Here is a 60,948-nt window from a genome sequence, read left to right as displayed (position 1 = left end):
TCTGTAACACATTAGTAAGAATTAAGTTATTCATGAAAATCTAATTAGGGAAATGCCTGAATTTATATATATATATATATATATTTTGTTCTTGTATGTTTTAAGCACACTCATTAAAAAGAAAAGAACAATGTTTTTTTTTTCTTCATTTCATTCAGTGTTTGTTTTTGCGTGTATGTATTTGCAAACTTAAATGATATATACATATTTTACATGTTGAATATACTGATGAAATTGTATATAGCCTAATGTAGTCTAAATTTCAGATTTATTTTGTGTGTGTGTTTATTACTTAATATAATACAGCTAATTTAAATAGTATATATATATATATATATATATATATATATATATGTATATATATATATATATATATATATATATATATATATATATATATATATATATATATATATATATATATATATATATATATTTATATTGTAATTTAAAATTGTGTGTGAGTGTGTGAAAATCTAGACCTTTCATTTTTTTCTTTCTCATGTGTATATTTATAGGAAATGTACTTAATTTAAAATTATAAATTATATATACAATATATTTAGGTCACACAAAACAATATTCGTCTCTCATTCGTTTTTGTTTTTCTTAGAAACGTGTTTGCATATATGTTTATTGTGTTCTATATAACGTAATCATTTGCTTAATTATTTGCTTAAACTATTGAATCCTTGATAACACTAATGCAAAGTATCCATGTAGCCTATTAACTTACTTTTTGGGGTCTCCCCGGGATTTCTCCCTCTGAAGGGTGGGGCTCTATTGAGAACTGCCTCCAGCAGTGGGACAAGCACATTTTTGTCTAGTAAACTGTAGCTAACGCTTTACCCCGCATATGTCTGCTCGGAAAACAGCTTCATCTACCAAAAATAAATAGTTCCGTTAATTTAAGAATATCCCCGATGATATGGGTTTAGCCTACTAAGCATCTGCGTGGCGCGTGAGAGTGGCTGGTGAGCTGCCTCTCCGAATTATCTGAAGTTCTTCAAACAAGTAAGAGATATAATGCTTCTTCAACGAGACGAGCTTCAATGAAACAATGTAAGTGACTTTTCGAACTTCTTGTACGTTTCTTTGTGAAATTACATACTCGGACTAAAACTCGAGTAAAAAAATCTTCAGGTTTTCCCGGTTTAACTGCGCGAACAATAAAGGGCTCTGATTAGGGGAAACAGAATGTGCCACAAAGTGTTACTACGTTTAATAAATATTCAGAATACCAATGTTCAATAGAACAATAAATAATAATAGCCTACTATTAGAGACTGGGCCGTGTGACAGCTACGTGTTTTATATTTATTTATCTATTTTAGACAACGTTGATATTGTAGCTGTTACTTTTATAAAAATGGAAAGTTAATGATTCTGTTTTATATATAATTGGTGTTGGCTATTGTGCGCATTTTGTTGAATTTTTAATAACTTAGAATAGAGAAATATCCATGGCTTAAAGAGTGGGTGTCACATTACAATGGTGGTGGGCAGAATAATTGCTAATTGGACTTTTGGATCACCGCAAATAAAACTGTAAACATCTAAATAGTATTTAAAATGTCTAAATTATAGCTTCCACTCATAGTCTGTCTCTCTCACTATAGTAAGCTGCCTGCCTACACAGCGTTTTGGACATCAGACATTTGTTGCCCGACTGGCTGCTTGATTTCAAGGCACAACCATGAAGTAGGTTAATGTGGAATTTCTTAGGTTATTAAATGAAATGAGCTCGTATCAGAGAAAAATGAGAGGATAATGAATATCCCATTTAGCCTACCTGTAGTGCTGACAGCTGTGTTGTTTCCGAAGTTAGTGAAGCAATTAACAGCTGTTGATGTACTGTTCAGTTACTTCTAAAGGTTTAACATTCGTAAATCATTAGTGGCTGATAATAATGCAAAATGTTTTTATTATTTTATTTAGCATTATGATTTTCTGGAGTTTTAGCGTTTTGAATACCGGAAGCCTCTGTTTCTGGTTTTCCAACACATTTTTGCCATGATGAATTAAGTTCTTTATTCTGCTTATACGGTCCTTGAGTCGCTGACCCCTTTCATGTGTATTTACATATGCTTAGGGGAGCATTCTGAACAATATTCATATGTTCTCTTATGTCATGTATTAGATTAATTTTATATGGTGGTCTAAATGGCCTCATTCTCACTCACAACAAATGCACCAACTTACAGAGATGATAAGAGGCTGTTTATTTAAGGCTGAAAATTATGCAGTAATTATGATTTCTAACAATGGTTTATTTCAGGGTGTTGAGTTGACTTTCATACCTCTTAGATAAGATTCCCTTCTGGTTTCATGTCCTGTTTAATTATTTTGTTCAATCATTGTTTCCTACTAATGAATGCCACTGATGGCATGTTGTGGTTGTTTAATAAAATATGAAGTTAGGGCCCTGTCTATTGTCGTGCTGGCTGATTCTGCCCGATTCTGCGTGCCGAAAATAGAGCTCTCTATTATCTTTTGACAGTGGTTGTTAAAATGGAACAAGATCTGGGGACCTCACACAGGATCTTGTAATGCCACATACTTCAAGTCTTGGCAACAAAAGCTTACAGACTAGGTGTTATTAACCACAGTATCAAATGAAGCATTGCAATAATCCCATTAAAACATACTCGGTCTGAGATGGAGGGAATTTTCCATCCATTTATAATAAGGAAGACATTTATCACCCTAATCCTAATAGGGATGAACAATGCCCAATTACTTACAAAAAACGTCTTCGTCAGAATAATTTAACAGGTCTCTAGTGGTGGTCATCTCCTGCTGAAGTCTTCATTTTCCATAGACCTCAGATAATGACTCCCCACAACTCGCCTTCTTGGAAGCAGATTTCAGACCAGGGATTGTTTGTTAATATCAAATTTAGCATCTTTATGAGGTTTGTAGTGAAAAGTCACAGAAATGTGCAGTTGGTTAATGAGATGGATTTGTGGATTGGTGCTACAAGCTTTGGAACTTTTCTCTTAAATCAAAGTCTCCAGTTAGAACCAGGAAAGAGTTATACAGAAGAACTTTTTTTTTTCTTTAGTTCGTTAGAAAACCATGTATGTTGGGATTTTTCAAAGAACTCAGAAAGGTATTACAAAACATCTGTTATTTTTAAGTGCATTGTTTGTCAGCTTCCCTTTTACGGAAAGCTCTAAAAGTTTGGTTGGTGTGCAGCTAGCCAACAGTCTTTGATAAAAAGTTCTCAGAAGTGCCATTTTAAAGTTGAAAACTGATGCTGGTTGTGTCATTAGTAGGTTTTTTTTTTTTTTTAAGGAATGAGAGCAGGGACACCTGGGCAATGCTAAACCATTATTTATTGTAGATCTGAAGAACCAAAATAGTGATCCAATCTGATCAGGTTTTAGACTGCAATCATTGATTTTAAAGGGATGTTGAGAAGGTTATTTTGTACTGTATATCTCAGTATCCTGACCTCTTTTTGAACAGGGATGGACATTGGAAAGTTTATGTATTGTAATGTTAACAATAGTTTAAAGGGATAGTTCGCCCAAAAGTGAAATTTCACGCTCATGTTGTTCCAAACCTGTGACTTTATATCCCTTTGTAAGAAAATAATAAAATCTTTTGAAAAATATGTTTTTTTGTCCATATACGGAAGTCAGTGGAGTCCAGTGAATTTCAAAATAACTTATTTTGTGTGTGTTTTATACTGTCATAAGACGTGAAGTTGAGAAGTTTTAATTATGTCAGAAGTATTTTTTTTTTGGATAAACTATCCCTTTAAACGGCATATGGAATGAGAGTAGTTTTAAGAATTGTGATTTTCTTTTTTAGACCCTGCTTTTCTATATAGTTAAAATGCTGTTTCGAGGTATGCTTCTGTTTATTTTCGCAGCTATGATATTTTTTACATGCATGAACTGCTTTAATAGATAACACACTATATATAAATGGTTTTCTTACGTTTTTTTAGCCTCTGGTTTCCTGTCATTTCAAGTTCTACTTTGTAAATCGTGGTGAACTCTTTTGTAAACCTCACCAACCGTGATCTTTTTCAGCAAACTTATTATGGCTGACATGGGAGAGTGATTGCTTATTATGTAACGGGGCAGTTTTTGCATGGCTGCGGTCACTGTTCTGACAAGGAAAAAATGGTTTCCATGCCACAAATACATCATTTAAACTTGCAAAGTTCTCCCAAATTATAGACGCATGAATAAAGATATTGTACTCCTCTGTGTGTGAGTGAGTGAGAAAAGCTAATGCGTGAAGTTTTATGCCAGTTTCTGTGTATGAAGTGTTTTAAAGCAATGACTAAGAAAACCAGAAACAACAATTTATGGTGCTATTTGCATTTTTTGTGCAAATAAAATCAAATGTATTTCCAAACATCCGTTGCGTCAAATGATGTTCCTGGCCTTAACTGCAATCCATTTAATGAAACCTCTAATGCAGTTGTGGTTTTCATTACACTGTACTAAAATTATGTGTAAGTAATAAATTGAATTGTGGTTTTGTTTTGAAATGTAATTTTCTAAATCTGATTGGCAGGATTTCGTTCATCAGTGGTAGGTGGTGGAGATGGAAGTTCCAGAATACTCTCGCAGTTTTCCTGCTGCTGATCTGCTTTTTGATCTCAGGTAAAGGAGCTCTAGAGTTATAAATGAAAAATGTTCTAATGCAAATAGTGTGTTATCTGGAAATGTAATCCATAGTTAAGTTCAGATCTGAGTTTCTATGTATATTGATTGCTCATCATGCTAATCAACATTGCTTCCATTTCATTAATTCATCTTTTCCTTTTTTAATGTCTTTTTTCATATTTTCAATTTACATATTTCACTGTTTATATATGTACAAGTTTTAAACTTTTTCTCCACTTCCTTGCATGTTTAAATGACTTTTTTTTTTTTTTTCTTGCTCTTTTTTTATCACCTTTAACTTGCTTTTGTTGTCCTTGTCCTTGCATTCTGTTTGCCAAGAAAGTCACAACCAGTCATACATGAAAAATATCTCAACATCATAAAAATCCCACAATCACTTTAGTTATGAAGAAAGATTCTACGTGTCCTCCATATATTAAAAAAACAGGACCCAAGGGTGAGATCTGGCTTTGTCAGTGGTCTCACAGCATGCATTGGTGGGCTAAAATATTTACTGTGACTGCTTCTGTTTGTAGGCCAGTCATTACGCACAACATTTGCTGTTTTTGTGAAGCTGAGATAATCTTTGCTTCTCCCGAGGCTGAGTTATTATTCAGACGTGTTATTAAGGATTTCAATACTTAAAAAAAAAAAAGTGCCTTTAACTGGCAGCTTGAATCTTTAATCGGTCTCTTGTTGCTGAATTTAAGTTCCCTGTGCACTGCATATGAAAAGCATGTGTCTTTTTAATATTAGTCGCATACCATGGCTCGCCTGATTTGTTCGTACTGTTATATTGGTCCAAGTAGGAACACTTATGGTCTTTGGATGCCTGTCAGAAATGGTTTAGAGCAATGCTGGGAATCAGCATCAGGGAAATTTCTAAAGCGCTTTAATAGTTTAAACAACGGACAACTGAGTGCTAAAACACGTTCAAAACAATGAAATTCAATTAATGTAAGCCACAGAAAAAACAAATAATGGAATAATGTTGTGCGAAGAAGGCCAAGAGCAATTTTGAACATCATTTTAGGATGGTACGCCTCTCTTAGGCATTTCAGCCCTCATTTAAATCACGCCCAAATCAAATATTGCTCAAACTTGGAAAATTCTTGTTGAAATAACTTGTTGATTAGATCTGATTTGTCACGTTCAGTAAACGGCGCGCACAGACTCTCGTTTCCAGACATGGAATCTTCACTATCCCCGTGCAAGAGCTTGTCATTAAAACCAGATGTGATTATTGCCCATAGAGAGACCAACCCCTTTGTGCATAAGTTCACAATATGCTTTTGTTTCTTGTTTTATACTTGAACCACAAATGTACACACAACATGTCACATGTTTGTTCTTGGATGCCCTTGTTTTTCTGCCATGCTTCATAAGCTAAGGAGCCATGGGTATGTTTATAGAGTTAAATCTCACTGGATCCTTATAATAGCTGCTCCATGCTGATCAAGAGCAACGGAAAAAGAAAAAAAAGTGATGGACTTAATTATGGAATAGTTGCCCCAAAAATGAAAATAAATTAAACCTCATGTCATCCCAAGCCTATATAATTTTTTCTTTATTCCATAAAACACTAAATGAAATGAACTAAGCTCTTTATTCCCCATACAGTGAAAAAACAGATTTGAAAGCTTTAAGCTTATAATTCTATGATTCTGAATTATAAAAAGCCTCATAAAACTGTCACAAAGGTAGTCACATTTATATTTTAGTGTTAGAATTATTATAAGGCATATCTCATGGACTACTTTATTGACCTTCACTTTATCAGCAGGCACTTAACAACAGTGCTCACATCCAATATAGCAAGTTTTTTTAATTTTATTTATTTTTCTTTTATTTTTTTGCCCTGGCATAGTAAGAATACAACTGGTACATATACATCTCTGAGGATGACTTTTATGGTATTTTATGTTTTTTTTTTTGTTGTTGTTGTTGTTCATATGAACACTGTGCCTTGGATCTCCTTTTGTTTTTCATGAAAGAAAGAGAATTATACAGGCATCCGTAATGACAGAGAGCTTACTAAATGATTTGCATTTTTGGGTGAATTGTTAATTTACCTTTGGCAGATGAATGCAGCACACCTTGAGGTACAAAGACGAGACTGCCAAGAGAATGAACGAAATGAGACACTTCAGGATTAAAGCTTTCGCAAAATGTGACACTGCTGAAAAGGCTATTTTAAATCTCCCTGGACTTTTTAGCCTGAGATCCCTGTATCTGGCATTCCATCTTCTGGCCTTCTTCTAAAAGGACACTTTGAGATCAAAGCTCTTCTTTTCTCTTGTGAAATCACTGAACAAATTGACCTTTACTTCATCAACCATCACTTCACAACACTGCACAAATCCTATCATATCACCAATATTAAATTTTTATTTTTTTGGAGGACCAGGATCTGAGCAGCACCGTAATATTGTGCACAGTTGGTTGTGCTTCTTTTTACTGTGGCCCATTCCGACAGCTTTGCGCACATCTATAAAACAGCAGGATATTCCAGTAGCGTGATTCCATCCAATAGTGATTTCAGCCTCTTTCTGCAAAACACTTACAGGCCACTTGTCAAAAGCTGATCCCATTCCTTGCTTGTTTAAACCCCAGGCATGATGGCGGAAAGAATTATCTTTTTTTTCCCTGACCTCTTTCCTTGTTTTTGCTGGACAACTGTTTGGACAAATTTTCCACCCTTTTCTGTCCCAGGTGTGTTGATGGGGTCTTGTTTGGTGAATTTTTATTGACCCAGTTCAGACTGGTCTGACATTCTGATTTGTGCAATGTATTTGATCCTTCAGAGGGGACCAGGAGAATGCAAATGTGTAGAAACTTTAGCTTACGCTCCAATAAAATGGGTCTGCTGTACATTTATGAAGTGTTGTTTGCATGTAGAATGTCTGCTGGCTTTTCATCGTGAAATGAAATTAAAAAATGAGGTAGTTACATGTATAAAATTTATTTACTTTAATTGTTTTACAGTTTACAACTTGCAGTAGTACAGCCAAAGATCGTTTTGCCTTGGAACCGTAACAAATAATGTGCTATACTTTTATTAAATTCAGAGTCACTCTCCAAAAGTACTTTTTTTGTAACATATTTTGACTTTTCTTAATTTAAGTTTAATTTAAATTTGGCTTGAATGCTGGCACAGGGCTATGGGAAACAAGCACTAGCGAAGATTTTTTATAATCTTTTTCCATTATGAAATTATCTGTTAATTTTGGCACACGGTATCACTTTTGCAAGAAAAAGTGTGTGTGTATAGCAATTATGTATAGTATAGTTAGTAATTTGTGTCCTAATGAAATTTTTTATGTTCAGTCATGTTTACCATGTACTATATTCAGTTTGGACCTGATTTAAAGTTATAAAAGAACACTTAAGATGGCTTAAAATTATTTAAATTCAGACAAAACCTGCAGTTTAAGTTTAAATGTAAGTTTAACTATTTAAAGTATGATTAGACCTAGAAAAGTCATGTAAATTAATAACATGTTCTAACTCCATGTGCATTTTAATATATTTATTAATATTATTTTTTTATTTGTTATGAATAAATTATATATAAAAACTGACTAATATATATAAGCTCTAAAATGTTTTATCATGTAGAAATAATAAGAGTAAATAAAAAAATGCCAAATAAAAATCCTTAACCAGTAAATCACGAACAACTGGAAAAGCTATGACACATACATACAAAAACTTTCTACCAAATTTGTTGGAGTGAACAAATATAATTTGCAAAAGTAGTGGTGATGGACATTTATGGTTTTTCTTTTGATTCTATAAACGCTTTTAGACGTCACCACTTCTAAACAGAATCAGAAAGGAGAGAAGTGTGTGGTTTTGGCTTCTTGACTCTTTGGATTGAAATGTAAGTGGTCTGAAATTTAGCCTTTGTATCTACTGTCCACTCTAGTGAGCACAAGGCACGTAATGATAATCTTGGCTTTAGTTTGTGTCCCTTTAAACGGAAGATAATTTTCCCTTTTTTAGGATGGATGCCCTTTATCCTTCTATTAGTGAGCAGTTCTCAGGATTAGAGTGCTCCAATTTTATTGTTCCTCACATGGAATCTGTGAAAAGCCATCAAATCCCATATTTCCTGTTTCTGCTGAGGTATGATGACTATACTGTACCTGTGAGTTAATTACTATCAATAACCCTTTTAATGGCCACTAGTGAAGAACTTGGATGTTTCATGCAAAGAGTTTTAAAATTTCATGCATGAAAATTCAATTTGTTCTTCTCAAAAGTATCATTACTGTAAAGGAAAAATTGTTACTGCAGAAAAAATAAATAACTGATGGAATATTATTTACTTGGAGAGCACATTATAAATCACTGAAATTAGTTTGTCATTTGACTGTTGGAATGGGTTATGAAATTTAACCTTCAGTAATGTTTGTTTACTTACATCAAACTTGTCCCGAGGAAGCCACTGCATCTTGAGAAAGTTTAATTGCCCAGAGCTGCTCAATTTGCCAAGAAGTTCTGTGGTTTTTGCTTATGTGCTTTTCGGGATTGAGTTGAAAAGAGGCCATTGTCTCTGAGTCAAGACTTTTTTTTTTTCCATTGAAGTCTTCATATCCGATGGTTGCCTTAAGGGATCTTAAAGGATATGGTCAGTGATTATAAGTCTATCAAATGGCTTAAGATTCTAGGTCATCTTTATGGGGAAATGACTCTGGGATTCCTTTAGTAGTAACTTAACATATATCGACCAAACTTGATATCTGTTTCTCTCCCCTTCTGTTCTTGTCGTTGCACTAACCCAGCAGCCGTCTAAACGCATCTTCCTGTCACCTGATTCCTCTCCTGTCCTTGGCCCCTGCTAATACCTGTCCTTTGCAAGCTAAAGTGACATGTGACCTGTTTGCTTGCAGTAGCACAGAGCTGCCAGAGTAGCGTCAACTGCACTGTGGTGCTCACCGACTCCCAGGGGTCTTTTACCTCCCCCTGCTACCCCAATGACTACCCATCCAGTCAGGCCTGCAAGTGGACCATACAGGCCCCAACTGGCTTTATAGTGCAGATCACCTTCCTAGATTTTGAGCTTGAGGAAGCACACGGCTGCATCTATGACCACATCATCATCAGCACTGGCACGAGTGATGCCAAATTTTGTGGCTTAACACCCAATGGACTAACTCTCAACTCCAGTGACAATGTGATGGAGGTTTCCTTTAACTCAGACTTTAGTATCCAAAAGAAAGGCTTCAATATCAGTTACAAGCAAGGTATGTTTAATAAATGACGAGCTCTTCACAGCATGTTTATTTATCTTAGATGTTTTAATTGATACTTTTTGATAATTAATTAATCAATTTTAAGACATAATTTAATGTATTAATATTTTATGCATTATTATTTAATAATTTATAATAAAAAATTGTACCCGGTTATGGTTTACTGGATGACAGTAATTATGTTTCGCTGTAGTTTTGTGGTTTAAAAAAGTAATTTCACAGTGTGACTGTGAAAGCAGCGTTTTAATTTAATGAATAAACATCAGACCTTATAGACAGCAGTAATATCAAGATTGCATTTCTAAACTCTGCCGCTCTGTTTCATATCACAGCTGCTATCATGTTGCTTTGCCATTCACGCTATCAATATCATCTCATTGTGTTCTTATGACCACTGTCACAAACATTTAACTATACTCAGTTATTAAGCACTTCTCTTATTCTGTCAATCAGTTTTCAGTCTACAAACTTTTTTTTTGTTGTATTAATTTAATTGATAAGATTAGGGTTGTTTTCAGATAATATTAAATTGTTTTTATTTCACGTTTATTGGCATTATTTCTTCTTCATAAACATACAGATCCCTGTTTCCACAACAGAGTAAAAAGTAAAACGTACGCTTCATGTTCAACATTTTGGGTTCAGTTTTTAAATATTTTTGAAAGAAGAAGAATTCTCTTATGCTCACCCAGGCTGTATTTATTTGACTAAAATACAGTAGAAACGCTAATGTTTTGTGAAATTTTACAAGTAACTGTTCTATATTTTAATATGTTTAATCCAAGAATGCAATTTATTCCTGTGACAGGAAAGCTGAATTTTCAGTGTCACATGATCCTTCAGATATTATTCTAATAGGCTGAGTAATAATTACGAGAAACAAGTTACAAGAAAATAATGATTTTCTGAAGAATTTGTGCAGCAAGGAAAGAGTTTGGTAAGTCATTGTATTTATTAAGAATAATACATCTTTTTGAGAGCAAAACTAAAACATTCACTTTTGTCTAGGTGCAGTTCACTATCAGGCAACAAGTTTACCTGTATAAATTAACAGAGGCAATTATGTTCAATGAAAAAGCACACACTCTTGCAAAACAAAACAACCTGCAAAAAATAACCTTTGTTATGAAGTCAGACAGATGTGACGGTACCAATTAGTACCCAGCAACTTACAGATTTAGACACCGTATTTTCTATTACCTTCCCAGTGAAACGGGTTTGAAGTGAAACCTTTTTGAAATCAAGTTCAGTAATGTTTAGCTTTCAGCAAAGCAGTTACTCATTCTGTGATCCTTCAATAGCGTCAGATGTCTGGTTATGTCAAAAAGCATCACAAATATAGAGTGCAGGGATCTAATAGTCCAAATGGAGGTGTATTTTTCCATTCTAAATTGCTTGTGGTTTTTATATCAAGACGGCCAACAGAAACAAACTTCCGCCAATTTAAATGAAATGTGTCAGCAAATATGACATAAAAGAGGTGTTTTAACATAGGCAAACTAATATGACGGTCCGTTTTGGAAGAAGTTTATTAAGCTTTTCTTAGAATGATTACTTAATATAATGTTCCTGACAAACTTGGATGATTTCAGACAGTAATGTTTCTCTTCTTTTCTCATTTGTTGAAACATAGAGTATTATGAAATAGTTACTCTATATTAGCTGATTCACATTTGAATTGAGTCTTTGTTGTCCTGTATAGCCAATTTGGAGACTATAAAGAGGTTTATATACAGTAAGTACAGTAAGTGCATCTGTGTCATATTTTAAGATCTAATGGTTTTTCACTCTTGCAGTGGCAGTGCAACTGAGGAACCAGAAGGTCACAATACCAAAAAGCAGCAAGAATGCAGTGAGAGTGTCCAATTCAGTCTCCATTCCTGTTCTCACTGCATTCACTGTGTGCTTTGAGATCGCCCGCACAGCCCAGAAGAGCACAGAGACCATCTTTACCTTGTCTGATGCCTCTGTGACATCCATTTTGGCATTTGAGAAGACCGTGAGAGGTATGGAACTGTTCATCGACGGTTCCAATTGCTCTGTAAATGACCTGCTCACCAGCTCAGACATCACATCCAGCATGACACCCATGTGCCTCACCTGGACCAAGTCTACTGGCCTTGTGGCAGTGTACTTTGGAGGCCGATATCGAGCCAAAACCTGCGCAACCTCTCAGGTTTACACCTTGCGGAGTGGGGGAGTCCTCCAGCTTGCAGGAAAAGGGTCAAGCTCGGTCAGTGTGGATGATCAGAATTTGGATGGCTTCATATACAATTTCCGATTATGGGATTATGCCATGCCCTACTCCGAGCTGTCTGCCCTCCCCTGTGATGTTCAGGGAAACATCATCGACTGGGAACAGCGCTACTGGACTATCCCAGGCAGTTACACACAGACCGACAGCACACTCAGCTGCAGTGAGTAGATGGTTTCAGCTATACTCTGTGGAAACTGGTTTAAGATTCATAACCAGTAGAGATTAAACAGAGAAACCAGCTCAATTCCTTATAGGCCTAGTTTTGCCCACTAATACAGTTTTCTAATAAATATGAGATTTGATTTATTGAATTAATACATTTATTTATTGTATTATAAAGTAATTATTCAGATTTTGATTGCAAATTTCGTTCACTCACGAAAATTGTTTGGTACAAGTAGAACAATTTGTTTGTCTGATGAATTTTTTTTCTGATGAGTAATTTCTTCCTACGACTGATGTGTTAATAATATAATTCTAAAATAAAATATTATAATAAATAAATTAAATTTGAGAAGTGAACTGGCATAAGACAGTAAATCAGATGTACAAAGTATTTGAAAATACAAAGATATGGCAAGTTCATTTCTGTAAATGCACCCAAGATACAATAAAACCACATTCAGAGGTGGTCGTAGACTGAATCTAATCACATTCAACGAAATTGTGCATGCTAATGTTTTTTTTTTTTTTTTTTTTTAATGGCTTTATAACAATCAAATAATATGTAAGTGCTGTTGTCCATTTTACATAAATATGTGTCATTGTATCTCACTGGAAACGAGGTGAAATGTGTAAAAAGGTGTAAATGCAATCTAGTTAAAGCTTATCCAGATACTTTCCAGATGTAAATGGATGTTAATGCCAGGTTTGAAGGGGGCCCTTAGTTTGTCCATTCCTCTTGCAAGTTTTGATAAAAAAATAAATAAAAAAATAAAATTGCAGACATAATCTTCAGAACCATTTCTCCTCCTGCTACCTAAGACAGTGCTTTTAAAGTCCTTCAAATGCCCTCCAACTTTCAGTGTATAAAGGAATCAGTTTTGGGTGAAATAGAGCAAAGGCAGGCATGACTCAACATGCATAACAAGGCTCACCAGGGACTGCATTCTTCCAATTAGCTGGGTTCCTGAAACTCTAGATGCCCAGCACAGCTTGGGTGAGCAGCCCATGGAAAAAAAGGTGTTGCTTTAAACTATGGCGCCACAGATCAAAAGAATAAACTTACTCAGTAACTTTCTGTGCTCTAAGACAGATAAAGCCATACGTCCTGTGTCAACATTTGGTCTGTGTTAGTGATGGAAGTAGTATTGGAATTATTTTCTCCAGATAACCTGTTAAATCGCCTATATAGATCCCTCTTAAATGAATTTCCTTGTCAAGAGGATAGAACAGACAGGGCACTGATTCTTCATCAGATTTCCTTTAGATATAACTAATAATATAATATACAGTGGACTTCAAAGCTCTGAAAATGCTGTTTCTTCATTGTTAATTTTATTATTAGCATGAAAATAATATGAGTGAAAAGTTTAAGTGAAAAATATACACATATTGTTTGATTTGCCCCACTTTTGCTTTGTGTAAAATCCTGACGACCATATTATACAGAATAATTTGAAAATGATAGCCTTGATTGATCAGAATCTTGTGCATCACAAATTACACAAAAATAATATCTCATAAATACCCACTGCAGAAGCTTTTTTTTATTTGTCTTACATTTGAGTTTTGTTTAGTTTTTAATCAAAAACTTTTAAACTATTTGACACAACATTTAATTGGATTTTGAATCCAAGATTTTCAATGTGGACTCCCACTGTTTACTTGTATATAGTGTGATTCATGTTTTAAAAAGCTTTTTAATAACCTGTCCATTTCAAAGCATGAAATTCCTTTGATAGATACTGTATGCAGTTTATTTGCATATCACAGCCATTGGCTAACCTGAACTGAATTAAGTGCTTGTGCTAAAAACAATTTCTCAACTAATTTCTCATTTTCTTTTGCAGTCTGTTACCCAAATTGCATTCACTTAACAGCTTCAACTAGTGGTGAGTGTACTGCTAACATGGCTAATATGTGCATAATTGCTTGCTTTGAGCTGTGAAGGTTATGCGTAATGTCTACACAATGTAATTCAATGTGGCTGTACCTGAAGATGCTTTTTGCACCTAATAGTGTATTTTCTGTGAAATGTGCTGAACTTCACAGTGCTCATGCTCTTACTGATAGACGTTTACTTCTGACAGGAGAGCTGATGTTTATTTGGCATGTACTTATATTTACTCACTCACTTGTCATTTCAAACCAGTATGACTTTCTTTACTTTCTGCTTTTTAAGGACACAAAATATTCATTTCTAATATAACACTGGTTACTCTCTTCTATTGATGTGAACTGAATGGAGACTGAAGCTTCAAGTGTCATAAAGAATGCAAAAGCACCTAAGAAATATCAGTACATCTGGAGTCCGTATATCGGCTTTGTGAATTTTAAGTTATTTTTCACTGTAAATCTTCATTTTCGGTGAGCTGTTACGATTTTGAACATGGGAACCAGATCTGTCCATTTCTAAAATAAATAATTTAGCCTGATTTTGTGAATTGGATCACATGATTCATTTAGAACATCTGAATCGAAAAAATTATTCCTTCATGAATTGTCTTAAAATGATATTTTATTGGTGCTTTTTTCATTTTATAGCTTGACAATCCTTTCATTATTTGTGACCTTGGACCACAAAACCAGTCTTAAGTCTCAATTTGTAGAAACTGAGATGTATAGATTATCTGAAAGCAGAATAAATAAGCTTTCCATTAATGTATGGTTTGTTGATACAATATTTGGCAGAGATACAACTTTTTATATATTTACGGTTGGAAATTTACAAAAAATCTTCATGGAACATGATCTTGACTCAATATCCTAATGATTTTTGGCATAAAAGAAAAATGTATAATTTTGATTTATAAAATGTTTTTTTTTTTGGCTATTGCTAAAAATATACCCCAGCGACTTAAGACTTTTTGTGGTCCAGGGTCACATTTTGAAAAGTTTTGGAAATTTACCTTTTTGGTTCTCTTCTAAAGAAAGTCATAAAGGTTTGGGATGAAATGTTGGTGAATAAATAATCACACTGAATGAACTACCCATTTTTAAAACAATCTTTTTTTCCATTCATTCATTTAGAATTTTTGCCATTTCAGTGCTAGACCTGTTCCAGGGCATTTTTGCTAGCATTTTTTGACCTTGTCAGGAGAAGTGTAAGACCCCTTCAGCCTACTGCAGACAGTTAGACGCTGGAACCTATGACACATAACTATTTCCTTTGCTCAGTTACAGCCAGCTGTGCTTGTGATGTTGGCATAAAGTCAAGAGGCCTGTGAAGTTGAGCCCGGAGCAAAACTAATGCTGTCACTAATTAGCATGCTTTTAAAATGCTACCCTCCCCTGTCTTTCCATTGGCTACTCGTGGTTCCCTCTCATCCTTTGACAAGACCAGTGGGAGACAGGGATCCAACCTTGCATGGAAACACAGCAGAGGAGACCGTCTTTAAAACAGCTCAGGATTTTTTCTCCTCCCTCAACCTGCCTTTTACACAGGATGATCAGAGAGTCTGCAATATAACGCCGCACAGTTGATGTCTTAACCTGTAGATTAGCATTTCACGTTGAGGTTTTGAATTTGTCTTTTTAATTATTTCGAAGATTTGGTGTCTTCATGCATTTAAGCTTGTTGTTTAAACACAGCTTGAGCTTTATGTCAGAAACTAGCGGATGAATTGCAAAACAAGATGCAATTTGGTATTTCACACATCCCTAATGGATTTGTGTTGAGAAAAGGTGGCATTCCTTGTGTCTTGATCAAACCAGCCCGCAGAACATTTCTGTCATTCAGCTGTGGCAAATCATTAAATTCCACCTGAGTTGCTGATGTTCAAGTTTCAGTGTGGACATTTTGAGGTCACATTCCATTGTCAAAGCCCAGAGGAGTGCTGGGAAATGTATGATACTTTTACAATCCGAATCTTGTCCTAAGGTACACTTTATGAGAGTTTATGGGTATTATTTAGATCTAATAGATATTTTTATGAATGTTGAATATAACATGTTTTCACAATATAAACATGTGGCATTCTCATACTGGCTATTTATTTAGTTTCACTTTAGTTTCAAATGAATTTGATCATAAAATGTTAAATGTTATTTTTCAAATCTTACTTAGGCACTGCCTTAGCAACTCTTTCCCCGGGAACCATGGGTTGTGCTTCCCCTGGACTTGGCTGCCCAGGTAGGAAGAAATATCCTTATAACTTTTCATGCTAAGAACATTCCTCAAAGCATGTTTTGCTACATAATTAGTTGACCCATTATAAACCCTTATTGTCTAATCAAAATCTTGACCTTTTTGACTCATTTATATGACTTGTGTCCATTGAATCTTAATTTCATTGCCAATTTTAACACTAAAGAGTTTAAAATACAATCATTTTCATTGAATATTATATATAATACTAATTGGCAAGTCTTAGTCCTTTAGTTGTGCGTAAGCATGCCAAACAAACAGCTTGCCTTCCGCTCATTAACTGAATTGGTGGCCAGTAAACGTCTATCTTCAGCTGGGAGCCATGAGAATTCTCAGGCCTCCTGTCCTTAGTAATGGCCATTGAAGGTCATTATCCCATGCTTCTTCCCCACTGGTCTACTGAAATTTCATTGTGTAATATTCATTCCCATGAAGTACAAAAATGGCATATTCATGCCTGGAGATTTCACAGTTTTTCAATAAATTTAGTCTTCTGGGGAAAGGAATAGCCTTTAATTATTATTTCATTAACTTCGTCATTCTTATCGTCACTGAACTATTATTGTAATCATCGTTTTTATTTATTTTTTAATATTTATTTTTTATCACATCTTTGCAGGAGCAACCTATCATGGAGTTAAAATCTATACAGAGAAATTAATATCAGTGTACTGTATATAGAGTATGATGTTTCACTAAATTTGGATTGGGTTTTGGCTTTAGGAATCACAGGTAACTTATATATTACTACCTCCTTGAAATTACACAATGATTAATTACATATAACTGGAAAAAGGAAACAAAATCATAAGTGGAAAAAGACAAACTGAATGTGTGTATTTCTGAGGACAAACAAGACAGAATTTGACTTACTGGGTGTTTGTAGAAAATGACTAGTAACAGACAGTAAATTGTGAGGAAAACATGAGAACTAGCAGGCAAACATCTCCCTTTTCAGCACATTGTGTGCAGTCATCTATTGCCAAACTTTTCTTGCCATTAAATAGTTTTAAAACATTTTTGGTTATTCTCTTTTTTGCCATTTTCATGTCACTCTATGCTTGTAATGCACACAACATTAATGCACAAAACATTTGTAGTTCATTTGCTCCACCAGATGTTCTTGCATTTTTGGTTTCACTCTTACCTCCATTTAATGCCAGTCTGCCCTTCTTCCATCCCTGCAACCAGCAACATTAACTGTTACCACCGCTTCCATTGCCACCACTAACATGATTCCTATTATATTGACTGACTTGACATATATATATATATAGTTATATATACTTGACATATAGTTATATATAGTTATATATATAGTACAGACCAAAAGTTTGGACACACCTTCTCATTCAAAGAGTTTTCTTTATTTTCATGACTATGAAAATTGTAGAGTCACACTTAAGGCATCAAAACTATGAATTAACACATGTTGAATTAAATATGGAATTATATACATATCAAAAAATTGTGAAACAACTGAAAATATGTCATATTCTAGGTTCTTCAAAGTAGCCACCTTTTGCTTTGATTACTGCTTTGCACACTCTTGGCATTCTCTTGATGAGCTTCAAGATGTAGTCACCTGAAATGGTCTTCCAACAGTCTTGAAGGAGCTCCCCGAGAGATGCTTAGCACTTGTTGGCCCTTTTGCCTTCTGTCTGTGGTCCAGCTCACCCCTAAACCATCTCGACTGGGTTCAGGTCCGGTGACTGTGGAGGCCAGGTCATCTGGCGCAGCACCCCATCACTCTCCTTCTTGGTCAAATAGCCCTTGATGCCTTCAGTGTGACTCTACAATTTTCATAGTCATGAAAATAAAGAAAACTCTTTGAATAAGAAGGTGTGTCCAAACTTTTGGTCTGTACTGTATATATATATATATATATATATATATATATATATATATAGTTATATATTGTTATATGTCTTCTGTCAAATCAGTCATTTTTTTACATCATTCATTTCTTCACTTGCATGTTCCAAGTCAAATGCATATCTATATTTTTTATGTTATGTAGCAGATAACCAAGTAGATTATGTCTATTTTCTTCATCAGCTCAGACTACTACTCTTTCATACACATCTACTTCTAGCATGCCTCTAACCACAACATCTGGTAAGCAGAAATCTAGGTGTCCTGCTGTTTTATATTCCGTTTAATGAGGTATGATAAATGCCCTCACTTATAAATGTATGTGGCTCTGCCTCTTTGTACCAACACTAGCTCTACTCACACAAACTACTAGCGCTAAAACAACACCTGATAAGCTAACAGTTACTGAGCAAAATACTTATTTTTATTTAGCCATTAACATATGCTGTATATTGTGTCACTAACTAAATGTTTAACATGTCTGTGTGTGCCATCTTTAGTATCAACTATTTCATCTTTATTCAGATCTAACCCACCACCTATCAACCCTGGTAAGACATCACTTCTAACAAAAGATGTATTATCAAATGCCAATTTTATTAGCCAAACTACTCAGTAATTTATAAAGATAAAAATAAACAAAAATGACCAATAAACAAAAATAAAATAAAATAAAAAAATAGATGGCGGTGTATGGACCCTTGTCTCATGTCCTCATGCATAGTTTTACCTAAACCATGCATCAGTCACTTAATCCATTCCTTCATCTGCAGCTGCTGCTACTAACTCACCTCTGCCCAACCGCAAAACCAATGGTAAGCAAAACCTGTTATCTCACGTCATAAAGGGCTTGCTTGTGCTTACCAGGGAATGTCATTGCTTTACTTTCATTTGGGCAGAATGGGAACTGCTAGCTTGTTTAAATGGGAACAGGAATTAAAACAATTGGTTAAATGCTCTGAAATGCTCTGGGTGCTGATGAAAGGCCTCATACCTATTGTTTATGCATGTTTTGGATACTGTACTTGTGGAATATTAGCTTAATTACCTACTAGAATATTAATAATTAATTGTATAAATAAACACTATACTGACTCTAATTTGTCAAGTATGTGTTGTGATTAATTTAAATCCGTTTATTTATTTATTTATTTATTTTTCCAATTTGGACTTGACGTGTACTTCCTGTATGTTCTGTATCTGTCAGAATCTTGAAAGCTTAATCTGTTTTCTTTTTTCTTTTTTCCAAATTGGACTTGAGTTCTTCCTCCTGTGTGTATCTGTCAGAATCTTGAAAGCTTTTTGTGTGTAAATATATATATAATTTATTTTTATTTTTTTATAGGTCATTGCAGTTTTTTAACACTTATCTTCGCTCTTCTCTTTCATTGCATATTCTTAAATTCCCTAAATGTGTCGAGCTAAAACCTTTCCGGGCAGCCAACCAACAGTTCTCTTCTGTTCTCTTGCTTTTAGCAAAGCTACATTTCAAAATTAACTACCATTCATGTTCTTTTATTTTGTGCATAGCACTCTGTGTACTATATTATAATCTATTTTATAATTAATGGCTTATTTATGATTCTAATATTATCTTTCTATCCTTCCTTATGCACCAACATTAGCTTTCCAGACAGATTTTCTGAAATCCTGTTTCTGCTGTATAACTTCCTTTTTGCTTTCTTAACAGTCATCGGTTATTTTTTAATCACTGAATTATGCTTGTGGGTTTTTATGACATTTTTTGAGCTTGTTCTATATTAGAATGGGATTTTTTTCCAGGTTGGCTTTCCAGTAAATTGTTCTGTTATGTGGTGTACTGTGTATCTGCAAAGATAAATAATATCCTTCTCTGACCTCTTAATTTTTACCAAATCTGGGATCCTCTGCTAAATAACTGAGCTGGAGCTGAGAAAGAGAGGGCTGCATTTTTGTGGTCACTACTGCGGTTTACTCCTCACACTGAGTCTCCATCCACTAGCTCTCCCCCTGTTAGGCCTCTTGTTGCTTCTGGGCCCGGGGCCCCAAAACATCACTCGGCTTTATCTCCACACCCCTCATCTGGCCCGTGAGGAAGAAAGTTGAGGCTGCTGTCACCCGGCCACACAAACGTCCCACCATCTATCTGACCAAGCCACCTGCCCAATTGACAATAAGCATGACAAATGAATCCCACTTGCTGAAAGCATCTACAATAGCCTCCGTTGCTAAGAAAACAGACTACAAGCATGAGGCCAGCCTATTCCCAGGTGAAGCAACCATCTGCTCACAGTCAGAGTGAAGACTTTGAGTCTTTCCAGGTGCCATCACTCAGTAATCGTAAGAATAAACCACTAGCTCCCCAACTGGTCCTGAGCGATAGTGACAAGAACAGCATGGAGATACTTGATTATCCATCTGGTTTTGGCCCAGAGGCGTTTTTCTTACGACATTGACTTGGATGATGATGTCTTCAGCCTGTTTGACTTTGATTCCACCTACTCCCTGGATGAAAGCTTGGCCACTACCATCCTTCATAACATGTCTTTTTTAGAGGTAGAAAGTGTGTCTGCATCCAACACCACAGCTTTCTGACCAGTTAGACAAGCTGTTAGCAAACAGGAACATTTACACAGTCAGTCAGACCTTAGTTTACCCTGGGCAATGTCAGAGCTGGCACAGGTCTCAGAGCGGCTGGAGACAGATAGCAGCTGGACACTTATCCCATCTCCCACCATGACTTCGAGTGAAACAGGTGTGCAAATGATCCAGCCTGAGCTCAAGAGTCTCTCACACCAAACAGCAGCATGGCCAGAGCAGTCGCCCACACACATTGTGGATTTAAAGCTAACAAGTACTGTGCCCTGGGGCCTCTCAGAGGCAGCTGCCATTGAGGACACCTTTAAAGATGTGCAGCACGGTCAGAAAAAGTCCACCATCGAGCTCACAATGGTTACACATGACCAGGTGGAAACTTTAGCAGAGGGTAATGTCAGGACAGGCTTTACAGAGCCTGAGTATAGTCTTACCGATACCACCTCTTCCTATTCTTCATCAAACTCCCAACAGAGCTCTTTCGACTATCTCCTAGATTAAACTATTTTGCTGATAGAGCCTTTGGCAGTGAGCCCTCTCATTCCAAAAGGCAGCTATTCTCTCACAACAGAGACACTTGTTATCTCCTCTCACTTCTTCTCATAGTGTTGAGCCGGTGGCTGGACTGCTTATGGATTCAACCCACAGCGCTGCCACTTTTACTGAGCCCCTGAATTCAGTGCCCACTGCAAGGTTTCAGAGTGACTCCTTAATGACAGAGGCCATCAGACCAAATCTGTTGTCTTCATCCCAAAGTCTCTTTATCTCTGATGCCAAAAACAACTCTGACCTGGTTTTACCCTCAGTGAACAATCAATTCATCCACTCTGAAAACCCACAATCTGTTGACTCCAGCCAATTCCCAACTCTGTATCCAGGCATCATGAGGGGCATTTCTACGTCAATAGTGGGCAGCCAGTCCAAATTAGATTCACCTCTGGTGCTGGAGCCATCGCGTGTAAACAGATTGCCAGAGACCATTTTCAGAGGCTTAAGCAGGCAAGGCGATGTTAATCCGTCAGAGGCTGATCTGAGGGACTTGTCACATATGCCTCACATTTCTGTCAGTGCTATTTCTGAATTACCATACAGTTCTGCGGTGGCCCTGACAGATGAATGGAGAGGTTCTCAGTCTTCACCCCTTAATTCAGACTCCCAAATGAAAGTGGAAAGGATAGATGTGTCGCCCACATTCAGTTTGTCCTCCCAGAACATTTTTGACTTTAGCACAGAACATGGCATGTTCACGTCAGCATGGTCAAGCTACTTCAAAGCCAACGGGGAGAGATCCCAAATTACATCACTGAAATTTTTCCCTCAATTTTGTTCAGTTTGATAAGTAAGAATGGACCAGATGAGGCCTCACCTTATGAAACCAAATTCAGACATCAATCGGAGACGATGGACATTTTTAACTTCATAGAGCCTGGCAATGTCCTTTCTTCTCACTCTACAGAAGAGGTTGATCATGATGGATTTGTTATTTCCAGCGCATATAGTCAAATAAGTCCAACCCACAGATATGTTGAAGCCACAACTACCACATGGTTTCTCAACATAACTTCTTCTCTAAATGTCTCAGAAGGCTCTAAGTCATTAAACAAAAACAGCACACATGACTCTATTGATTCACATAGTAACTTTGCATACATGACCACTGAGCAGATCGTGAGCCATTCAAACACTATTCAAGACTATGAATTGTTTAGAACTACAGATAGACACACATTTGAATCTTTGTCAGAGAATGTGCTGCACACTCAATATCCTTTGCAAATGACTTTGACTGGTGCAGATCTGTCACCTCACACCCCACTAGACCCTGCTTTTCTTCAATTTTACACCTTTACAAGCAGCACGCCATCAGAACTTGCCTCCGTTCCAGACATCCAACCCTCCAAATCAATGTACATCTCAAGCAGCCACAGTGAAAACCTGCTGGACAATAAACATGCCCACTCCTCAACAACAATGCGGCCATTTTGGGCCTAGAATGAATCAGCAAACCCCTCCAGTCACAGCAACAATGTGCTCTTGTTCACCCCGCAACCACAGCTAGCAAGACACATCCGTCTCTAGCTATTGATGACCAGTCTTTTGTCACCACAAATGGCACAGTCAACACCCCAACCAAAGGAGTCAGCGCATGTTTTGGCTCTGCATACTGGTGCCACCAGTGGGACCGCTACAGACCCTCATGAATTGGCCCCATGTCCATGTAAAGCTCCCTTTCATATTACATGTCTGTGTGGACTTTCAACCTGGAACAGTATGTTTTCTAATAACAATCTAGACCTTAGAAAGAAAGATATCTTCTTTTATTGCTGAATCCTGACTTTCTGAGCAAGTGATTGTAGAATGATGGTGGTTCAATTTGGGGGGAAAATCAGTCTGCCTTCTTGGTGTGCAAATATAATTTTTATGATTCCATGTGATTTACTAGTAGTAGTAAGATTAACAATACCCAGTTCTGACAATCATTGAGTTTCAGCGCTCTTCAATACTGGCTGTTACTTACTCACTCAAATTGAGTGCATAAGTCTCTTGTAATTATCCAGATTTGTATCATTCTTCCTTCTTAGGAGACTGCTTTGTTTAATTATTTATTTTACATTGAACTGTTCAGCCTTACTTTCAAGAATTATCACTCTGATGTAAAGTACAGTGTGCTATCTAAGAAAGCTCTCTCAGATTTTCAATTTGTGTAAAAAAGTTTTTTAATGTCAATTATATTAGGAGTCTCCTAAGAAAGTCTTGGCATGGTGTAGTTATGCATTGTAAAGTAGTCCAGCACTAACAACTCAAGATACATGAGAGCCATCTTGTGATAGAAGTGCAGCATAGCAGTAGCTCTCAAAATACATTGCTTAGTGAATCAGGGTGTTTTTTTACTGCCAAATTTTATATACTAAATTTGTTTTTACAATGCATTGGGTAGATTTCATTTAGAAGATCTGTCTTGAGACCACATCTTTTTTTTTCAAAATAGCTAATTACCAGGATAAAGACTTAATTTAGAACTACTGCTATGCAACACAGAAAAATGTGAATTGAGTAAAGTTTTGATTGATAATTTAAAAAAAGTGAAATATTTTCCTTTTACAGAGGATATTTTTTACAGAGTATCCCTTGTGGTAACTGATGTACAAGCAAACACCCCAGACAGAGATGCTAAGAAGATGATATCTCAATGGGTATATATATATTTTTTGTATATTTTTTTATAAAATCTTAATTCTTTCCATACAAGCCACTGCTTACTAATCAGTTTCTGTAATTTTTACAGCTCAATCAAACATTTCAAAACTGGACCTACAGAGTTTATGTTGAAGGTGTCAGGTAGGATTCTTTTTTTTTTTTTACTTGAAAGTGTAAATAAAAATGTATATGTTTTATTTAATGATTGTTCATTTTGTTTAATGATTGTTCACAATCTCACCCACTTTTCAGACTCCAACCTAACACCGTTCTCTCAATGGCCACGAATATACGGTAAACATTTGCATACTGCTACCATTTTTGTCTAATTTTTCTAACGTAATAGTATTATTGATGCCTAAAAAATATCATGTGATCTTGCTTCTCAGACAAACCTACATAGCCCTGCTGGTGTATAAGAATACCACTGATGCAAGTCTGGCAGAAGTAGAGATTGAGAACAAACTGAGAAGTGCCCCAGCAATTGGAAATGGCTTGATATTGGACAGTGTGACTGTGAAATTAATGGGTATGGCATGCTTCATAGTGTTTAATAACAATGCAGTATCCCTGTAAATTATTAATAAGAACTTGCATACAGTACTGAAAAAATAATTCTTACTTATTATTACTGAACTCCTATTAAAATATGATATGGTATTTGTCTTGAACTTACACTCTGATACCCGGCAGCATGAATGTACCATCACACCACAGCAAAGTTTTATTTATCAAAGCCCTATGACTTTAATCAATTTCAGAAGGGTGGCTCTTCCATAAAGAAACATTTGTAAGTGAATCATTTTAATTTTGTTTCTGTATTTGTCTTATCTCAGAAAACTGTCAGGCAGAGGAGTTCCCATTCCATTACAGATGGTCACAGAGCAGACCCACAGTTACCCAGTATGTCCCCTGTTTCCCTTACAAAGAACAAAACGCATCCAGGACTTGGTGAGTAAATTCTGATAGTTTCTATTCTGGGTGCAGATGTGAATAAACTACTAATTGAAGTGGTTACAGCCAGTAATCATGTTTTAGCAGGTGTGTTAGAAAAGTCAATTTAATATTTTTTTTCCCCTTTAGCATGATTAACCAGTATAATTATACATCATATTGGACCCTGCCAGACCGTGGAAACTGCACTAATATAACAAACATTTTAGTTTCACAAGGTAGGTTCTTATACGCACTGCACACATTAATCTGAAATCAAAACCAGCTTCAGTAACTCTTACTTTCAAATTACCAGAGAATGCAATGGAAGTGGCCGTGCAGCTCGCTGACATCACTAATAATGAGCTCTCTAAGGAGGAGGTGACAGAGATTCTCATCAAGTTGAAGGAGCTTGTGAACATAGCCAAAATCAACGCCACCCTGGCCAGCACTGTGGTCACTATCATCTCCAACGTCATGAGCAGCTCAGAGGCCGCTCAAAAGGATGCCTCAGAGACGTATGTGCTCTTACCTACACTGTGTAGAAAATGAAAAGTTTGCATAGGTTCTAAAATGAAGGCAACAATTTGCATGACTTTTTGGAATTGAATATGTTTGATTAAATATCTTGACTAAACATCATATGTCCAGATGTCATCTGGCACTATTTTAACAGTTGCATGTTTCTATTCACTAAGTCTAAGATTTCTTACACTGGATCAATTTAAATATAGGTTTTACGGTTTTAAAAGTCTATACGTGGTTCAATATTGCATTCTTCTTTCTAAATATTATGTGAGAGCAAAGCATTATATTTTTTGTGGCATATCTGTCTAAACATTTTCAGTTTCACTGAAGGGTCTTGTATGTTCAATCTGGAAGTTTTTTTGAATCTTCTCATCTGAGCCTCTTGTTTTTGTATCGGCATGTACAGAGCTCTCAGAGCAGTGGATGAATTGGTGCAGAAGATTGAGTTTGATGGACCCTCACTAGCCATCAAATCCAAATATCTGGCTGTTGGAGTTTCTGCTCTAAACATCAGCAATTTTAATGGGACAACTTTTAGTGCTTTTATAGCCACAAACCAGACGGACCCTCAGGTAAATATCCTTCAAAAAAAAAAAAATTCACCTCTCTACTTCATGTCTTTTGATGTGAGATTTGACATATCTTTTTACAAGTATGTGAGTTTTTTTTTTTTTTTCGTTTGTTTTTTTTTCTTGATGGCATCTGTTTCTGGTTATGCATGTATATTTGAACATGTGCTGCACGCAAAATTATCTTAAGACTTAAAGTAATCTTTAGCAATTAAAGCAGTGTAATGAGAGGTGACGAGTATGGACCATTGGGGACCAAGGGGTTGCACCCATTGATTAAGGAAAGTTGTGGGAGGAGAAAAGCAACATTGAACAGTTTGAGACGGACTGTAAAAGTACACATTTCTCTCTTAGAGCATGAGTCTCAGAATGTATATTTTTGCAAATGGATGTTCTGTAATTTTAGCATGCTCACACATTTAAATTGTTGTATTTTTGTGTCATTTCATATGTTTATAGTTGAAGTTTAACTCAATCATTGGAACTATTAAAGGGATTTAAAAGAGTTAAAAATACAAATTAGCCTAACAACAGTTTCGATTGTCAACTGAAGGCCCCATTTCAGGGCAGTCTTGCTATTTTTATATCTCCAAGAATGCATCATTGGTTATTCAACCATAATCTAACTTGAGCTCTTTTAATGGATTCATTACCACTTTATTCTGGCAGAGGGCATTAACCTCTTCAAATGCAATTAAACGCATATAGCTCGGATACCATTATTACACACATTATGGTATAACGTAAGTAACTTTTCTCCACAGATCGATTTTGAGTCAGAAGCCCAGAATGCTTTGGCTGTGGTCACTTTACCTCCAACACTACTGCACAACTTGAGTAATTCGCAATTAGAAAGAGTTTCCAGAATAAACTTCCTGTTCTTTAGCAAGACAGGACTCTTTCAGGTGAGAATGAACCAATTGAGCTTTTTTAGTATTGTATGTTTTTCTCTGAATTAAGTATTTGTGGTCCATTCACATTAAAATAAGGCTTTATTTAAGACTGAAGAACAGTATAATTTTGACAGTTCTCATTGATATTTCTGTTAATAGCACTTTGGATGGCTCATGGTATGGTAAAGACTCTCTGGACATTTTCTCTGTGCTAAGTTAACTAACTCCTAAGAATAAACTCTAAAACGTTGATTACATTGTGTAACATACACTACCATTCAAGCTTGTTTGGGGTCAGTAAGATTTTGAAAAAAAAAAATTAATACTTTTATTAAGTAAGGATGTGTTAAATTGATCAAACGTTTCAAACGTTTGTCTTTTACGTCTTTTAAGTCTTTTACATGGTTACAAAATATTTTAAATAGATTCTGTTCTTTTAAAATGTCTGTTATTCACAGAATCCTGAAAAAGTGTATCACCGTTTCATGAGTACTGTACCCAATCAGTATATCAGAGTGATTTCGGAAAGATGTGACACTGACAGCTGTGGTTGCTGAACATTTAGCTTTGGCATCACAGAAATAAATTACAATTTTAATAACATTTCACAATATTACTGTTTTTGTTCCATTTGATCAAATAAATGGTGCCTTGATGAGCATAAGAGACTTATTAAAACTTATAAAAAAATATTTACCAAACATGTGAACTGTATGTCTTGAATTTAATTAACATACAGTACAGATCAAAAGTTTGGAAACATTACTATTTTTAATGTTTTTGAAAGAAGTTTCTTCTGCTCATCAAGCCTGCATTTATTTGATCAAAAATACAGAAAAAAATGTAATATTGTGATATATTATTACAATTTAAAATAATTGTTTTTAAATTTATTATACTTTAAATTATCATTTATTTCTGTGATGCAAAGCTGAATTTTAAGGATCATTATCACATGATCCTTTAGAAATCTTTCTAATATGATGATTCATTATCAAAGTTGGAAACAGTTCTGCTGCTTAATATTTTTTCAGAACATGTGATACTTTTTTAGGATACTTTGATGAATAAAAAGTAAAAAAAAAAAAAAAAAAAAAAAAAAGGAAGCTATGTTTTTAAAATATAAATATTTTGTAATAACAATATACACTACTGGTCAGTAATTTGGGGTCAGTATTTTTTCTTTCTTTCTTCATTTTAAATAAAATCAATACTTTTATTCAGCAAGGATGTGTTAAATTGATAAAAAAGTGATAGTAAAGAAAATATATTATTAGAATATATATTATTAGAATTTTTTTTTATTTTGAATAAATGCAGTTCTTTTTAACCTTTTATTCATCAAATATATTAGACAGCAGAACTGTTTCCAACACTCATAATAAATCAGAATATTAGAATGATTTCTAAATGATCATGTGATAGACTGGATGTTACATGTGACACTGAAGGCTGGAGTAATGATGCTGAAAATTCAGTTTTGCATCACAGGAATAAATTATTTTTTTAAAGTATATTCAAATAGAAAACTATTATTTTAAGTTGTAATAATATTTCACAATATTAAATTTTTTTCTGTATTTTTGATCAAATAAATGCAGCCTTGATGAGCAGAAGAAACTTCTTTCAAAAACATTAAAAATAGTAATGTTTCCAAACTTTTGGTCTGTACTGTATATGTCTAATGATATTTTCCTTATCTTTGAATGCATCTTTTGTCACTTACTAATAGCTATCAAAAATGATATACTCTGTCCATACTTACAAAAATGATGTGTTGAGGTATCATTTTGATGTGCCTGACTCTTCCTAAAAACTAAGATGAGCAGATTTGTCCTGACGATCTGTCTCATATCTTCACAGGCTTGGAAAAGCAATGGCATGTCCTTGAACAGCTATGTGGTGGCTAGCAGTGTTGGTAACTTCACAATCAAAAACCTGCAGGATCCCGTCAAAATAGAGATTTCCCATCTGGAGTACCAGGTCTTCAGATTTTATTTATTGAAAATGTAGAAAATGTAAAGTATTGCCAGTTTTGGTAACTGGTATGTTTACAGAAACTATAGTTTTGGTGATATATATTTTTTGGAGTAATTACAGTAACCATTCATTTTATTAGATTAACCTTCCCGTCAGCAGTAGTTTTCTTCTAAAAAATTATTTGTCGTTTGTGCAAGCAAACTAGAACAATGGTGTCTAACACATCTAAATGTGTCTGTCTGACTGTCCTCCAGAAAAATCCGAAGCGTCTTTGTGTGTTTTGGGATTTCACCCTTCAAAGTGAAGGTAAAATAAATGATTTATTTGGCCACTGTTTAAGCATTAAAACAGTCCTTTAGGAGGCTTTACTCATTGGTCTTACAGTAATTGTATAATATCAATTTGTCTCCATTAGGTCGCATAGGGGGCTGGAACAGTGAGGGCTGCGAGGTCAGTTCGGAGTCCAACAGCAACAGGACCATTTGCTTTTGTAATCACCTCACACACTTTGGCATTCTAATGGTGAGATTTGTGGGATTGGCAACAAAATGACCCAACAGAGCGGTTTCATTTATTAAGACAATATGGCAGACTGAAGCAGCGTTGATGTGTCGTATATGTCATCTAGAGTGGCTAACCATGCCTTAAACAGACAGGGCCAAATAGTTGGCAAATCAGGCTAGCTAATCAGGAAGCTTCACTATAGTGTGGCACTGAAGCTATCAAGACTTTGCATACTTATAATATAAGGTGCACTTTGTTCATGCTGCACCAGTGTGTCATTTGAATGTAGCAATATACAAAAGATATCAGTGGCATTGTAGAAATAATTAATTTACAGGTAGTCATTATTCATTTCATGAGCAAAAATGTCTAATAACGGGGTTTCTTAATATGTTAATCTGCTCATAAATAATATAATAAAACAGCAATAATAGAATAAAACAGCTTTTTTGTACTATTGATTTGTTTGTGTGTAAATTTTGTTTAATTAGAAAATATATCCTTTACATTTATCTATAGACTTGTCTTTCAAATGTCAGGAATTGTCACTGATAACTAATCACTAATGTGTGTCTGATCAGTGTCATTATTGATTAACTTTGCTTCACTTTTGTCTTTTAGGACATTTCTGGAGCTTCTGCACAGATAGATGAGAAGAACAACAGGGTTCTCACCTTCATTACCTACATCGGCTGTGGCATCTCAGCCATTTGTTCCGCAGCAACACTGCTCACATACATCGCTTTTGAGTGAGTGTCCTTCAACATCTGACTAGGATACAAAATCTGCATCTTTGATTTTATGCCTCTTTATAATGGAAAAGAAAAAACAAGTCACTGATTTATGTCTACTTCATTTTTTTTACACAGATTTTTAAACATGTTTTTAATGACTCATCTATGTTGTGACAATATTACATTTTGATTTTAAAATTACATAAAACCACGGATTTATCTAAAATAAAACAAAAAATTAGACTGATGACTAGTTGGCTAACTGCTAGTTGGATAAACTTTTACTTAAGACACTTGAGTCTAAGTTTATGCAACTGGACCCTGGTTTAGGCTTCACTCTTCCTCTTCAAGTGCTAATTATTAATCCATAAAATTGGGCTGCTTGTTGCTAGTAATCAGTGAACCTTATTTGAAAAAAATGAATGCTTCTCCTCAGCAAAAATCTCAGCAAATCAGCATTTTAGAATGATTTCTGAAGGATCATGGGACACTGAAACCTGGAGTAATGACTGCTGAAATTTTAGATTTGTCATCCCAAGAATAAATTACATATTAATATACAGTATATTAAAATAGAAAAAGTTATTTTAAATTGCATTACTGCAATTACTCTATGAGCAAGTTTTCTTTAAAAAACATGAAAAAAATCATACCAACCTCAAACTTCGGAGCAGAGATGTATAAAGTACTAGAGACCCAGACTTGATTAAAAGTACAAGTGCTCTATCAAAAAAATGACTTGAGTAGAAGTTGAAGTGCTCTTTAAGCACCACACTTAAGTAGAAGTACTAAAGTATTCAACATTTTTTGTACTTAAGTATTGCAAGTAGTCTATTTGAAAATTTACTACTCAAGTACTGAAAGTAAAAGTACAAGTATTGTGTTATGTAGTTTGAACATATTCCCCTGGTTTCACAGACAGGGCTTAAGACTAGTCCTAGACTAAAATGTAAGTCTGAGCTGTTTCCACTGAAATAAACTTGCACTGACTGATCTTAAAAATATATTAGTGCCTTTTTAGTTTTAAGATGCACATCGGTAAGGTTTTTTTCCAAGCATGTTTATAAAAATTACTTAAATGTCCTAATTGATCTATGGTCTAATCCTGGCTTAGTTTAAGCCCTGTCTGTGAAACCGGGCCCTTGTTTTTACTATTTCAAATGATTAACCTAAAGGACAATCACAATTCATTTGACTGTAACTTTTTGTAAACAAAAAACAGATTAAAGGGTTAGTTCGCCCAATTTGCAAAATTATGTCATTAACCACTTGAGCTGTTATTTTGATTTTTTGAGAATTAGGCATATGCAATATTGGACCCACCGGTGGGTCCCCAGAGTTGATGTGGTTAATAACTTACCCTAATGTTGTTTCAAACCCATAAAACCTCCGTTTATCTTTGGAACACAGTTTAAGATATTTTAGATTTAGTCCGAGAGCTCTCAGTCCCTCCATGTACCCGGATCTTTTTGAAACAGTTCACCAAATCGAACTGAATCGTTTTAAACGGTTCGCGTCTCCAATACGCATTAATCCACAAATGACTTAAGCTGTTAACTTTTTTAATGTGGCTGACACTCCCTCTGAGTTAAAACAAACCAATATCCCGGAGTAATTCAATTACTCAAACAGTACACTGACTGAACTGCTGTGAAGAGAGAACTGAAGATGAACACCGAGCCGAGCCATATAACGAACAACAGACTGACTCGTTCACGAGTCAAATACACTGATCGATATATATATATATATATATATATATATATATATATATATATATATATATATATAACTTATATTATAGATCAGTGGTCAAGAACCGTTTCTGTCAGACGTGTCCGATTCGAGAACCGAGAAGCTGATGATACTGCGCATGTGTGATTCAGTGTGAAAGCAAACCGACACACAGAGCGTCTGAACCGAACTGATTCTTTTGGTGATTGATTCTGAACTGATTCTGTGCTAATGTTATGAGCCCAGGTAAACCGAAGGCTTGCAGTCAACGCCAATTACGCCATTACGTCGAGCGCAAAAGAACCGGTGAACTGTTTTCTTCAACCGGTTTAATGAATCGAACTGTCAGAAAGAACTACTGGTGATTCGAAAACCGATGCAACCGGTTCTTGACTCGTGAACGAGTCATTATCTGGCTCGGCTCGGTGTTCATCTCTCTCTTCACAGCAGTTCAGTCAGCACGCGCAGTCTTCTTAATCGCTTGATTCGCTCAGTGATGTGCCAGCTTCATCAAACCTGCCATCTACAGTTCTGTTTGTAATGGAATGATTCGTAACATTTTTATAATTGCAACGAGTAACGATGCAGCACTTTAAAAAATATCGGAGTAAAAGTATTAAACTCATCGAAAATATGTACTGAAGTTAAAGTGGAAGTAGGAGAAAAAAATAATACTCTAGTAAAGTACAGATACCGCCTTTTAGTACTTAAGTACAGTAGTTGAGTAGTTCTACTTCGTTGCTATACATCTCTGCTTCGGAGTGATAGTGTAAATGGCTAGAGGTACAATGTAATTGGAAAGACTCATTGTTTTCTTTGATTTAAATCAATAGGAAGCTGCGGCGAGACTATCCCTCCAAGATTCTGATGAATCTCAGCACGTCACTGCTCTTCCTCAACATGGTGTTTCTTCTGGATGGCTGGTTGGCCTCGTACAACATTGAGGGATTGTGTGTGACAGTGGCTGTTTTTCTGCACTTTTTCCTTCTCACTTCCTTCACCTGGATGGGTTTAGAGTCCATCCATATGTACATTGCCCTGGTCAAGGTATTCAACACCTACATACGGCGATACATCCTAAAGTTTTGTCTCGTGGGATGGGGTAAGTGCTACATCATGAGGTTTTTCCTTTTAATAGTTGTTTGCCATTTTGTATTCAGAGTATAGTATAAAATCACTCTGAAGAAGTGTTGAGCATAATAGTAAGAACATCTGACTACGTTTTCAGGTGTACCTGCTTCAATTGTTGGCCTAGTGTTGGCTGTGGACAAAAATTCTTATGGAAAAAACTATTATGGAAAAGGAGAGAATGGACAGGGCACAGAATTGTAAGTTTGGCCCAAGACATTCAAACTGACCAATATTTTACATGTATATCTGATCTCTTATTTGAAAAAGACTTGTAGTTCCTTATTCTCATCCTGTTGGTTTTCCTGGTCTTTCTTTCTGTAGCTGCTGGATTCGTAGTCCGGTTGTATTCTACGTGACGTGCGTGGGCTACTTTTCCATGATCTTCCTAATGAATGTTGCCATGTTCATCGTGGTCATGATGCAGATCTGTGGCCGTAACGGCAAGCGTAGCAACCGAACAGTTAAAGAGGAGATGTTACGTAACCTGCGCAGTGTGGTCAGCCTGACTTTCTTGCTGGGCATGACCTGGGGCTTTGCTTTTTTTGCCTGGGGTCCAGTCAGCTTGGCCTTCATGTACCTCTTCTCCATTTTCAACTCCCTACAGGGTTGGTTTAAATCATTATATTTTCACCATCCTGTACATTTATAGACTCCATGTAATCAGCTGATGCTGGCAATAATATCTTTAATGTGTTGATGAGATGTGGGAAATCGTTTTAAAATAGCTTGTGGGGTTGTGATAATTAAAGATTAAGGAACGTAATTTTTTTTTTTTTTCAACAGGATTATTCATATTTGTGTTCCACTGTGCCCTGAAAGAAAATGTACAGAAGCAATGGAGGAGATATTTGTGCTGTGGAAAGTTCCGCTTGGCAGATAACTCGGGTAAATTTAGTTGTTGTTAATTAAACAAATATGTTTTTCGGGTGTTTTGGGAATGTGTCAGAATCCTATACAGATGAAGAATCATATATTAAGTCACATTCCATGAAATAATACCTACATTATTTAGATTAAAATCAATTGTATGAATAATGTGTCAGCATTATATGGGCACATTATTTGTAACTGTATTGGTGCATATACTCACCCCCACCTCCCCCTTTTATATATTTTTTTTGTATTTTGCATAGGCATATTGGACTGTGCTGTGACTACATCTTTAGGTGCTGAATTCCTGAGACTTTTGTCGCACTCAGAATGTGTGTTTCAGTAAAGCCCAGCTCTGAGACTTTTTGCCTGAAGTAACACAGAACTATTGCTTATAAAATTTAGGAGCGGAGAGGCCTTAGCTGGGCTTTACTTAGTTAAATCTGATAAAATGAGATGTAATGTTAAACAGTCTATTTTTGGAATGCCAGTCCTGCACAACTTTTCTTTAGAAAGTTGTATGTCATTTATTTAGGAGTGATGGAATTGCAGTATGTTATCTGAATTTCCTGGGTTTTTCTTATGCTGTATCTTTATGCATGGGATTCACCTGTGTGTTAAAAGTTAACTGGTATTTATAAATGACATTTAACCATTTTATTTTTGCAGACTGGAGTAAGACTGCCACTAATAATACCAAGAAAGTGAGTTCCGATAACCTGGGAAAATCCCTCTCCTCCAGTTCCTTTGGCTCTACTACGGCCAACTGGACGTCTAAAGCCAAAGCCACACTAAATCCCTTTGCCAGGCACAGTAATGCAGGTAAGCGTAAAAGTAATGATTTGGATTGCTTAGGCCACAGTTGTTGGTTTACATTAACGCTTTGATGCATGAACCATTACATTCAAACAAGGTTAAAAAAAAAAAAAAAAAAACTTACCGTTTCTTCTTACTTCAACACAAGATCTGGCAATATATAAGCAAAATATGCCCTTTTTAAAACTAATAACTTACAAAAAAATGGTTATGAAAATAATAGGCCAACTGACAGTGTTTGGAATAACGGAGTTTAAAAGAACGGCGTTAGGTTACGGTTATTTTTTCAGTAACGGGGTAATCTAACTAATTACTTTTCCCGTCGTTACAACGCCGTTAACGTTACTGAACGTTAAATGCGGTGCGTTACTATGCATTGATTTAATATGCAATCCGAACGCACCCCTGGCTCACACAGCGAGTGAGCAGGTGGGTTAATAACGAGATAAGCGATTATGATTGGCTAAGGCAGAGTCATGTGTTTCATGGTAGCCAATCAGAGCCAGTGTTTTTACACACGCGCCAGCGGCGCCAAACACACACAATCACACACACGCAACAGCTACACAGAGATTCGCAGCAGCAGGAGAAATGGCGAGTCAGGAGCAATCCGATAAAAAGTTGGCATTTTCAAGGCGGAGATATAAGCACTAATTCAAATTCATTGTAGTCAAAGGCAAGAACGTGCAAGTAATGTGTACATGTAATGTGTGACACACGCATCTACAAAGCTAGTGGCCAAAAACACTTTTCTTACAAAGAGTGCAGGATAAAACTCTTGCTGTCTGTTGACGTGCAATAAATCTCAAAAGTTATGTACGAACACCTGTCTGTTCTACTTATTTCAACTGACTTGTGAAAACTGCTAAAAAAAAAAAAAAAATTCTTTGACATATAGCAACTTTTTTTTTTTTTACAGTAACGCAAATAGTTACTTTCCCTGGTAACGAGTTACTTTTATTATAGAGTAATTCAGTTACTAACTGTTACTACTTTTTGGAACAAGTAGTGAGTAACTATAACTAATTACTTTTTTAAAGTAACGTTCCCAACAGTGCCAACTGAACACAGATATGCTCATAATAATGTCCACTATAATAGACAAAAATATATTAGTACTATGTATTATGACATATATTTTATGGAGCACCAATTGAGAATTAGAATGATTTTTATAGAATAATGTGACACTGAAATAAAAACAGAAAAGTTGTCTTAAATTGTAATATTATTTCACAAAATTGCTTCACTATTTTTACTTTTAATACAAATAAATGCTGCCTTGGTAAGAATAAGAAGCTCATTTGAAAAACATCTATACCAACCCCAAACTTTTGATCAGTAGTCTACATGAATGATTTAAAAAATCCTTTAAAAATCTATCCACTTTAGCAAACATCATGCATCAAAGGGTTAAGATACAAACTCTCAGTCATATATTGCTTTGATGTGTAATGCTTGACTATTTTTAATAAGGATATTGCCCTTGATGCCTTGTGTTACTTTGTGCTTTGCTCTACTGTGTTACTTTTTGTGTGACTGTACATCTGGACTCAGTGGTGCTGTGTGTCTGTATTTATGTTTGTGGTATAGATAGTACCCTGCAATAATGCCATGGAGAGACTTCCTGAGGTAAAACCATGCAAGCCAGATTGAGTTCAAACTGCTTTCCTCTATTCATGTGATCAGCTTCCCCTGTTGGGATAGACTGAATTCAATCCAGCGGCCCTAGACATAATATCTAGTCTAACTCACTCCTAACACATAAATGCTTCTTCTTAAGCCTCCAAAACATGACATTACCATTTTGGAAACAGTAGGCATCTGTTGTGATGTTTTATGGTGGGTTAATTGCCTGTTGGATTGAATCCAAGCTGTGAAGTGACATTCAAGAACTAGAAAGCACACTGCTGCTGGTTGGCATTGTCAGTTAAATAGCAAATAAAGTTGCTAGCACAGTGTTGCAATACAAGGACACACCTCAATCTGAATAAATATGTAATAATAGGTTACAGACTTGACTCCCACCCAGTCTTTCAGTAAACATTAACAAGCTTTAGTGTCTTTTAGGAGTTCTGAATGTCATTTTCACTCTGTTTGACACTAATGTTTCTCACGTGGGCTGTTTTAATTTGTCTCCTTTTTTTTCTTTTTTTGTTTGGCAGTGTTAATGTTCCCACTGGAGGAAATACGCAGCTTGCACTGCTGACACTAAAATATATAAAACCGTAGACAGTAAACACTTCATCCCCACAGCAGGATCACTCTACATGCAGAGGATAGATTATATGCACTTGCTGTACTACACTAATAATGCACTTAACATCAGAGATACTGTTATGCACAGCAGAGTTTTGTCATTGTAAAATATTTAGGATTTAGGAGTTGTAGACGTGTTATGTTTGCACATATGTTGAGATGAAGCGAATACTGTGCTGGTCATTACACTGAATTGAGCTAAATTGATCTAAAATACATCAAAAGTTCACATAGTAAAGCTCACTCTTATGTATTTTAAGTCATTGTAATGTACACTGTTTAGATTTTTACTTAATCAACAGTACAATTAATTACAATTGATTATTCGTTCTATCTAGTGCAAGAAATTAAACGAATCAACGTTTAATAAAGAATAAATGTTTTATTTATATATTTAAAATATTACAATTATTGTCATTAGGTGAAGGAAGGATTTTTTGTCAATATTTTGACAATATCTTTTTTCTTTTGCCATTATTACACTTTGTGTATTGTGAAATAATCTTTGCTATTATATTGACATCTTTGTTTTTATTAGTTTATTCTGTATTTATATTTAATAATTAAATTATTTAAATGTATTAAAGAAACAAATATTTCTAATTTTACAAATGTATGATTTTTTAGTTTTGTTACTATTTTTTACTGTTATATTCTTGCACCTCCCGAAGGGAAAATTACATTTCATGGGAGCAAGTTTTTTAAGTGTGCTCCAATTTTTGTGTTGCACCTTTCTGAAGCCTCATAATAGGGCATGATACTCTGTTCAATTTATTGCACATTAAAAAGCAATCACTGCACACACACACACAATAAGACAAAAGAATAGTGCTATAGAAGGTGACTGAAGGTGCATTGCAATGTTTTCCCTAAGAATGCACAAAGGCATGGAAATTCAACAGAATAGCATGAAAAAATAACGACTCACCCCTTATATAATTGAATGAATTGGAAACTAATATGATAAAACTGTCAAAACATTGACAAACCAGTCATGTTTCTTTTGAAGTAGCCAATACTGAATGTTTACAAAAAAAATTGTGTGCCATTTTTCATCAACCTCTTGTATTCAAGTGTATAGATACTTTGCCATCAATGCTTGCTTTTCCTAAATCTTACTATAGCAAATAAATATATTCCCTCATTACTTCAATCAACCATTGTGGCATATTTGCAGGTAAAGGTTTCTCCAGTCAGAGCAGTCCCAAATGCAGCCCTTCTGATGTAGAGGCTTCCTCGTCCATTCTCCCCGTCCACCAGGTCCTGGACAAGGTAAAAGGCTACTGCTCCGTACGCTCGGACAACTTCTACAAAAACATTATCATGTCAGACAGCTTTAGCAACAGCACTAAATTCTAGTGAGAGGAGGCTGAGAAGAAGCCCTGTTCTTTCCCACACACTTACCTTATGTGTAAAAGACTATGCTACATATTGAGTTAACCTTCCAAGCCCTTCCACCCTCCACGACTGGAGTAGAGAAACGCATAACCTTGTAGAGAGAGCAAGCTCTGAAAGGGTGGAATTGACATACTGTGATATTCATCTTATAGTGACTATGTGATCTGTAAATATTCATAATATATTTTACTATTTGTGTTTTATTTTTAATTTCGGTTTTGCATACTCTTTTTGCACATTACTTTTGTTTTTTGTTTTTGTATATATAAATGCATAAATGCTTGCAATGGCAGAAAAAAATGGGACCATTTCACAACCAAAGACTGACTGACAAACATGAGGAGTAATAGTTCTTCAGTTTGGGACTGAAAAAACAAGTACGGTTGGAGCTTGAATTTTCATGCTTGTGAATTCTGCCTTGGTTTAGCTTTTTCCCATTTTCACTGTACATTAGTGAACCTTTTAGTACTTTTATTTTTTCATTATTTAAATGCTCTCTATTTTAGTCTTCACATGATCTACTACTGATAAACATGTTACAGAATTTTTTTTGTTCAGTTGTTTCAGTGCATGGTTTCATAAAACTGCTCTAACAAAAGGGCAGAACATTGAGATCAGTCTTCTGCTATTCGACGGTGGAACGAAAAACAACAGCTATACACCAAATCTAACATGTTCAGATCTTCCCGTTGCTGTAGTTTAATGACTTTGCTGTTTTGACTTGGTATTTATTTTTAATGCTTTTAAGAGATTTCTATGCTTTACTGAAGAAAATGTCACCTGTGGAAATGCTTACTGAGGGCTATCCAGTTTGCTCTGGTCATCAGTGTAGATCATCATTGTATAGCGGTTATGGATGCTTTATGAAAATGTGACATCCTGCATATTAAATGCATTTAAAACATCTTGTCATTGTTATTTGTTTGAATAGTAACAATTTTCTGCTTATGGTGGAGGATCTGAAATATTAAGGATGCCTCAGAAATGTTGTGTCTGCATTCCCAGCTAACAAGTTAATATGTCCTAAAACTGAACGTTTTACTAACATTCCTATTAAGTGTTATAGATCTGTTATTTCTGAATGTTCTAAACGTTCTGTTTTCTTGGGAACCAAATACTAATGTTAGGGGAAAGTTCTGTGTTTTCTGGGTGGTTCTAGGCCTAAATGGAAATCACATATACTGAAATGTTAGAGTTTTGGAAATCATTTTCTGTCAAAACCATTTTATGTTTCTTGTTTGTTTGATATGTTCACACAGTTAACTTCCCAAACAATATTAAACAGATTGCCTAATTGAATATCATGATACAGTAAATTGCGATTTTATTATGTGATGCGGCCATATCTTGATAATCTTAATGATCTGTTTTTAGCTGACTTTAATCAGTTGTAGGGTTTTTTCAGGGTGTTTCCCAGAATATAACAATGCTGTTAGTCGCTGGCTCAATGCATTTGACTGAAACAGGGGGGACAGGAATAGAGAATGTTTGTTCCTTTGTCACGGTAGTAAATGAGAGCGCCACAAATTCCTTCCAGAAGTTTCTTGTGAAAGCCTTCCTGTGAGGTAAACCAGCATTCCTGATGATGCCAAAAATCAATGGAGATAAATAGCCGACCTTATATAAAATATGGAGGCCCACTACTATTTACATTAACTGTATCGTTGATCCTTCAATATGTAATCACTCAGAAACCAGATCAACTAATATTGGTTTACACTAGACACGTCACCTCTTGGAAAACAACAACAGCAAAAGAGAGCAAGCGCAGCTATTCAGAAAATTACTAGCCTCTAGCACTGTGGAAACATTTAGCTTTGCCATTACCCTCTCCCATGATGGGATTTCTGTTTGATCTCCGAGCACAATGACAGTTTTATCAGTTTCTCTCACACTATACCTCTTTGAAGTTATTTTCTGCTTAACTTCCTCTTTTTCTGTACAGTTACAGTAAATTTGTAAGCAATTTTTTAATCATTGCAAGTCTGAACTATTTACAAAGTTTAACAATCCAGAACGTAGATCCCAAAACCAAAATTATATACTGCAACCGTACTTAGTCATTGGGAAAAAATTCACAGATAACTCAGTTTTTGTTTATTTTATTTGCCTTTTCACATTAAAACAATATTCTGTTCATTCATAAGATTAGAAATTGTTTCAGTTGTCTGAGAAATCAAATTATATCCACCAATAAATTTTAACTGCTTGTCTGAGTAGTGGAGAGGTATTTATTATTATTATTATTATTATTATTATTATTATTATTATCATTCACTACAAAACATCCACAATTTTATTTACACAATCTAGAAATTAAATTAAAAAACTTGCAACCTTTATATATATAATATAATATATATGTCCTAATCCTAAGCATAAATGCCAGATTAATCTTCACCCGAGGCCAATTTGATTGTATGATTATCAGCGAACATAAAGTGCCCATAAGTCGCTATTGTTCTCAATAAATATCCAAATGTACTTACTATACGGAATCAAAATTGAAAACATCAAACAATATATATTAAATGTCAATAAGAAGCGATAGTTTTACAGTATTCTACAAAACACTGACAGTTAGATAATATACAGTATCACTCCTATTTGCTTCATGTACTGTCACTGTTGAGATGCTAGCATTTAATGAAAAGTCAAAGTAATAGAAATGATGTCTAATAGCGTTCTATGTAAACCATTCACAGCTCACATATTCAGACACATGGCCAGGCTTGCTGCCTAAATAGTAATAATATACTATTACTACAATTATGAAGTTACTGCATAGCTTTTTTCATTTCTCTCAGGTTGTTTGTATTGGATTGTGCCACCTTGGTCTCTGGGGCAATCTGTACTTGTATTGTTCTCTGGGATGGGACCTTTTGACTGAGGCATTTTCATCTCTGAAAAAGAATACCAAGTAGTGCATCATTAAAACAATCCAGCTGCCACAATGTGTGTCAAATACAGTGAATTTAGTAATGACACTCACTTTTGCTGGAGATCCAAGTAAGAGCAAAACCGCAAACACTTTTTATCTCTCTTGTCTGTGCAATGGCATCGCACCACATCTCGTCTTAGGCGCATTTGAAGTGAACCCACACCATAGGGAATGACCTGACTGAAAAATAGTTTTTAATGTAGATTTTAATATATAAATCATTTAAAAATAAACTCATCTAGACAAGCAGTCAACAACTGGATATATGCTGCATATATATATATATGTATATGTATGTATGTTCTTGTGCACAATGTAGAACTCTTTTCGAAGTCATGAACAGAACCAAAAGCCTTTTGCTTATTTGAATTCGAATTTTGACTGGGTTTCACTTCCTGAGAGACAGACCAGGTTTCTGGGTTGTTTTTCACCAAAGCCAGCCTGCCTGTCCTCAGGTCTTCATGCGTGGGCCACATTAAAGAGACCACACACTTAAATACAACCAGATACGTGCTTTCAGAGTGTACAGGTTACCAGCATCAGTCCCCAACAGATCTCAACCTGCACTTCTCTCTTCTTTACACAATGTATTGTACAAAGACATACACAAATCAATGTTTGGGTGATGTACCTGGGTGTATCGACCCATACGATTCCTATGTGGCAAAAGTACACACATTCTTTGTCCTTCAGGTTTTCACAGGAGCAGCGTCGTTCACGACGGTGAATTTGTGGAGTAGCTTTCAGAGATGGACTTCTGTTTGCATGGGACCCTGGGACACACAAATACAAAGAAAAGATCTTGTTACAAAAAAGATAATGTTACAAAAGATGTATCTTTTTTCCTATTCTTTTCATTCAAATATATTAAAATAGAAAACTATAATTATTTCGACAATTGATAGTTGCAGTAAAAAATGGGGTAACACTATGAATACAGCCTTCAAAATGCTAAATCACAGAATTTACTTGGTTCCTGGCTAATATTTTGATGTTATCCAAAGCATAAGTCTTTTTGCTTTGATGTGATACACCTGAAACAATAACTCAAAATTTGTCAAAATAATAGTCTTCACTTGTTGATGTTAGACATAACATGTCTAAGCTGTTGCTGCTGTCTAAACATTTCAGCAGTGTTGTGTCTTCGAGGTCCACTTTGTTTTAATCCTGAAGATTCCCATACAACTCCAGTTTTCATGTAGTTGACAAAAGAATAAAAAAGAAGAAGCTCAAAACAAAATGGCTTATGGTTCAGCTTCATTTAGGCTGTGGTGAATGAAAACCCAAATGGCCCATGTGGGCCATGTTTAAAGAAGACAGCAAATAAGAATCTGTGGCCAACCACGTTTTTTGCCTCTAGGATTCCAGCAGCGCATGTAGATGCTACAAAGCAAACCACCACTACAGCTTCCGATGGTTGGGGTTTTAAAAGTTGAATCAAAAACAGATCTTGTACTCATCTGCAACAAGGTAAGTCTTCAACAGACAAAAAAAAAAAAGGAAAAGACAAAAGACCAAGATGCAAGAGGTCTCTTAGTTTTTCTCAGGATACATGGAAAGGGGTATTAGCAGGACCCCAGGAACCAGAATGACTTCTGAGGTGCTCAGTCAAGTGAACAGGGCCTGAGGCTGTAAGGCTTTATAGAAGAGGATGAAATTGAATGCCCAGGTCTAGTGGAAAGTGATCTGAGAGTGATCACTGTGATCCATCACTATAACAAGGCTATGGGGGTCTAACTGTTGAAGTTTGATGTGGAATACACAATAAATGGTCAAACTTTTTGTTTTGTCATCTATGTCCTGAAGGCGCCAGCTGAGGTTCCCTGGTGAAGCATTGGGGTTAGTGTTCATAAATCAGGTAAGGATGTTTAATCATAGAGAGTAGCTCAGATGTGGAAATTGGAATTTGTTACAAATCCATTGGAATGTCTGTTTAAAAATGCCTGACATAATTCACATACAACTGACTTTATATAATCCTACCCTAAATCGTGAGAAAGACAATCAGGAAACGTTTTCTTCATCCCTGTAATATTTGATCAGGCTAGACTTCACAAGCTCAATATTGGTATTTTGTGACAAAAAAAAAGAAAAGAGAGAGGACTGCCGAGTTGGATCGGTGCAGAATTGTAAAAGACAAGTAAGGGTTTACACAATTTCAGAACCACCAACAGTAAACCAGGCTTTCTCACCTGAAGAAACAGCAAGAGGTTTTCTGTTGTTAGCATTAACATGTTAGCAATTAAATGTAAACATTTACTAATCCCAAGTAGTTTGACTGCTGTTATTAAAATTAAAACCTTAAAATTTCAGGCCTGTGGGATACTGGCCTTGAAACTCGAAACTACTGAGGAAAATGGGACTTCACTCCCAGCAATTAACTGCAATAACAATTCTTTGCTATACAGTTCATTATCCTAGCCAAATAACCTGGAGTTTTGCACTGCATACATCCAATACTGCAACTTAAGAGCTCAACAACAAACCTTTCTTCTATGGTAAAAAATTGTGAGCCAACTTGCAACCATGTCAATTGATTCAAATTTCCCTTGTAAAACAAAAAATAAATAAATTATCACAGTGCAGGTATCTGAATTTTCTCATTGCTTGATCTAATGTTTACAGAAATGGTTCGCACTGGTTATGAACTCTGCACACTATTAAAATTAAGGCTACCCACAGCACAAAAACTGCATATTGTGACTGGTGTTATTAAATAAAAAACACCTGATAATTGAAATCTATCAAAGAATATCAGTTAATTGCAACATAAAATAAAATAACAGGTATTCCATCCAAAATTTTAATTGTCAAAATCTGTATGAATTTATGTCTTCTGTGAAACACAAAAGAAGATATTTTAAAAGAATATTGGTAAGGAAGTCATACAGGCATGGAACACATGGGGAAGGGTAAATTATTTCATTTAAACATTAACAGCCAGTATTTCATCCCTTCACATTACAAGAAATTGTATTTTTAAATTTTTAATATGTACATTTGTGAAAATAGAGGGAGAATCTGAAATTTAAACACTATTGGCTTTTGCTAGATACAATTCTATGTAAACTAGATGAGCATTTTTTCAAGTTCAAGATTCAAACAGAAAGCCAAAATCACACACACACACACCCCCCCCCCCCACACACACACATATATATATGGAAGATGATAGTCATTTACCTTGTTGTTCCAGTATTAAAACAACCACACTTATAAAGAATAAAAAGGAAAAATCCATAATGCTCCTTTTCTAAGATGCACAGTCCTTTAATTGCCAAGCCTGTCTCCTGGATGTCTATCCACAGGAAGAGATGGAAGCTGTGAGGGGAGAAAGAGCAGGTTGTGGAGTTTCTCAGAAACTTCTGCGACTCCCTAGACGCATCCAGCTTAGCACACCCTCCTCCCCACATCTCCCTCTTTGGATCAGCCTGCCAAGTTGTTCTTCACAATGGTAGGGACAGGTGTTTGCCAAGACTCATTGTATGTCAGTGGAAGAGAGAGAGGGAGAGCTTGTACTCTTTGTTTGGATAGATTCTCTAAATCCAATGGAAATGTTTGTGACAGAAAGTATCTCAACACTATCTGTTTCCATCGGGCACTTCCAGCATGGTCAGAGCAGAGGTGCATCACAGATTATAAATGGATTATTGAGTTCCACTTCATGAGTGAGCTGGCATCTCATGGGAATTGTTGCGCCCTCTTTTTTTCCCCTTCTTGATGCTATGTTAGGAGTGAAGGTTTGAAGAACATTTGAAGCTACAGCATGGAGAGGGAACCCATCTATTTCAAAGTGAAAAACCTAGACAAACCAGGTCTTTTTCCCAAACCAAGGGAAGCCCATTGTGGTAAACCTTAAATCTTAATTAAAACCAATGAAAAGCCAATTTAAACATTTCAATATAAGCATCTGCGTGTCAGACTCTCTTAACTGTGGAGGGTTCCTCTAACCGGTTAAACATTTTCTGAAGTTCTTGCTCTAATTTTTGGCAATTTCTTCCATAATCATCTCAAACTTAATGAAAATTCGATTGACACAAGCTCCACTTCATAAACAGACTAAGAGATATTGACTGTGGTGTGAAAGTTGCTAATGGTCCTCACTGGAGCCTGTCATTTAATCTCGATGGGGGAAAACTCTATGTAGTACCACAGGGGTTATTTTTTCCCACCCGTAGTTCTATTTAGCTCATATTTTGACTTCTCATTAGTCCAGATTAGGCTTAGTTTTGCATTCAAGAGAGATAATTAAAGGCTGGACACAACACAAAACAACATATTTGGTCACAGAGCCCCTGGCTACAGCAATTAGATCAATGAGGTGAGGTGCTGTGGAGGAGGAAGTAGAACTTCAGAGCTTCTTCCTGCAGCTGTGGGAGAGACATAATGAACAGTTTGACAAAATGTCTGAAAAAATGCTCATGCTTCTGAAACTGTGGAGTATGGGACACAGTACCACTACTGATTCTTTAATTTGAATGTAAGTGTTGTTTTTTTCTATTACTAAAGACAACTGTGCAGGCTTGATCTGCAGCAGAGGACGACAGGGTGAGGAAAATGTTTTTAAATTCGTTGTGTCATGTCTTTGTTCATATCACAATACATTAACACTGTTTTTATTCGACAAAAAATAGTTGTATCTTTTGTAGCTATGTACATGTGCTGAGTAAGTGTTCATTAAACTAATAAACCAGCAAAACTTTGGCTAACTGCTTGTAGTGTCAGATGAAAATATACGAAGGCATGCAGAATCGCTGACTAAATCAATCAGTAAATAAATAACTTTTCTGTTTTCACAGAACACTGACCTCTAGAAAGCTTTATAAACTTTTCAACAGAATTGTTGTTAGATTGCCAAGCTAGCCTGAAACAATCTGTTCATGATTATCCATCCTGGAGCCAGCAAATACATTAAAAGTAAAATATTATTGAGAGAAGACAATGATTAAGCTAGAGTGTCTCTTAAAGTACTCTTGCTCCTGAAAACCAGTGTCTTCATATGAACAGGTGCAGTGTTTTACACACTCCCCTGGACTTTCGCTGACCCCCAACTGCACTTTTCCCTTTAAGCCTCTAATAATATATGTGAAAAGGTTTTTTTGTTTGTGTGTGCAGGATTTGACCACATCGCCTGCTGAGGCATGCATCAGTAATCAGTTATCAACATATCAACAAGTACTTGTCTCAGCCAGACTCTTAATTTCCCTTCTGTAAAATATTTTATCCTTGTAATACCAATAACAGTGGTAAGTCGCTTGGTTATGTTAATTTATAGATAGATAGATAGATAGATAGATAGATAGATAGATAGATAGATAGATAGATAGATAATAGCTATTTGGTGTATTGAAATTGTTTATATCAGTTTCATAAATCATGTCTTGCATACGCATACAGGCACTGCTTAAAAACAATTATTAAAAATGATCAACGATTTTATACATTAAGTGTGGCAGAGGTGTCAAACTCAATTACTGGAGGGCTGCAGAGTTTAGCACCAACCCTAATTAAACACACCTGCTGAGGTTTCGAGGTCCTGGAAACAGCCGTTCTCGGCACAGATTACAAACGCTGCGGCTGCGGATTTCGCCACCATTTCTGACATGGCAAACCATGGCTATGCAGCGATACCGCCGGTGGAAGATACTCTCGCCGAGCACCTCGCGCCTAATTCGACCGCGGCGTGGAAGTCTCGCCCCCTTCTTCCCTCTAAGGCGTGTCGAGTCACGTCCAGTTTAGTGGGGAAATCCTACATGGCCGCTGGCCAGGCGGCTGCTTCACTCCACTCTATGGCGGTCCTTCAGGCCTACCAAGCGGAACTGTTAAAAGGATTAGATGAAGGGGAGGATATTACACCTGAGGCGGTAAAGGAATTACGGCGGGCAACGGATTTGGCGCTTCGTGCTACCAAACATACTGCTCGAGCAGTGGGCCGTTCCATGGCCGGTTTGATCACGGTTGAGCGCCACCTCTGGCTTAATCTCACCGACATCAAGGAGAAGGATAAATCTTTTCTCATGGATGCCCCTGTTTCCAAGGACGGTTTGTTCGGAGAGGCTGTCACTTCAGTGGTGGAGAAATTCAGGGCAGCGAAACAGCTTTCCGCCAGCTGATTCCCCGCAGACCCAGGGAGGTTGAACGCCGACAGGCGCCCGCGCATTCTCCCACGCCCTAGGGTTGTCCCACCGGCTCAACAACGTCAACGTAAGAGGTTGAACCTGAGTTCGACGGCTAACGCCTCTCACTCTCGGGCACCGAATAGCAGCTCCTGATCCTTTCGCTGCTTGCCAGGGACAGTGCCCTCCGCTAGAGAGCACTGTTGGACCGCTTTCGCGCATCCAACATTCTCATTGCAGACCCCATGCTCAAACTCTGACTGTCTCGCTGCAAACAGCGCCTCGAACAGCATTGGATCGAGCTGTAACGCCAAACGCTCCCTCAGACACTCTGCGCAATTTAGCTTTCAGAGTTCGAGGGGCGTTTCAAAGGGCCCTGCATGGATGGCCCGTCATGATGGCTCGCACAGCCGCCGCTTTTCCGCTAGCGGCAGAGCCCGATGTTCAATCTGTTGGCCTAACTCCTGCCGTGGACACGTTTCAGGATTACGCACAACGAGATGCAACGACTCTTAGGCATACACTTCCCCTGTGCACGAACACCGCTAATATTGTTTCGGGCCGCGTGGGAACGCTTGCCCGGCATTTCTCAATGGGTGTTACGCACAATTTGTCACGGATACACCATTCAGTTTCGGAAAGGCCCACCCCCTTTCCGCGGAATTCTTTCCACGGTGGTGAAACCGATGGATATAGCGGTGCTGCGACGGGAGATGTCAGCTCTACTGAACAAAGGGGCTATAGAAGAAGTACACCCCTCTCAGATGGAGTCAGGGTTTTACATTTTGTGTTATTTTGTGGTACCAAAAAAAGACGGTGGATCACGACCCATTCTGGATTTACGCCGTCTGAATCTTGCACTCAGGCCGAGCAAATTCAAGATGTTGACGGTAAAGTCTATTTTGTCTCAGATTCAACCAAAGGACTGGTTTGTCACGATCGATCTGAAGGATGCATACTTTCATATTCAGATCATCAAGAGACACAGGAAGTTCCTCAGATTCTCTTTAGAGGGCATAGCGTATCAGTACCGCGTTCTTCCCTTTGGCTTAGCTCTAGCCCCACGTACTTTCTCAAAATGCATGGACGCAGTTATGGCCCCGTTGCGGCTCCAGGGCGTCCGGGTTTTAAACTATTTGGACGATTGGCTGGTGTTAGCGCAATCGCAGACTCAAGCACACTCTCATCGGGATTTTGTGCTGAATCATTTACACAGCCCGGGCTTACGCACGAATTTCCAGAAAAGTGTGTTAATCCCCTCTCAATGGATTACCTTTCTGGGAATAGAATTGGACTCTCGCGCGATGACAGCGAAGCTTTCTCTCCCGCGCGCTCAGTCGATTGCGTCATGCATGCGGCGCTTCAGAGCGGGTTGCGCAGTGACAGTGAGATTGTGCCTCAGACTTTTAGGTCTAATGGCGGCGGCTCTTCCCGTAATTCATCTGGGATTACTTCACATGCGCCCGTTTCAGTGGTGGACGAAACAACGGAATATTTCACCCCGTTGTCTTCCGCATCGAATGATCTCGGTGACACGGAGGTGTGTGATGTCGTTAAAACTATGGATGTCAGCCGAATTTCTCCGTACCGGGGTTCGGCTGGGGATCTGTGCTTCCCGAGAGACTGTCACGACAGATGCGTCTTTGACCGGTTGGGGAGCTGTTTGTCAAGGGCACCCAGCTCACGGAGTGTGGACAGCGGCACAACGCAGCTGGCACATAAACAGATTGGAATTACTGGCGGTTTTTCTGGCTCTCCAGTATTTTTCGAGTCTGCTTATCAGCCGTCATGTGCTGCTCAGATCAGACAACACAGCGGTCGTGTCGTACCTGAATCATCAGGGAGGATTACGCTCTCGCCCCCTGTGCTGGCTGGCGAGACATATTCTTCTTTGGTCTCACGACAAATTTCTGTCGATCCGGGCTGTTCATATCCCTGGACGACTGAACTTCGGAGCGGATTTACTATCCAGACAGATTCTGGTGCAAGGGGTATGGAGACTGCACCCCCAGACGATGAATCTCCTATGGCAGATTTTCGGAGAAGCGAAAGTGGATTTATTCGCATCAAGCACGACTACCATTGCCCGCTATGGTTCTCCCTATGCCCTCCATCGCCCCTGGGCTTGGATGCGTTAGCTCACAACTGGCCCAGGACCAGTTTGTATGCGTTTCCCCCAATTCATCTGATCCCAGCGGTATTATGCAGAATACGGCTGGACAGAGTGGAACAGCTGCTGCTGGTGGCTCCGCGGTAGCACACACAGCCGTGGTTTGCGGATCTGATCAATCTGTTAGCGGGCTCTCCATGGGAGATTCCCCTCAGACAGGATTTATTATCGCAAGCACAGGGACTGATTTGGCACCCAAGGCCAGATCTATGGAAACTGTGGGCGTGGCCTCTGAGTGGAGTGAGTTAATATGTCCCGGTCTTTCTGTTGAAACCACCGAGACTATACTGAATTCTAGAGCAGCTTCTACGAGACGCTTACATGCTTTCAAGTGGAGACTGTTTACGACCTGGTGCGAAACTCATAATATGGATCCAGTTTACTGCCCAGTGGCTTCAGTACTGGAGTTCCTTCAGGACCGTTTTTCGGATGGAGTGACACCAGACACCCTGAAGGTTTATGTGGCAGCCATTTCAGCTTACCACGAATATATAGATGGTGCCTCAGTGGGCCGTCATCCACTGGTTTCTCGTTTCATACAGGGTGCGGGGCGGCTGAGGCCTTTCCGCCCTGTGCGAGTTCCTTCATGGGATTTATCCATTGTGTTGCATGGTTTGTCAGGGCATCCGTTTAAGCCCTTGGAAACTGTACCAGATAAAATCCTGACTATGAAGACACTTCTTCTTATGGCTTTATCCTCCCTCAAGAGAGTTGAGGATTTACAGGCTCTCTCTGTCTCACCCTCGTGCATGGAGTTTGCACCGGGCTCTGTGAAAGTGTTGTTGTGACCTAGGCCTAATTATGTCCCTAAGGTCGTATCTAATCCCTTTCGCTTTCAGCAGGTGGTCCTGGAGGCTTTATCCCCTGCTGTGGCAGAGTCTGGAGATCTAAGTCTTTGCCCTGTGAGAGCTTTAAAGACTTATGTGGATCGTACTGCCCCATGGCGTGAGTCTGACCAGCTGTTTGTCTGTTTTGGACATAAGAATAAAGGCCATGCAGTTACAAAAGCGCATGTCCCATTGGCTGGTGGAGGCAATATCCTTAGCCTATGAGGCGTGCGGCCTCGCTTCGCCCTTAGGAGTTAAAGCTCATTCCACGAGAGCAGTGGCTTCTTCTCAAGCTTTTCTCAGTGGATCTTCTATGGATGATATCTGTGCTGTGGCAGGTTGGTCCTCACCGAGCACTTTTATCAAGTCTTACAGTCTGGATGTGAGGATGGTTCCTGGCTCCCGGGTTCTCTCCGCTTGAGCAGATGCTTCCTTGGATCCCAGCTATCAGGTACGTCAGGCGTTATGGCATAGCGTTCCCATAGTGGTGACGTCACCGCAGCATTGAAGTGACCTATGAGAGGGTACATCTCGGTTACGTATGTAACCTTGGTTCCCTGAATAGGGAACGAGATGCTGCGGTCCTGGCCGTGCCATACCTTGATAGCATTCTTCTTCTTCAGTCATGCAAACCTGAGTTAAATGGCGCGCGGCACCAGGTATATATGCGTACACATGCATGGGCGGTGCCACGCGCTATTTGGCCAATAGAATTGGCGGGATGGTATAGGGCTTCAGACATTCGTCACACCGAAGATGTTCCCATAGTGGTGACGTCACCGCAGCATCTCGTTCCCTATTCAGGGAACCAAGGTTACGTACGTAACCGAGATGTTGTCATGCATTTCTCGTTGTTTCATGAAGGTGAGAGATTCCCGCGCAAAGCAGCACTTCAGAGTCAGACTGAGCATCAGTATTTTACTTAAACCATTTGGAAAGCCGATAAAAGCAGGTTTGGTTAGTGACCACATGAATTAAAACTGCAGTGGGCATAAACCATGTAGGTAAACATGTACATTTATTGTGGTAGCTGTACCTCAACTTATGTTTGTTATGGAGGACATGCAGTCCCATCACTTATTATGGATCATGACCCATATTTAGCTCTTCATCGAACCTTACAGCATTACACATATTAAAATGTTTTAAGTTATCACCAGGGGTTAGTGTCATTTGATACAATTATTTATTATTATAATAAATTATTTTTAAGTAACTATTTCTGTTAGAATTTTGGCTCCTCACATTTCGATTTCGATTTAGGAAAAAAAATGCGATTTTAAAACTTAATTCTTTAGTTAATTCGTGTAACGTTACATATACAGCAACAATGTAGATTTAGGTTTAGATTCTTTGTGCAGTATTTTGGGATTTTATTTATATCCAGTTTTCTTTTGAAAGAATTTGAAAGATTTGTATTTTTTTTTTTTTTTACTATTTTGTGAGAACACACTGTTAATAAATACAAAAATACATCAGCTTATCATGGGTCAGGAAGTGCTAATGCTTTCTTCTTTCCAGAGTGAAAAATAATGTAGGAGCACATGGTAGTCTTACTGAAAGTCCTGCTAACATATCTCTACCACATCCTGTCTCATATTCAAGCTCAGGACTTGGGACACACATTCTCAGGGAAATTAAATGCGATTTATTGCTGATTATCCCAGCTGGAAACCTGGGAACCGGATGCACATAATGAAATAAGCTTGTCATTTTTATTTTTTCAATCTGTGACACTTTCTTACTGAAAACCACACATTTTACCTTTGATTACAGAGTGAATGCTCTTCCACATGGACCTGATGTGGGTGACTGTTCCAGACAGCACTAATGGAGAGGCGGTGACTTTTATAGGAAGTTGCTTTTGAGAGGGTGTGAGCCATCAGTTTGATTGCAGATAAAATGAGAGATTTTGTCTGCTTTATACTAAGAACTGATTGAACTTTTTCTGTAAGGTTCAGTACAGCTCTGGGGCCCATAATCTGTTGTAGGTTTAACCAAAACTTTCTTTAAAGCTTAACCAATAATGAATATTCTTTAGTAATCTTCTGAACCACGTGACTTTCTTTTTTTTTTTCTTTTTTTTTTATATATATACATATATATACATATACATATACATATACAATTATGTATTTATTTTTTAAATGTTAATGTTACTTGTCATTTCCTAGCAACTAGCAATTTCTAAGTGTAAATAGAAAAAATTTTTATTTTATAGTGTATAACAAAATGACGTGCCATAATTCTAATTATAGTGAAATGAAAATAGCACCTAAATACATTCCTCTACATCTATCCACTAAAGTTTATGGAGGCTTTAATTTGTTAAATTTGACCATCAGTACATCAGAATTGTAATTGTTCCAATAAATCCATAAAGGAACATTCACATTAGATAAGACAACAAAACTAATCAAAGAGTAAGCAATAGATAATTATGTTATTTTTGCACTGAGTTACAGTAATTACGCAACCAGAAAAACACACGTTGGTCAACTGCATCTTGAATTACCCAAAAGATTTTGAACTATATTTAGATAATTGGGCTCAGGCAAAGGTCTTTAAAAGTTACTGGGCAATTTCTAAGCGGGGAAACATTGAAAGTAGTTGTTAAAAATGCTAATTTTGTCTGATGACTTACCTCTGTAGATTTAGATTTGTTTTATTTGTTTGTGTGTTGCTTAAAAAAAAAGATTTAACTCCTGTTCATACAAAAATCTCACATAATTATTATATTGTTTGAAATGGAATATTTGGAATAATGTTTGAATATTTTTTTTACTGGCACATACAAAAAAGGTATCTAACCATATTAAAACAAATGTTGTTGTGAAACATCTAATATGTCTTTGCATTGTACTATGTTTATTTATTGTAAACAAAATGCTAAATATTTATGTTTGCTTTTTATGAGACAATCAGTTTACAGCAAGATGACGACAAAGCATTCTAATTATAATGGACTATCAGAGGGTGGGCAGCCCTAGAGTGCTCAACTGGATCAAAATGCGTCAGCTCTACAAGAACAGAACTCTGTGTCTGCCATGGCTTAGTGGGTATGCCTTGGCTGAAGGCAGCCTGAAAGCCACTTAATAACAGTGAAGAACAGATTTTTCACCATATGCCATGCAGGTCTTGCTGGGCTTGCATCTACCCCTACTATTCTGCTGCCCGCCTGCTTGTCTGCCTGCCTGCCTGTTCACTTCCTCCCTGCCATTGTACATTACATGTCTTTATTCCGCTCGGGTGTGGAATCGTATGTCCATAATGTACAGGATACGATCAATGGCAAACCTCCAGGAGAAGATTAAGCACAGCTAAACATCCTCTCCTGGCTCTTGCCCCTGTGAAAACATGACACCTTTGAGGCCATCAGTGGAATGATTTTAGAGTTCTGCATTAATGTTCTCTTGTGCTTGGCCGAACTCCTGCTCTGTCTCCTTGGCCCTAGTCTATGGATGGAAAGTAACCTCTCTGTATGTACCTGCACGCCTACAGCTTTTCCACAAGCCACCAAAGCAAAACTGATGTTGTTCTTTCCCCAAGTGTTTCCAAATGAATCACTTTTAAAGGTGGCAGCGGTGATCGCAGTTTTAACTCCTCTGACTAGAAAGCAGCTTTCCTCTGTCTCATCCTTCCATGTGATGTTTTCATTGAACTTTTTAACTTTAGTTTCTCAGGAGACTGTCACACTTCATTCACTATTCAGAATTAGTGATCAGAGATGGTGTTAATAATATTTAAATTCAATAACACAAAAATGGTGTGCACATCCCAAATATCCAAATAGGACGCAGGTGCAAGACAACTGAATAATATAATCAAATAAAGAAGTGAAGTCTGCACACTGAAAACTACTGCTCCAGAGGAATTTAATTAAGCTCAAGCAACGTTTCGACCTTCAGGTCTTCATCAGGCACAGTCGACTGAAGGTCGAAACATTGCTTGAGCTTAATTAAATTCCTCTGGAGCAGTAGTTTTCAGTGTGCAGACTTCACTTCTTTATTTTAATAATATTTAAATTAACATGCCATAGGACTATGTAGAATATATATATATATATATATATATATATATATATATATATATATATATGTATATATATATATATATATATATATATATACAAATCCGATTACAAAAAAGTTGGGACACTGTACAAATTGTGAATAAAAACAATGCAATGTTTCAAATTTCAATGTTTTATTCAGAATACAACATAGATGACATATCAAATGTTTAAACTGAGAACATGTATCATTTTAAGGGAAAAATAAGTTGATTTTAAATTTCATGGCATCAACACATCTAAAAAAAATGGGACAAGGCCATGTTTACCACTGTGTGGCATCCCCTCTTCTTTTTATAACAGTCTGCAAACGTCTGAGGACTGAGGAGACAAGTTGGTCAAGTTTAGGAATAGGAATGTTGTCCCATTCTTGTCTAATACAGGCTTCGAGTTGCTCAGCTGTCTTAGGTTTTCTTTGTCGCATCTTCCTCTTTATGATGCGCCAAATGTTTTCTATGGGTGAAAGATCTGGACTGCAGGCTGGCCATTTCAGTACAAGGTTCCTTCTTCTACACAGCCATGATGTTCTAATTGATGCAGTATGTGGTCTGGCATTGTCATGTTGGAAAATGCAAGGTCTTCCCCTGAAAGAGACAACGTCTGGATGGGGGCATATGTTGTTCTAGAACTTGGATATACCTTTCAGCATTGATGGTGCCTTTCCAGATGTGTAAGCTTCCCGTGTCACACGCACTCATGCAACCCTATACCATCAGAGATGCAGGCTTCTGAACTGAGCGCTAATAACAACTTGGGTTGTCCTTGTCCTCTTTAGTCTGGATGACATGGCGTCCCAGTTTTCCAAAAAGAAGATCCGTCTGACCACAGAACAGTTTTCCATTTTGCCACAGTCCATTTTAAATGAGCCTTGGCCCAGAGAAAACACCTGAGCTTCTGGATCATGTTTAGATATGGCTTCTTTTATGACCTATAGAGTTTTAGCCGGCAATGGCGAATGGCAAGGTGGATGGTGTTCACCGACAATGTTTTCTGGAAGTATTCCTGAGACCATGTTGTGATTTCCATTACAGTAGCATTCCTGTATGTGATGCAGTGCCATCTAAGGGCCCGAAGATCATGGGCATCCAGTATGGTTTTCCGGCCTTGACCCTTATGCACAGAGATTGTTCCAGATTCTCTGAATCTTTGGATGGTATTATGCACTGTAGATGATGATAATTTCGAACTCAAATTTCGATTTTTCTCTGAAAAACTCCTTTCTGATATTGTTCCACTATTTTTCGCCGCAGCATTGGGGGAATTGGTGATCCTCTGCCCATCTTGACTTCTGAGAGACACTGCCACTCTGAGAGGCTCTTTTTATACCCAATCATGTTGCCAATTAACCTGATAAGTTGCAAATTGGTCCTCCAGCTGTTCCTTTTATGTAAATTTAACTTTTCCAGCCTCTTATTGCTACCTGTCCCATAATTTTTGGAATGTGCAGGTCTCATGAAATCCAAAATGTCCAAAATTTCAAAATGTCTCACTTTCAACATTTGATATGTTATCTATATTCTACTGTGATTAAAATCTAAGTTTATAAGATTTGTAAATTATTCCATTCCTTTTTTACTCACAATTTGTACAGTGTCCCAACTTTTTTGGAATCGGGTTTGTACATAAAACTAGGGATACACCATGTTATCGGAACTTATCCAGCCGATAAAGGTTAAAGGTAACACTTTACAATAAGGTTCAATAACATGAACAAACAATGAACAATACATTTATTACAGTATTTATTAATCTTTATTAATGTTAATAAACACAGTTGTTCATTGTTAGTTCATGTTAGTTCACAGTACATTAACTATTGTTAACAAGCACTACTTTTGATTTTAATAATGCATTAGTACTGTAAATGTTAAAACTAACATTATTCTGTAGAAGTATTGTTCATAGTTCATGTTAACTAAAGTAGGTAACTAATGTTTACTAATGAACCTTATTGTAAAGTGTTATCAGCTTAAAATATAAAAATCTGCATCGGCCTGATATAAAAAAAATATGCCGATATGCCTGGCCGATAGACGAATAACTTGGATGTGCTCATGGTGTGCTAGCAATAAAATCACGTCAGCAGTGTGGTCATTCTTGAAGCAAACTTTTGCCTGAATGGTGATTAGATTCACTGTTTTTGGTTTGCCAAATACATAATCGGAAATCTGGAATATGTTGAAACTTTAAACCAGGGTTCAAATCAGGGGTTTGAAGCAATGTTGTCTTTCACCCCACCCAACTTTTAGCATTTGCTATGGTTAATAGAGCTGACTGTACAGAAATTCAGTGACTTACAAAAGAGGGAAACAAACTCATCTTGTACTATAAGACCGTAACATTCCATCATGATATGTCATGACATGAGTATTGGGCTTGTTACTCCAAAAATCGAATTTCTTTCTCGTTACTAGTTACTCCTTTCAAAAGTAATGTTATTACTTATACATTATTATTACTTATTACTATACTTTTAAGTAAAAGTGTTGTATTAACTGTCATGTGTAGCTTGAAGCTATTTTTTTAGCTATAATTTATCTGTTAGCCAAATATGGTTAAATTTCATGAAGAATTTTATCAAATGAAATAACATAAGTATATTAGATTTTTAATTATAGTAATATAATTGATTTTGGGATCAGAGGGATCTAGGTGGGCAAGATGTGTAATGCCAGAGTAAAGTAATGCCACAACTTTCACATCACACCTTTTCTCATGAAAAAAAAAAAGAACGGTGTAATGCTAATATTTTCATCCCCTGATTGTAAGCTTTTCCATATTCTAAGCTTTCCTGATGTGCTGGTGACTTCATGTGCCTGTCCGAGTCATGAATATTATGAAGATAAATCTAGGGAATTAATGGACTGTTGGATTTCAGTTCAGTAGGGGTTGCCATATATGTCTGTCCCCTCACAATATACAGAGAGGCACAGCCAAGCATGGTCAGTATGGTGGACAACATCACCTAACGGTCCACTCCTTTAGTGCTTGCTAATGTTTTATTTACAGGTACTGTATGAGCCTTAATTAACACTGATAGCAAACATAAACATAAACTGTTCAGACATATTTCATACCTGCTATAATAGACTACGTTGATTTATGGTCAAGTCAACTACCTTTATTTTTATAGTGCTGAATTTTCTGCATCAATACTCCAGTCTTCAGTGTCACATGATGCTTCAGAAGTCAATCTTAAATGCCGATTTCGTGCACAAGAAACACTTCATATCTTCATACTGTATAACTGTGATCATCAGACTTTTTCATGAATAGAACATTCAATATCAATACAAATATTTTCATTTTCACTTTTGTTTTATTATCATTCATTTCAAGCATCCTTTTTGAATAAAGGTATCAGGGGGGGAGGAGGTCAGTAGAATTGCACAAGCTATGCATTTTTAAAACATTAAAGGTCTAATTAAAAGTTTTATATTAAACCATAAGTTCATGTATACAAAAAAAACACATTTATATCCTAAACCAACAGATGGCAGTATGTCTCAAAGAAAAGAAAACACTAGAGCATGTGCTTATGACATACTGCCAATGTGAGAAGTTTAAAAATGCACTAAATTTAGTTTAAGACCTCTTAGTGACTTTCAATAGAATTATATCCAGACATGATCTTTTTTATTTTTAGGGTCTATCAGATATGACATCCGGTCACCTCAAGTAAGGACAGTCACTGCTGTTGCCCATGAATAAAGCTGTGTAGGAACATTTACTACACATGGAAAATGTGGGCTGTGGTTTTCTTCTCTTCTTGGCAAGAGACTACCTTAGTAAAAAAAAAAAAGAAAAACCTGGAATTTTACTGTTCCAAACATATGTTCCCATGGAAGGGGGCAGCACTTTGGGTTAGTCCCCCAACCTATGTGCAGACCTATCATACTAATTATTTTCACCATATTCAATCTGTACAGAAGCTGTTTAGATATAAATCAGTAGAGGAAAATATGTCAGACTGGTTAGATTACAAACATTTATTGTAGCTTGTGTGTCCCAGTTCATTCTAATCACCATCAGTTTAAATGAGGCATCTGCTATTCTTTGAGACTTTTAAGAATGCTATTATGGGTGGTATTGCCAGTGGTATTTGTTCACTTCTGTAGAATTCTCCTACACTCATTTTTATAACAGAAATCAAGTTTCTGTTTGCACAGTAAAAATATTTAGTTACATAAGACTATATTGTGTCATCATTCTGTATATAGGAAAGCGTGGGAAACAGTTTATTAATAGGGAGGAGACCATGTCACATTAAAAAATAAAATAAAAATAAATAAACAAAACACAAAGTTCTCCAATTCCATTCCATTAAGTTAAACATTAAATGACACCACATAGTTAATGATAAATGGATGTCTATGTGACATGCGATACACTGGAAAATTCCCAATAATCTGTGCAATTGATTGTTTGCTAGATTTTTCAAGAGTATACCCAACATAAGTAGCGCTGCTTCTGATATAACAATGTATTTCTAATGAGGCTCAGGATACATGTCAGTTAATGTTAAATGTACAAAATGTGTGGATCTTCCAGTCAGTTCTGATGTTGTAATAAATGTCAAGAAGAAATTTTCGGGAGCAAAAGTTGTGAGTGTAGATTGGTAGGAAAATATTGTAGGTTCAAGGTGAAGCCTCCTTTTAAAACATAAATTTTGTCTTTTAAAAATTTGATTTTGAGTATGCAAGTGACCACATCAATGATTATTAGAAGTTTAGAACTACTTTTCGTATTGTTTGGATTAAAAATAATTTAAAAGACCAATAAGACTGTTAGAAAAACTAATGAAAGCAAGAATATTGATGGGTTGATCTAATTGGTAAACACACAAAAGATGTCACATCAACCTATTTGTGTCAACGTGTTAACATTGTGGTGATACAGTTTTCATGTACAGTCGGGCACAAATACTAAAATTAGCAATGCAAGATGTCTGTGTACTGACAGATTCAATCTCAGTGTATCTGATCCTTTTCAAATTCTTCATTTTGTCCTCTCCTCTCTTTTTACATCAGTTGAAAGAGAACTTCAGAGAAGCATTAAGACACCACGGACATGCAAAGTTACCATAGTTGCATTTATTTGAAAACAGCAATCTGTATTTTTTTCACCTGTGCTGTGATTCGTCAAAACTGATATTGTACATATTGTTTTTCCACTGAAAATCACAAAGTTACCCTTTTTATTTTTATTTGTTTCAATACAATGATTTGTGCTTTTGATACCTTAGTTTGAAAGACACGTTAATACAGTTAAGTGAATAGCAGGGACTACTGACAAAAATGTCAAAGGAGTCAGTTACATAGATCATATACACGCAATACAAAATACAGATATATGCACAAGAGTGCACTGGCTCCATAATCCAGTTCAGTTAGGTTGCTTCAACTCCCCCCCCAAAAAAATTATAATAATAATATTCCAATCCCAGTACTAAAAGTGAGATCATTTGGGATTCTTTAGGAAGGTTTAGAAAACATAAGGTGCATTTTAGGAGTTCTCAGTATTGGAGTTTTCATATGTACATTTAAAAAAGTGTCTACGGACTGATGGCATGGCCCGTGACGAACTCCTTCAATGTGTGAATATGTATGGCTATGAGCATATACAGAACCATAAGCATCCGATATTTACATCTGTTGGAATGTTCCCCATACTAATCATCGACAAGTCAAATACTTCAAGCAACATAATTCACAGAAGATCAAAATACCTTTCACATCTACCTCAGTAAGTGGTGGAGGAAATGCAGAAGTGCGAAGGTTGATTCACTTAATGCTTAACAGTTCTACATTTAAAATGTGAACGGAGAAGTTACAACTAGTGTATCCTACCAGCCAATAGGAAAGAGAAGGGTACAAGCACTTAGAACCAACTACCATACTGTATGTGGGTGTCATTCTAAAACATGTGCAGATATATCGTTTTTCTGTATACTAGATATATAAACATTTACTTAAATTATATAGAATTCTAAATAAAGAGTTTACTGAGAAGTATATGCACCCATACTTCTAAATATATAAAGCCATATTACATGTACATAATTTTTTGCTCTAATTATGCAATAGCAAAACCCATGCTTTACATAGAAAAGGCATCCACATCATTAAGAAAAATGTACAATTTATGAAACATGATACAATAAATAGTATTATAGAATTGCTGCTTTACACAAAAGCCATTTAATTTCACACATATAAAAATACGTTTTAGTGCAAGCTTACATGTATTGATACTTCACATCATTCAGACGAAAAGTGTCCAAAAAAGACGGTAAATCGCATTTATTACAAAGCAGGATACACAAAACTCAATATATATATATATATTTACATGTCTTCGTGTTTAATGCTTAT

General features: G+C 36.6%; 2 protein-coding genes across 2 annotated transcripts; one reads left to right on the top strand and one right to left on the bottom strand.

The window, feature by feature from the left end:
* Nucleotides 1–812: 812 nt before the first annotated feature.
* Nucleotides 813–38,794, top strand: LOC132092256 (adhesion G-protein coupled receptor G6-like). The gene is made up of 23 exons (XM_059498418.1): nt 813–1,062; nt 4,537–4,625; nt 9,524–9,877; nt 11,683–12,303; nt 16,372–16,437; nt 24,007–24,095; nt 24,188–24,240; nt 24,474–24,628; nt 24,936–25,050; nt 25,183–25,271; nt 25,349–25,550; nt 25,967–26,132; nt 26,894–27,034; nt 28,886–29,005; nt 29,257–29,308; nt 29,418–29,524; nt 30,128–30,255; nt 32,808–33,076; nt 33,203–33,302; nt 33,427–33,710; nt 33,889–33,990; nt 34,645–34,797; nt 38,228–38,794. Coding segments are annotated over exons 1-23 (3,639 nt in total). The 5' UTR covers nt 813–1,060; the 3' UTR covers nt 38,410–38,794.
* Nucleotides 38,795–40,819: 2,025 nt separating this feature from the next.
* Nucleotides 40,820–44,771, bottom strand: LOC132091827 (endothelin-1-like). Its single transcript, XM_059497929.1, has 4 exons — nt 44,573–44,771; nt 42,021–42,162; nt 41,441–41,569; nt 40,820–41,351 (listed from the first exon to the last, which is right to left on the bottom strand). The coding sequence occupies exons 1-4, from the start codon at nt 44,628–44,630 to the stop codon at nt 41,252–41,254; spliced, it is 429 nt and encodes a 142-aa protein (XP_059353912.1). The 5' UTR covers nt 44,631–44,771; the 3' UTR covers nt 40,820–41,251.
* Between the last annotated feature and the right edge of the window lie 16,177 nt (nt 44,772–60,948).

This window comes from Carassius carassius, chromosome 18, assembly GCF_963082965.1.
Source record: "Carassius carassius chromosome 18, fCarCar2.1, whole genome shotgun sequence".
In the NCBI taxonomy this organism is placed as follows: Eukaryota; Metazoa; Chordata; class Actinopteri; order Cypriniformes; family Cyprinidae; genus Carassius; species Carassius carassius.
Note: the sequence above shows the minus strand (reverse complement) of the source record. Positions and strands in the feature narration are given on the sequence as shown.

Bases quoted from the DNA above. Each gene is read 5' to 3' on its own strand.
- LOC132092256 (XM_059498418.1), top strand. The intron at 29,525-30,127 runs GTGAGATTTGTG...TTTGTCTTTTAG, and splicing joins CACACTTTGGCATTCTAATG to GACATTTCTGGAGCTTCTGC. The intron at 34,798-38,227 runs GTAAGCGTAAAA...GCATATTTGCAG, and splicing joins TGCCAGGCACAGTAATGCAG to GTAAAGGTTTCTCCAGTCAG.
- LOC132091827 (XM_059497929.1), bottom strand. From the start codon at position 44,630: ATGGATTTTTCCTTTTTATTCTTTATAAGTGTGGTTGTTTTAATACTG. The intron at 42,163-44,572 runs GTAAATGACTAT...TGTGTGTCCCAG, and splicing joins TTTAATACTGGAACAACAAG to GGTCCCATGCAAACAGAAGT. The intron at 41,570-42,020 runs GTACATCACCCA...ACTATTTTTCAG, and splicing joins GTATGGGTCGATACACCCAG to TCAGGTCATTCCCTATGGTG.